The following is a 72089-nucleotide window of genomic DNA, read 5'->3' on the forward strand; positions in this document are numbered from 1 at the left end:
GATTAATACTTTCACCACGAATTTCATTTTCTTATCAAATAATCAAATAATCAAATGATCAAATTTATACGTGTCCATTTAAATCACAAAGCTTTTGTGGAATAATGGGTGAAAAGCGAACAGGGTATAAAAGTTCCCGCGTTTGGGGGCCCAAGAAAAAACGCGTTTCAACTTTATGATTCTCTTTGCACAGTGCATATATAGCCAGGGCACGAGAAGGATTATTCCACTACGGTTATTTACCATGATGGAATAACCACAAGTTAACAGAGCTTGGAATATATCCAACGCTGAAAAGCAAATACAACCAAAAAATAGCTAGTTGATTTTTAACAAGTATGTTTTGAGGTCGTATAACTGTAAATTATCTAATATTTTCAGAACGTACCAGCCTTATGCCAAAATTAATCTTGTGAAATTATAATTTATTTTCTCCTCTATATCTCTTCTGATTAATGTGGTAATATGAGTCGAAAAGCTAGAAGAGACGCTGCTAACTTTCTACGAAATTATTTTGAAAAAAAATGATGCAAAATATATAGTTTAATTCCCAATCAGGATGGAGATGATGCAAATGTCCATTCTGTGTGGTCTAGACATGCCCTTAGTTTGTTGGGAAGGGTCACCCGACATTCTACATCTCCCACGAGTGCAATTATTGGTGATTATTTTGTATTTATTGTGTAAATTCTATATTTGATTTGATTATAATTATTTTTTCCTATTACAACTTGTATTCTTGGGGATGAAGGAATTTCTTCTTTCTTTTTACTACTATAAATAAAGGCACTATATAGGAGGGATAACACATACATTCCCCTATAATTCTATAAACACATCTCTCTCAATCTCTCTACCCTTGCCGCCGGCCTCCCTTAACCTTATTAGATAAAATAGGCTACAATATTTATTAAAATTTTATTTTATAATAATAAATTAGCCTTTATAATCTATTCTTAATTAGTTATTTTTATATTTTTTGAGGCGACTGATTTTAATTACAAGCATTAAGAAGACGTACAATTTGCCACTTGTAAATGAGATGTCTTAGATTTTAAACCACATTAATGCTAGCTTATTATGAGACTAAGCTCACCCCATTCTTGATGTAGTTAATCTTCAAAGTTCTATGCGCCACTATATATTGGCGGATCTTCAAATGCAAGTTCTTTATATGATATTGTTTGATATTTACTCAGCAAATGCATTTGTTTCCTTGCTTACGTTAATTAATCAATAATTTAATATCATATTATTAATTTTCTTTTGGACCTTATAGTATAACGATTTGATGCAATTGGTGTCCAACCAACAAAATATGGAGTTGCTGCTTCAATGATGAAAGAATCAGAAAAATAAACAAGATGAAATTCAAAGCATTGCTTTAGTCAACATATGCCTAATTTCTTCTGTGGGTGAATCAGAACGTTTCTTTCTGCTTTCTTCACATGACATGAAGAAGCACTTTGTTTCGTCTTCCTTTTAAATAAAGGATACCGATCGAGAGCCAAATTTTTATCATGTAGATGAGATAAATGCTTTTCATATAGCTTAGTTTCATAGAAAGGGATCCTCTTCGGATCTCTTCCACCAAATCCACTCAATCATCTAATCTGGACCTTTTAAAATTTAATCCAATGACTAAAGTTATTATAACTTTTAAAGGGACCTCCTGTTTGTAGCCGTTGGATCAAATTTTAAAGGCCCAAATTGATTGATTAGATGGATTTGTGGAAGGGATCCGGAGAAGATTTCTTTTCTAGTTCCATGACATTGCTTGTAAGTTACAACACATATGACCATTTACTGCTGCACTCCATTTGAGATATAAATAAAGTTTATTAACTTCTCTTACAACATCGTTTGTATATGAGTATCAGAATCATTCTAAAATGACTTAATTCACTCACTGTAGAATATATATTTAGTGATGAGGTGAGGACCGTTGCCTATTGAGGACTTTTGACTTGGATTAACATTAGATGAAGTTCTCTTGTTCGAAAAGCATCGTGCATTAAACAATGGTATAACTGAGGAACTTTCGGCGGGATTTCATCAACCTGCACTGCTGCCCCTTGGGGAACACGGGTGTTGGCGGAAACCTCCGTAACAGGCAAATGAAAATTTTCACTTTGAATTCCGGACCTCAACGTCCTGCTGCCCATGGTGTTCCACGATTGGTAATGGAAATGAACGGAGAAGTGGTGGAACAGGCAGAACCACATGTTGAATCACTCTAATGTCGCACGAAGCTGTTGAAGGCGAGTCGGCTCCTATGCCCTGCTTGGTCCCCTGACTCAGTGGAGACTCCGTAGCGTGTTATGAGCACCTGTAAGAAACAAAAAAACAAAAAAAAAAAAATCACCACATTGATAGCATCGCTTGTTACAATGTTGAATGGAACGTAGCATTGTGAGAATTTTCGGAGTTTTCCTTAGAAAAAAAAGTTAATATTTGCTATTTATAGGGCATTTATTAGTCGACGAGACATGCAAGAATTTTCCATCCATACATTGTTTTACCAATCATGTTTATGCTTGATTTGGATAGACATAGCAAAGGAGATTAAAATTGTTGAAGCTGGAGAAAAGATGGACGAGAATGACAGCACAGACTCACCAGATCTGCATTATCGGATTGTGTTTGGGTATATGGTGGCATCTCATGTGTGATACTGATTTTATACCTCAGATATATTTTGGACTCTTATTGCTCTAATAATCTTTTTCTCTGTTTCAGTCCCATGATTGATGATCCATCCATCCCACAAAAATATCTAAAACCCTAAACAAATAATAAAAAAAAGAAATTAATCCAATTAAACTGCGGGCCATTGGAATGAGAACTGAAAGATCATGGGTTCAGTTGGGGCTTAATTTATATATTTATGGTAAAAAGGCAGCTGCAATCTGCATGCAGCAGACAAAATTGTTGTTCCTTGTAAACAAAACCATCTTCATTGCACATGAATATAATAATAATGTAATGGAAAGGGTTTTCTCATCACTCTCTACTTTATTCTTAGTCATTTTTTCGGTTTATGTATTTCTAATGTACACTATACTCCATTCGACATATGATCTAAAGTTGCAGCTTCAAAATTTAGTTTGTAAATAAAATATTTTAACATAATCTACGTCTGATTAATTAATATAGAACTTAAGATGCAACTGTATAGCAGATTAATACAACGATAATCACTTGTTTTGCTAGGTCTACTTTATAGTGTTCTCTCCGTGGGCGGATTCATTTAGGGACTAGCTGGGTTCTGGGACCATACGGGAAACGAAAAAAATGGATTGGAAGGTCTCTCAAAAGTATTATGGCTTTCTGGTACATAACCTAATAGTGCCCACCAAGTATTCGATTAGATACCTTGTTCGTAGGTGAAGCTCAAATGCTGGGACAATATGGTTTGACAATGTCAACTCAGCAAAATACCTCAGTGACAACTTAACATAAGTTGACTGAACTCAAAAAAATTGTACGCAATGCGAGCATTTCTTTCGTCTAAAAAAATTATTTAAACTTGTATACTATAGGACCCTTTGGGATATAATTAATGGTTCCGCCACTTAATTATCTTGTGATTCAAATTGTTTATGTTTTTAGGTTAAATGATGAAATATATATAATCCTAACAAAACAAGTGAGTCTAATCGAGTGGTTAGTGCCGTTTCAATCCACTAAATGGTTAGCATTTTAATGCAACTCACATATTAGTAGCGTTCAAACGCTATAATAAAGTCATAACCTTCTCTAGTTCATTGATGATAATGGCTATTTTTATTGTTTATGATTAGATTTATGAAGTTTTCACTTGTTTCATCGTTTGGACTTGCACAGAAAGCCACGTTCTTATGCATGTGTTAGTTACTAATCTAGCCTAGCATATGACAGTTAAAAAATTGAAAATAACAAGATAAAAAGGCATGCCGGTCTTCTTCTCTCGTCTTCGGGTCCCAAACCATGATTCCTTTTTCCTCTTACGTCACTAACAGACAATAGCCTTCCTCCTTACGCTTCAAAGGCACGTGCAGTCCTAATTTAAGCAAAAAAAGAAATGTGTGTTGTGTAAGAAAGAAGAGAGCAATTCTTGTAAATGGATTCATTGTTATGCGTTTTATTTATTTATTAATACAATGTCATGTAATTAAAAATTTACATATGATATTATTTGATTGGAACATGATGTTACCGTGACTGCTTTAGAGAAAGCTTGAGGCAAAAGCTTTGGATTGCATGGTCATTGTTTGTGACAGTGAACTCAACTTTTATGCCTTTTTTTTTCTTTGAAGAAGATGGAGAGCATCCAACATGCACTTGAAAAGGAGTAGTGGGAATTGAAGATGCAAGAGATATGGGGAGGGGGGCATGTTTTTATTGAGTTGGGTCTATCAAATCTGGGATGACAATTGACCAAAGAGAGCCATATAATTAGGGTTTAAAATTCTATCGCCAAAGAATTCGATTTTTTTTTTTTCAAAAAAAGGTGACCAGCTGATAGCTTCGTCATGACAGTCCATCATTCCGAGAGCCGAGAAGACTCACAGAGACACCATCATTTGATTCACCAAATCGAACCTAGGACGTGCTGTGTGGAATATGAACTTGAAATTTGTTCCCAACTACTGAGTCATCCCGTGGTTCCAAAGAATTAGATTTGGAGCAATATGCTTTGTTTCTTTTTCTTGTTTCAGAAATTAGCCAATTGTGGGCAGTGTGTACGTATGAGGGCCTAGGCCGTTTTCTTTGAAACTTTTTTCCTACTTTTGCATGTCATTTTCCACTAGGAGGAATTGATTAGGTCATAAAGGTACCAAAACTATTTGCACTATAATTTTTTTTTTAATCAAATCGTAAACGTATTGTGACATTAGACGGGGGATGAAGGGAAAACATGAGAGGGCAATCAAAATCCGTTTAGTATAGTATTCGAAGGACAAATTTTTACGCATGCATACTTTATTTAATTATGCTCAATGAATTGAACGAATCAAATGAGAATCAAGAATAAGAATAAGCATATTATGTAGAAGAAATAAAAGTGTGCATAAATCATGCCCTTATCGTTTCATTAATTGTGAGAGAAGACGCATTGGGTTACGAGAAGGGAGGGTAATATTGCCTTTATCAAAGTTCCATTAATTGTTAGAGAAGACGCATTGGGTTATGAGAAGGGGGGTAATATTGCCCTTATCAGAGTTCTATTAATTGCATGCCTCTACTAAAAAAAAATGTGCTCTTTTGAGAAGCAAAGGTAGACCTGCTTCTACTTTATGCTATTTTGAATCTACAATTTTGGAAAAAAAAAAAAAAAAAAAAAAAAAAAGCCTCATTTACCAAGCACAATTTATGTCTCAACTTTTTCATAAAGTTACTTTTAAAAAAATTTATGTAATATTAAACCAGCCCTAAGTCACTTCAACTTAAAGACACCTACCCCTTAATACCTCTTATGATCGTTGCTTCTCCTATACAGAATAATCAATTGCATATGATCCATAATTTATAACAATAGCATAGATGAATATATATATATATATATGTATATGTATATGTATGTATATGTATATGTATATGTACAAAGGGCATATATATATAAATTATATTCAAATGAACTCACTAGATTGATTATTTATGTAAGTCCAACTCACAACATATCCAGTTTCCAATCCTAAGTGAATATTATTTTAACCTAAGTCCCTAACCCAACCCACACTAAGACATGGACTCATGCCACCAATTGCAAGACTTAATTAAAGAATTAACTAGTTTATGGTTTCGTGGTACTTTTTTTCTGTATTTAATCGAAATAACGGAAGCCATCATGAACCCAACAATTGAACTCAACTTAAAGTTTGAATCTTCCTTGTTTAATAAACATAGCTTAATTAACACAGAGCTCGGCAAGACTAAGCATTTTTATAAATTTTGCTGCAAAAGTGGTAGCATGCAGAAATATTGCAAAGCTATTTCTCCATACACATTCAGCTTTACATTAATTTATCATTCATGAGAGGCTTCTTTGAATCAAATCAAGTGATTATTTGTGGGGGAGTTTCTCATACAAATTGGTGATGAATTGCCATCGTAAATTCGTAATCAGCTACGATTTTTGGTAATTAGCTAGGTTTTTCTTTTTCCATTGTGATTCGAGTTTAAAATTTTTTTATCCTCCCTTTAGTGTAACTTTTATATTGCCTGTAAAATTGAAAAAAAGAAGAGAAAGATATCGCTTATAAAAAAAAAAGAGTAAATTGTAGCAATGATCCTTTAATTTTAACTCAATTGGAGTAATGGTCCCTCAACTAAAAATCTATTACCATTGGTCCCTCAACTTTAATCTAACTGGAGACATGGTCCCTCAACTTTAACCCAATTAGAGCAACGGTTCCTCAACTTTAACCTAATTGTAGCAATTGTCCTTCCAACATAGCTTATTTTGACAAAATTCTGACAAAATTGATGAAAAGACCATAACTACATGTTTTGATGAGTTGAGGGGCCCCAATTGTAACAATAATCTTTTCAACATAACTTATTTTGACAAAATTCTAACAAAGTTGACAAAAAGGACCATAACTACACATTTTGATGAGTTGAGGGACCAGTGGTAATGAATTTATAGTTGAGGGATCATTGTTCTAATTTGATTAAAGTTAAGGAAATATTGTTACAATTTACTCCAAAAAAAAAAGATAAAAATGTCTCGGCTGGACAAACAGAATGCTGAACGCAAACATACGGCTGTATCAAAAAGTAAAAGTTGAAATGTTATTTAGTGCCTTGGTTGTACTAGTTTTGATCGTTAAACCTTTGCAATGACATCCTCGTTTACCAACTACCACTGCCGTCTTGTAATTAATGAGCATTTTATGTTTCTCTTGGAGTAGGACTCATATTAACAACTAATAATGCCAGAAATAGTATATCAATTTGTCATTTATAATTTATTTATAGGTGAGCGAGAGTATCTTCAATGAGAGATGGAGATGCAAAATGTCTTGGAATTAATGAGCATTTTATATTGCTTTTGGAGTAGGACTTATATTTACATATTGAAAAAAATATAAAATGAGATGTAAATATGATTTTTACATCTCAAATTTGTATCTCTATAAGGAAGAAGATAGAGATTTATGTAGATGACATGCTTGTGAAAAGAAGAAAGGAGATTTAGCATGTGGCAGAATGGACCAAGATGTTTGACATCCTCAATGCACATGGAATAAAGCTGAACCCCACTAAATGCGCCTTCACGGTCGGTTCAGGGAAATTCTAGGGGTTTATGGTGCGTCAAAGAGGGATAGAGGCCAACGTAAAGACCACCTTTGTCGTTTGGACGCCTACTGCATTAAGTACTGCCAAGGGAAGAATGTTGACAGAGGATCCAATGTCCACCAAAGCTCGTCTGATGAAGACGTCGTTGATTTGTCCTTCCAAGTACAGTGACTTTCGGTGTTCAAGGAAAACCACTTCTATATCTTCATCAATGAAGATGATGACATTGTTGTTTTCAAGGAAACCCTCTGCGGTTAGGCAGCATAGCAGAAGGCCATAGTCTTCAAAAACTTGCATGAGAGATGTTGATTTGGATAGCAGCAGTCTTTGTTTCTGAGCTATATTCAAGTTGGTTGAACATGGATTTAAACTTCGGGTTTCCCTAGAAGACCTGCACTTCAGTGGGCCTTTGCCCTGGGGAAAGGTGAAGCTCAACCGTGTCGAGTTCCATTTCAAAAAGGCTGTACAAATTCACAGCCATCATTTCTTGGTTAAACAACTGTTCTTCTGAGGCTCCCTCGTTGTATTCTTTAGGCATATCAATGGTAAAGACTTCATCACCTAGGCTTGGGGCAAAATCCATGAGATTTGCATCCTCATCTCCTCATCCATCAGCTTGAGGCCATGGCGTATAATAGCTCTACGGCTTGGAGCATTTGCACCAGTAAGCCTTCTCCATGTTCCCAAACGGTTCCCAAATGGCTTCCGGTGGCTTAGGATCATAGATCCATGGATAGTAATCATCGTCATCTCTGGAGCATGTAATGAAAGCTGCCATCTTCTTCCCTCAGCATTTCGGTCTTAAATCTTTATCAATGGGTAGGAATAGCAGTGAGGAAACTATCGGATATATCGAGATCGACTTGAAGATTGGCCCTATCAGGTCCTTTACTAAGTTTTATGTGATGAACCTCAATGTGGCTTACCACGCTCTGCTCAGAAGGCCATGGATAATCAAGCACAAACTCATGGCCTCCACCTACCACCAGTGCGTTAAAGGAACAATTGGTCTGAGGCCCATTCGCATCCCAGGAAACCAGGTGCCATGCAGCTTGGACAAAGTTCCCTATTTCAATGTTGAGTTCTATAATGATTTCTCAAGTACTGGAAGTGGGATATCACATGCCTCAGGGATACCTTTACCCTTTTGGGAAGAAGTTCGAGATCTTAGTGACCAAGAATTCCTAGCCACTGTGGAAAAAGGAAAATGCCTACAGCTAAAGGCTAATGTCTTTGCCATCACTCCACCTTAATGTTCCAGGGTCGTGCTTCCCTACGATCGCGTTGTCTACCGCTTATGACAGGTTGGGGGACTTGACCACATTGTGTGGGAAACCCCCAAGTATGGAGGCGTTGCATGCAAGCAAATGCTACCAGAGATGAATCCCTAAAGAAAATCATGCCTGCACTGAAATACATGCATAGTGGATCCATTGCAATGGCAGAAAGGCTTAAAGAGGTAAACTTAAGCGATGATCCCTCTGTACAAAAAATGATTTCTATTAGTGTTTACTTAACTGCTGAGGAAAAGAAAGAACTAGTCAGCCTATTGAAAGAATTCAAAGAAGTCGTCGCCTAGAGTTATGTTGCGAAATTTAAACTAACCAAAATTAGTCCAACTTAGTTCCAAATTTTATGCTCGTAAGCGTACAAATCGTTTGATAGTAAAGAAAGCAAGCACTTAATATCGTCCCACACAAATTAATCCAATTTTAAACAACTAACTTAAATACAATTGCAATGTAGTAAAATTTAACAAAGATTAATATATAATGATGGTTTTGAGAGCTGATACTAAAAGTACAGCAAAACAAGTGAAAACAAGAATGTGTGATCACAATACAAAAAGTGGCATCCAAGAAAACAAGTTGTAATTCAATCGAGTAAAACACTAGAGCGTCCAACTCACCATAACCAATCCTACTTATTTCCTACAATGAATTATTAATAAGTACTCAATCTCATTGATAGTCAAATTTCCCTAATTCATGTAATATCTATGGCATCTAGACTATTATATATATTCCACTATCCAACCATCCATGGCATCTAGATTAGTTTAACATAATGAAACTCATTACGATCAGTAGAAATTTATATAAAGACTACACAAATCTTAGAGTATGGCATCTACTACTAGGTAATTTATGGTATCTTTTTGCAAGAAGCTATCACTCAGGTTGAAAACATGGCATCTGCACAACTTGCATCAAATTTACTAAGTAAAAGTCAAGATGGTAGCTGATCACCAAGACTAAAACCAAGCATATAAGCATAGTAAATGATACTCAATGAAAATTGAAAACTTGAAAATAATTCAATTTAGAATTTAAGCACTCATAGTCATGGCTACATTGTAGCCCTAGTTAAAAGAAATTAGTTCTGAAACATAACCAGAAATATTATTGAATTCATAAAAAATTAAAAGAAAAATAAGTTCAGAAAAAGCCTAAAAATCCCCTTGCTCTGCTGCTGCCTTCTTCTCCTTGCTCTGCCCATGCCTTCTTCAATGATAATCCTCCTTTTTTTTTTTTTTTTAATCTTTTTGTTTTCTCCTCTTCTGCTTCATTTATGATTAGCCCCAATTGACTAGATTAATGCCCAGCCATTTATGTTTTTCTTCTTTGTCTTCCCTCTTCTCGTAACCGACAAAGGGTTAAAGCCAAGTTATTGCCTTGTACCACCTGGGTTGACTCACTGGAGTCATAGCCTCCCAATCAGTCTCTTTTGACTCTCTAGTTGCTTAGTAACTGAAATTTTAATCTCCCAATTCGACTTCCAAGAAATCTGAAAGTGGCTAAATCCCTAAATCAGTTGACACCAGTAAGTAATGGACCAATAACGATAACCCATGCTCCTGTTAAGAACCCACGAACTGAAATTTGAAATGGAAATTTGGGTGCCCATCTTTCTGAACCATTCTCATTCCCAAACCAAATTGTCGGCGTGGTATGTAAATGAAAAGATAAATGCAACCTTGTTATTGAAGTGGTCACGTGCCTTTTCCTTCACCCTTCACAAAAGTTAAATAATACCAATGTAAACTATTGAAGCCTAATGACATACACAAATATAGGGCAATGATATTCGAAACAATTCCCAGACCTATTTGACTAGCCATGGAAACCAATGACTTATAATATAATTCTCTGTCTTATTAATCTAGCTATAAAAAAAAATTATATAAACATGTCATGACTTCAACTAAAAGCAAAGATATCACTACAAAATGTTGTTTTTAGGGATAAAATAAGTAGTACACTTTGTGCTTATCAAGTTATGAAGAAATGTCGAGCCTTGACCCGAATTTAGTGTGCCACATGCTAAATACATAGCATGGGATCAAGCCCATCGTGCAACAAAGAAAGAATTTCCACCCAGAAATAGAAGCTAAAATCAAAGTTTAAGTAGAAAAGCTCCTTGCAACTGGATTCATCAAGCCTATCAAGCATCATCTTTGGCTAGCCAACATCGTCCCAGTAAAGTAAAAGAACACTGTTCAAATCCGGGTTTGCATCAATTACCGAGATATCAATGCAGCATGCCCATAAGTAGAGTTTCCACTACCTAACATAGACATCATGATCAATTCAACCTCAAAGCAAGGCTTGATGTCATTCATGGATGGTTTCAGTGGATACAACCAAATTAAGATGTCTGCCAAATATGCTGAGAATACGGCTTTCCGCATGCCATTTGGAAACTTTTTACTACACAGTCATGCCTTTTGGACTCAAAAGCGCCAGTGCTACCTATCAACGAGTAATGACAGCAGTCTTTCACGACATGATGGGGAAGGAAGTGGAAGACTATGTGGACGACCTCGTCGTGAAATCAAAGATTAGGGAAGGGCATTGGGAAATGCTAAGAAAAATGTTGAGGAGATGCCGAGCATATAGGTTGAAGATGAACCCTAAGAAATGCGCCTTCAATGTTTCCTCAGGCAAGTTCAAGGGCTTTCTAGTGCATCAGTGTGGCATCAATGTAAATCCAGACAAGGTGTGCACCATAGAAGCCCTTATGCCACCAACAAACACAAATAAGCTGAAAAGCTTGATGAGGAAGCTGTCCTACATTAGGTGTTTCATCTTAGGATTAGTAGCAGCAACATGAGCCTTCGTCCCACTGCTCAGGAAAAGGAAGGAATTTGTGTGGACTAAGGAATGTGGTGAAGCCTATCAACGGGTCCAGCAACTAGTCACTAACCTTCCTACCATAAAGGCACCGGTCCCAGGCATTATGCTTAAGCTCTACCTAGTCGCAATAAGAACTGCCGTAGGAGCCCTACATGCCCTAACAATCCAGCTGAGGAAAAAACACCAATTTACTATGTCAGTCGACAGTTAAAGACGGAACGTCTCTGCTTAGTTCTTGTCTATAGATCACAGCGGCTACGCCACTATTTCCTAGCCCACAAGCTGCACCTTATGGTAAAATTTGACCCGGTAAGGTACTTGCTCACTAGATCCATACTATCTGGCCATTTAGCTCACTGATTGCTCCAACTTTCTGAATTTGATATTATATGTGTGACGCTTAAGGCTATCAAAGGCAAGCTATGATAAACATGCTAGCATTATTCCCCGAAGAAGAAGAGGCCATCATTTCCAAAGAAGTCCTTGGTGCACTGCCAAAGATAGTTGTCCCTACTATGAAAGAGGAGATATGGGTCATGCATTTCGATGGTTCTTTTACAACCACATGAGGAGGAGTTGGCATTACACTTATCAATCCAGAGGACCAAGCTACTGCCCTATCCTTCAAGCTAAACTTTCCATGCACAAACAACGTAGTCGAGTACGAAGCTTTCATTATGGTCCTTTCCACGGCCAGGGGAATGGGCGTAAAGATGATACGAGTTATAGGGGATTCAAATTTGGTCCTGAGCCAGGTTTAAAGAAGCTTCACTGTGAAGGAAATAACTTTGGCACCGTACCATGAAGCGTTAAATTTACAGTCTTCAGCCAGACTGTATGACGTTTATGCCAAGTCTCGAAATAAGGTGACCGTCTTTATGGTATCAAAATTTGTTTCCATATACGGCTTCAATCTTTGACCATTAACCTTGAATATGTTCCCCGACTCCAAATTCTGAATTTCCACTGTGCCATATGGATGAACTTACACTACCACAAAATGACCATACCACCGAGAACGAAGCTTTCCAGGAAACAACTTTAATCTTGAATTGTACAGCAACACCTTTTATCCAACATAGAAATCTTTTCGTAGAATGTTCTGATCCTGCCACTTTTTAGTTCTTTTTTTTATAGATCTTGTCATTTTCATATGCATCGTTCTGGAATTCGTCTATCTCACTGAGTTGTAACAATCTTTTCTCCCTAGCCGCTTCCATGTCATAATTAAATGTCTTGATTGCCCAGAAAGCCTTGTGTTCCAGCTTAACTGGCGAGTGACATGCTTTACTGAAAACAAGCCTATATGGAGACATACCAATTTGAGTTTTGAAAGCAGTGCAATATGCCCATAAATCATCGTCTAACTTCCTCAACCAATCTTTTCTTGAAGCACTCATAGTCTTCTCCAAAATCTTCTTGATTTCCGAATTTAAAATTTCCATTTGTCTGCTTGTCTGAGGGTGATAAGGTATAGCAACCTTATGCGTGATTCCATACTTTGCCAGGAGAGCTTCAAATTGCTTGTTACAAAAGTGAGTTCCTCTATCACTAATAATAGCACAAGGGGTCCCAAAGCGGGTGAATATATTTACCTTCAAAAATCGGAGAATAACTCGAGCATCATTTGTAGGAACGACCCCAACTTCCACCCATTTCAACACACAATCAACTGCTGCCAATATATACTTGTTTAAGAAAGAAGAAGAAAATGGCCCCATAAAATCAATTCCACACACATCGAAGAGTTCAACTTCTAGAATATTATTAAAAGGCATCTGATTTCTACAAGAAATATTTTCGGTCCTTTGACAGTGATCACAAGAGACAACAAAAACATGTGAATCCTTGAATAAAGAGGGCCAAAAGAACCCGGATTGAAGAACCTTTGCTACTATGTTTGAAGCACCGAAATGTCCCCCACATGCAAGAAAGTGGCAATAGTTGAGAATGTTGCTTTGTTCATCTTCAACAACACATCTGCGAATCACTTGATTTAGACAATGTTTATACAAGTATGGATCATCCCAGAAATAGTGCTTGACCATGGAGAGAAATTTCTTCTTTTGTTGAAAACTCATATCTTTCGGAACCACACCACTAGCCAAATAATTTACCAAATCAGCAAACCATGGAACTTCTCCATGTTGGACAGCAAACAAGTGTTCATCTAGAAAAGTTTCATTGAGCGTACAGTTGATTCTGCCGCACCATCTTGAATAAGCCTTGACAAGTGGTCTACCACCACATTCTTGGACCTTTTTTTGTCTTTAAGCTTGAGATCAAACTTTTGAAGAAGAAGAACCCATCTGATCAGCCTCGGTTTTGCATTTTTTTAGACATCAATTACCTCAAGGATGCATGATTTGTGTATACAATAACCTTTGAACAAGTAAGATAGGACCAAAATTTGTCAAATGCAAATACTACAGCAAACATCTCCTTCTCTGTGGTAGAATAATTGTGATGTGTGTCATTTAGGGTGCAGCTTGCATAGTAAATAACATGCGAAAGTTTGTCCTTTCACTGCTTCAAAACAGCTCATATGGCATAATTGCTTGCATCACACATCAGTTCAAACGGCAGGCTCCAATCTGGTGCTGTCATAATAGGGGCTGAAGTGAGTAGAGTTTTCAAGGTGTTAAAAGCTAACAAGCATTCAGAATCCAACTCAAACACAACATCTTTCTGAAGAAGATCACTAAGAGGCTTGGCTATTTTCGATAAATCGTCGATAGAACCCCGCATGACCAAGGAAACTTAGAACTCCTTTCACTAAAGTTAGTGGTAGAAGCTTTACAATCAACTTAACCTTCGCTTTTTCAACCTCGATACCCTTCACTGATATTTTATCCCCCAAGACTATGACTTCTTGCACCATGAAATGGCATTTTTCCCAATTCAACACCAAATTACTTAGCATCTTTTCAATACTAGTGCCAAATTGTGAAGGCAATTATCAAACAAAGACCCAAGAATAGAAAAGTCATCCATGAATACTTCTATAAAATGCTCCACCATATTAGAAAATATACTCATCATACACATTTGAAAAGTAGTCGGTGCATTACATAATCCAAATGGCATATTTCTATACGCAAAAGTACCAAATAGGCAGGTAATGGTCTTTTCTTGGTTTTCGGGAGCAATAGCAATCTGATTATATCCTGAGTATCCATCAAGAAAGCAATAAAAACATAACCAGCAAGTCGTTCTAACATCTGATCAATGAATGGAAGTGGAAAATGATCTTTGCATGTGGAATCATTTATCTTTTAGTAATCTATGCAGACTCTCCACTTTGTTTTTTGCCTTGTGGGCAGCAGCTTATTAGTATCACTTTTGACCACAGTTGTGCCTTCTTTCTTCGGAACAACGTGAAGTGGACGTACCCATCTGCTATTAGATATTGGATAGATGACCCCAACGTCTAAAAGCTTGAGAACTTCTTCACGAACAATTTCCTTCATAAACGGGTTAAGTCTCATTTGACCCTCAATGGTAGGCTTGCTGTTTTCTTCAAAAAAGATTCTATGCATGCAAACCGTTGGGCTAATTCCCCTTATATCAGCTATGGTCCATCATAGCGCCATTTTATACTCTTTTAGTACCCGAAGTAATTTTTCCTCTTCAACTTGACTTAAACTTGCAGCAATTATAACAGGTAGGGTCTCAACATCCCCTAAATAAGCATACTTTAGATTTTTTGGCAATTGGTTCAACTCTAACTTAGGCACAACTTTAATAGATGGCTGAATTTTCTTCGGAGTTGGTCCCAGAGCCTCAAAAAAATGTCTATGATGCTGATTATGTACAAGGACAGAATCTAACATCACTGAAATAGCAATTACATCTTCATTCGTTCCACCGCTCAATTCAAATGAACCAAGCATGCCTCCAAAGGATCATGCGGATGTTGCTCTATATATTTCAAATTCACTAGCTCTTCCAATGCTTCGACTTGAAAGCATCTTTTAGAATCACTTGGATATTTCATAGCGTCAAAGACCTTAAACACCACTTCCTTGCCTTGAACTCTCAAAATGAAGAGACCTTTTTGGGCGTCGATAAGAGTTCCAGTAGTAGCCATAAATGGACGGCCCAAAATGATTGGAATTTCTTGATCCTCCTCTATGTCAAGTACCAAGAAATCAGCTGGTAGAATGAATTGATCGACTCGAACAGAATGATCAACGAGTTCTAAAGATACCGAAGTTGACTTCATCACTCCAAGACCAAGCTGTTTAAAAATAGTAAATGGTATCAAATTAACATTGGCTCCTAAATCAAACAAAGCTTTTTCAAAGGAAATTTTACCAATTGTACAAGGAATAGTAAAACTCCCCGGATCTTTTTACTTCGAGGGAAACTTTTGCTGCAAAACAGCACTACACTCTTCTGACAACATCACTTTTTCATGTTCCACAAACCTTTTCTTGTTGGTGCATACGTCCTTCAAGAATTTTGCTTAACTCAGCATTGGCTTCATTGCATCAAGCAAAGGAATGTTAATATGTACCTTTTTAAATAAATCTAAAATTTCATAAAAGTTCTTGTCTTTCTTAGCACTTTGTAAACGCTAAGGATATGGAATGGGTGGCGAATAAATCTTTTCTTGTGCTAGCTCATCACCTGGCAATGTGAGTGAATCATTCTCAGGTTCTTCGAGCTTTTTTTCTTCCTTTACACCCTCGGTTTCTATGATCTTGCCACTTCTTAATGTGATAGCCTTACTGTGCTCTTGGTTATTCGGATTCACTTTTGGTTGACTTGGAAATTTCCCAATCTCTCTTTCATTCAAAGCACTAGCAATATAACCAACTTGAACTTCCAGCTTCCCAATTGAAGCTTGCTGATTTTGGAGTGTTGTCTGAGTTGCTTGAATGAAGTTATTTATGGTTGTAGCAAGTTGAGCTATCAAGTCTTCCACTGGTGTCTTATTTTCTTGTGGCTAGAAATTCGTAGGAGGCGGCCTAGCTGGAGGATTCATAACATTCTGATTGTTTTTCCATTGAAGATTTAGATGAAAACGCCTACCTGGATTGTAAGTGTTCGAATATGTGTTATTCCGCTGACGAGAAAAATCATTCACTTGATTTGCTTGCTCTTGCATATACTCCGGAAAGGAACCAATGTTCGGGCACTCAGTACTTGCATGTATACCTGCACATATTTCATAAACCACATCAAAAGACTTCACAGATTTAACATCATCAAATTATCAAACTTTTTATTCAAGTTAGAAATCTGTGCAGCCACGGTAGACATGGCATCAATCTCTTGCACTCCAGCACGGTTGAATGGTCCTTTTTCCACTCCCCACTGTTAAGAATGAGTAGTTAATGTCTTGAAAAGTGAGGATGCTTCGACAACTGTCATTGTCATTAGAGCTCCTCCATTAGCAGCTTTAATCATTCTCTTGTTCTCGGGAGTCAATCCTTGATAAAATGAATGCAGCTGCAACCATTCCAGCAAGCCATAATGAGGACACTTAATCAATAAATCTTGGAACCTCTCCCAACTGTCATAAAAAGCTTCAAAATCAACTTGGGCAAAAGTCATGATTTCATTCCGTAACTTAGAAGTCTTCAAATAAGGAATGAATCTTTGAAGGAATTGATTTGCCAACGCATCCCAAGTTGTTATAGAATTAGCAGGCGGAGAGTTAAACCAAAACTTTCCCTTGTCCTTCAGTGAAAATGGAAACAACCACAATCTGATAGCATCGTTAGTTGCTCGATGGATCTTCAAAGTTTCACATATCTCGACAAAGTCACTAATATGTAAATTTGGATCTTCAGTAGTAAGACCATAAAATGATGGCAACTACTGGATGAAAGAAGGCTTCAACTCAAACTGATTAGCCATTAATTCTAGGCGCACAATGCAAGACGATATGGCTCTAACAATAAGATCCGAACAATCCATAAGGGCACGATTTTCATTTGGGTCTTGAAGTGCCATTCTTTCAATTGGTTCTTTCTTCTTTTGCTTCCTTAATAGGTGCCAAAATGTCTTGTCAATTTTGGGATTTATGGCACAAGCTCAAGACTTCGAGAACAATGACCATGCATGACCTTCACAAGAACACCTAAAAATCAAAGAAAACAAAAATTAAAATAAAACAAAAACACGAAGAAATTGAAATAAGAAAGAGATAGAATTAAATTTCAATCTTGGGCAGTGGCGCCAAAACCTTCTTGCAAAATTTAAACTAACTGAAATTAGTCCAGCTTAGTTCCAAATTTTATGCTCGCAAGCTTACAAATCGTTCGATAGTATAGAAAGCAAGCACTTAATATCGTCCCACATAAATTAATCCAATTTTAAACAACTAACTTAATTCCAATTGCAATGTAGTGAAATTTAACAAAGATTAATAAATAACAATGGTTTTGAGAGTTAATACTAAAAGTAAAACGAAACAAATGAAAACAAGAACGTGTGATCTCAACACAAAAAGTGGCAGCCAAGAAAACAAGTTGTAATTCAATCAAGTAAAACATCTGACTCACCATAATCAATCTTACTTATTTCCTGCAACAAATTATTAACAAGTACTCAATCTCATTGATAGTCAAATTTCTCTAATTCATGTAATATCTATGGCATCTAAACTATTACGTATATTCCACTATCCAACCATCCATGGCATCTAGATTAGTTTAACATAATGAAACTCATTACGATCAGTAGAAATTTATATAAAGACTACACAATCCTAGAGTATGGCATCTACTACTAGGTAATTTATGGTATCTATTTGCAAGAAGCTACCACTCAAGTTGAAAACATGGCCTCTGCACAACTGGCATCAAATTTACAAAGTAAAAGTCAAGATGGTAGCTAATCACCAAGACTCAAGCCAAGCATACAAGCACATCAAACAATACTCAATGAAAATTGAAAACTTAAAAATAATTCAATTCAGAATTTAAGCATTCATAGTCATGGCTACATCGTAGCATTAGCTAAAAGAAATTAGTTTCGAAACATAACTGGAAATATTATTGAATTAAAAAAAAATTGAAAGAAAAATAAGTTTAGAAAAAGCCTGAAAATCCCCTTTCCCAGTCGTTTCTGTTTTTCTTCTTTGTCTTCTCTATTCCTGCTGTAGCTTTTTTTCTCGTAACCAACAAAGGTTTAAAGCCAAGTTATTGCCTTGTACTGCCTGGGTTTACTCACTGCAGGCATAGCCTCCCAATCAGTCTCTTTGACTCTCCAGTTACTTCATAACTAAAATTTTAATCTCCTAACTCAACTTCCAAGAAATCTGAAAGTGGCTAAATCCCCAAATCAGTTGACACTAGTAAGTAATGGACTAATAACTAGAACCCATGCTCCTGCTAAGAATCCACAAACTGAAATTTGAAATGGAAATTTGGGTGCCCATCTTTCTAAACCATTCTCATTCTTGAACCGAGTTGTCGGTGTGGTATGTACATCAGAAGAGAAAGTAGAGTTTTCTTCTCTCTTTTTCGTGCAAATGAAAAGATAAATGCAACCTTGTTATTGAAGTGGTCACGTGCCTTTTCCTTCACCCTTCACAAAAGTTAAATAATATCAATGTAAACTATTAAAGCCCAATGACATACACAAATATAGGTCAATGATATTTGAAACAATTCCCAAACCTATTTGACTAGCCATGGAAACCAAAGACTTATAATATAATTCTCTGTCATATTAATCTAGCTATAAAAAAAAAATACATAAACATGTCATGACCTCAACTAAAAGCAAAGATATCACTACAAAATGTCGTGTTTAGGGATAAAATAAGTAGTACAATTTGTGCTTATCAAGTTATGAAGAGATGTCGGGCCTTGACCCGAATTTAGTGTGCTACACGCTAAATACAAAGCTTGGGATCAAGCCTATCGTGCAGCAAAGGAAGAATTTCCACCCGAAAATAGAAGCTAAAATCAAAGTTAAACTAGAAAAGCTCCTTGCAGCCGGATTCATCAAGCCTATCAAGCACCCTCTTTGGCTAGCCAACATCGTCCGAGTAAAGAAGAAGAACACTGTTCAAATCCGGGTTTGCATCGATTACCAAGATAATGCAACATGCCCATAAAACGAGTTTCCGCTACCTAACATGGACATCATGATCGATTCAACCTCAAAGCAAGGCCTGATATCGTTCATGGATGGCTTCAGTGGATACAACCAAATCAAGATGTCTGCCAAAGATGCTGAGAAGGCGGTTTTCCGCATCCCATTTGGAAACTTTTACTACACTGTCGCGTTTTGGACTAAAAAACGCCGGTGCTACCTATCAGTGAGCAATGACAACAGTCTTTCACGACATGATGGGGAAGGAAGTGGAAGACAATGTGGACAACCTCGTCGTGAAATCCAAGGACCAGGGAAAGGCACTGGGAAGTGATAAGGAAAGTACTGAGGAGATGCCGAGCATATAGGTTGAAGATGAACCTTAAGAAATGCGTCTTCGGTGTTTCCTCAAGCAAGTTCCTAGGCTTCGTAATGCATCAGCACGACATCGATATAAATCCAGACAAGGTGTGCACCATAGGAGCCCTCATGCCACCGATAAGCATGAATAAGTTGAAAAACTTGATTTGGAAGCTGTTTTACATTGGGCACTTCATCCTAGGATTAGCAGCAGCAATAGAAGCCTTCGGCCCTACTACTCAGGAAGGGAAGGAATTTGTGTGGACCAAGGAATGTGGTGAATCCTATCAACGGGTTCAGTAGCTAGTCACCAACCTTCTTACCATGAAAGCACTAGTCCCAGGCATTCTGCTCAAGCTCTACCTAGCAGCAACAAGCATTACCGTATGAGCCTTGCTTGCCCAGAACAATCCAGCCGGGGAAAAAACACCGATTTACTATGTCAGCCGACAGTCAAGAGGCACTAAAACCCACTATGAGAAGACGGAACATCTCTGCTTAGCTTTTGTCTATGGATCACAACGGCTGCGTACTATTTCCTAACCCACAAGCTACACCTTATGGTAAAGTCTGACTTGTTAAGGTACTTGCTCACTAAACCTATATTGTCTGGCCGTTTAGCTCACTCGTTGCTCCAATTTTTCGAATTTGATATTATATGTGTGACGCCTGAGGCTATCAAAGGCCAAATTGTGATAGACATGCTAGCATTATTCCCCGAAGAAGAAAAGGCCATCATCTTCAAGGAAGTCTTTGGTGCACTGCCAGAGATAGTTGCCGCTGCTGTGAAAGATGAGTTGTGGGTCATGGATTTCAATGGTTCTTTTACAACCACAAGAGGAGGAGTTTGCATTATACTTATCAATCCAAAAGGCTAAGCTACTGCCCTATCCTTTAAGCTAAACTGTCCATGCATAAACAACGTAGCTGAGTACAAAGCTTTCATTATGGGCCTTTCCACAGCTAGGGAAATGGGTGCAAGGAAGATACGAGTCATAGGGGATTCAAATTTGGTCCTAAGCCAGGTCTAAGGAAGCTTTGCAGTGAAGGAAATAACTTTGGCACTGTATCGCACTATGGTTGAGAAACTCAAGGTAAGTTTCAAGCATGTGGTGTTGGCGTGCATTCCAGGCATAACCAACAGATATACAGATACCCTAGTCACACTTGGCTCCAAGCTTACCTTCTTCAAAGAACAACCCAACATTACTGTGATCAGAAGGTAGGCCCTAGCCATTGATACAGCCTTCCGGAAGAAGTGCCATAAGATGATGATTAGAGGGAAACTATTAGAAGAAAACTTTCCGGGCTAGGCGGAAAGCTTAGCATCAAAAGTTTTAAGGAGTACATAAATGTTACTGGGACGCTCTACAAGCACCTACCCAGAGGAGTGTTAACCCAATGACTTGGACCAAAAAAAGCACAAAGTCGGTTGCATGAGATCCATGAGACTACCTGAGGAGTCGACCAAGTTGTGAGTCTCTACCACCGACTACAAAGAAAAGAGTATTACTGGCTAGAGATGAAGCAACAAGCCACATGTATCCAAGTTGAATATCCAAAATGCAGCGGAACACTTTCCTCCATAAGAGGCATTTGGAGTTTCCATCACTAATGATTGGAGGTCCCTATACCTGACCTTATTCATCGATGGAACACTACCAAGCAATGTTAAAGACGCATGCAAGTTAAAAGGGACATGAAAAGTACTTCATGGATGGGGCAACTTTATACCAAAAAGGATTCAATGGGGAACCATTGAGATGCTTTGGGCCATCCTCATCATCATAAGTCATGCATGAGGTGCATGCTGGAGAGTACGGCGAACACCAAGGAATGAAAAAGCTACACAAGCAACAACTGAGCCTAAGATACTATTGGCCAACCATGAGGGAAAACACACACAATATGGTCAAGAGATGCCATGCATGCCAAGTTCATGGAAACTTAATCCACAAGCCTCTAACGTTACTATAAAACATGCGCACTTCGTGGCCATTTCATGCTTAAGGGCTTAATTTGATAAGAACAATCAATCCAGCTTCCGAAGGTCACATATGTATCCTAGTAGCCATTAAGTACTTCACAAAATGTGAAGGAAATTATTTGTGAAAACATGTTCATTTGAGCAACATTTATGCATGTTATTAACAATTAAAAGGCGGAATCATGCTTGTATGCACTCAAAACAAAACTTAACCATGAAATTCAAAGCCTAGTAGTTGTGGTGAACCAAGACTCAACTAAAAAACAAAGTGAGTTGAGAAATCTTATACCTTTGTTGAATCCTCTTTGCATAAGCAAAGGCTAATCACCCATTAGAGAGGGCCAACATCTTTACTTCTTAGCTCCATGGATTTCTTGGAGGATGATGGATGAATGGATTCTCCAAGTTCCCAAGATAGGGAACCTCTAAATCTCCACACCAAGGTGAGTATTGAGGAAGAGATGAGTGACCTAGGAAGAGTTAGATGCTTGTAATCTCTTCCAAGGTGGCCGGCCTCCTAGAGAGTCAAGAGAGCTTTGTGTTTTCATCTTTTTTCCTAATAAAACCCTAAGGATGAAATGGCTATAAAGTTGTCTTTATACCACCTCACATTGGAGTGGCAAACTTGCAATTAAGGCAAGTTCACTACCCCTCTCTATATGGCCAGCCATTGTAAGTTATTTGGGCTTTGAAGCCATTTGTGTTTTTAAATTGTCATACAACTTGAGTTATTGGACTTTGACATTCAAATTCCATTAGGCCTTGAGGCCCCAAAACTAACCCGAGGTCTATAATGAACTTATTCATTTGATTAATTAACTTATTAATTAATCATAGCCATAAATAATTAACCCATTTAATTATCCTTACTCATCTCCGTTGTTTCTTCAATCTCTACCTTACTCAGTGTACGATCCATTAGGTTCCTTTTAGTGAGGTAGTGGGCGATTAGAACTATTTAAATCGATTGTGAATTGAAACTTACTTTCAATTCTCCCTTTAGTGATTATATACCTTTAGGGCTTCCACAAAACATGAGTGACACCTAGTAGTATGTCATAGCTACCCAAGCTAATTAGAAGAGGTGGAGAAGCTATTCAGTTTGGGATTACAATGCAATACGGTCTTTCTCTAATACAATACTCTTGACCATATTGTTTGGTTTGATAGTTTATTCATGTCTTCTATCCAATGTGATTCTTTTACTTATATGATTACCTTGAACGTGATTTGGAACGACTTCCTAAATCTCATTCATACCCTGGCTAGAGATTCTTAATCATATCATAGTGTATACTCCCTCAAATGGTTTCAAGGTTAGAGATCCCTTGTTGCGCATTCACTTGCCTCTATGGCTAAGTGGCTTAATCCTAACTATGACCTGGACACGCTTTGATGGAGTGACTTTGATATAGTCAAAGATCAAGGACCTAACCACAAGACAACTATGATGCCTCAGGTTAAAGGACTACTTTGCATTATCCCAACCATGAGTTCTCATGTGACATGCATATGAGAACTCCTTGCTTATCGCATTTAGTGGACTCATTCTCTATTGAGAACCTATATGCTTGTCTTGGTGTCAATCACACTAATGACTCGAGACCAATCACTCTCTCTAAGAGAAGACATAGCACGTATTGATCTTAACAGACTATTAATGCCCAATTGGTAATTCTATTATCAGGAACATTTAAGATATATATATATACGAAAGAGAATGGCCTTATGTATCTAACTTCTTTAGATCACATTCTCCCAATTACATATTTCTTGGACTTATCGTTTAAGCATATAACGTTTATATGAGACAACTTTAAACAATAATCTTTGCCCTTTATATTAAACTAGGTTAGTTTAATATGTGAAATGTCCATAAAGTATCATCATATGATTGGCTTTAGGGCACATTTCCAACAAAATGGGTAGAGACAATCCTTCTCAAGAAAGCAACGAGAGCAGTAATATCCAATTTCATTAGGGAATGCATTGTTTGCCAATTTGGTAAACCTTACAAAATAGTGAGTGACAATGGCACACCTTTTGTGAACAGACAATTAAGTGCCACACTTGATGCTTACGAAATCAAGCACCGCCTTTCCACGTCGTATTATTCTCAAGGAAACGGTCAAGTCGAAGCCATAAACAAGACACTCTGAGAATCCTAAGCAAAATGGTACACAACTATGTTAGGGGCTGGAAAGCACATCTTCGAGACGTCCTATGGGCCTATCGCATATCCCCATGGAACGCTACGAGTTTCTCTCCCTAGTCCTTGATGTATGGGTCCGAAGCTATTTCCCATGTGGAAATGATGATGCTTACAGCAAGAGTCTCAGCATTTAACGATGTGGAATGAGATGTTGTAGCATGTGCAAACTAGAGGAAGAAAGACCTTGAGCTACTTGAGGAAAAAGAGGGCAAAAATAGCTAGGAAAGTAGCCATATACCGCCAACAAGTTACCAAAGCCTACAACAGTATAATCAAGCCACACAACTTTAAGGAAAGAGATCTCGTCCTCAAGATAGCCAAGCACATAAGGAAGCAGATTTTTGGACCTTTGAAATTCACCCTACACTGGGAAGGACCTTTTGTGATCAAGGAAGCCTATCAGAGTGGCTACTACTGCTTGACCTCAGTCAAGAAAGGTACGCTAACGAAGCCTGTCAATGCAAAGTTGCTAAAGCCGTATTACTGCTAAAATGCTTATGCTTATTTTAGAATAACAAGATCCTTCTATGCAATGATCATTTTGCTTACTCTACGAGGCGTTGTAAAGCCATGCAACGATTGATGTACCCCAAATTTTAATGAAATGAAGGAGCATTTTGTCAAAATCTTTGGTACGTTCGCTTCTTTACATTGGCAAGGGTAACTAGAAGGATTTCTTATAAACAAGCTATAGCAGTAATCATGCCAAGGCTATAATAAAAGCCGACGCTAAGCCTATCAATGTCATGCATGCTGCCCAATGGTTCAATGCTCATGCAATATGCCAAGCCAACACGCAATGCAAAACCATTGAGTCAAGCAACTAAAACTTTTTCAAAGCTATACTTATGCAACATGCTAAGCCTCTCAATGCCATGCAAGCTTCTTATGCAATATGCTAAGCCAATACACCAAGCCAAACCATTGAGTCAAGCAACTAAAGCTTTTTCAAAGCTATACTTATGCAACATGCCAAGCCTATCAATGTCATGCAAGCTGCTCAATGGTTCAATGCTCATGCAACATACCAAGCCAACATGCCATGCAAAACCATTGAATCAAGCAACTTAAGTTTTTCCTAAAGCTATACTTATGCAACATGCCAAAGCCTATTAATGCAAAATCAATGCTAAGAGAGTTGCTCAATGGTTCAATGCTCAAGCAATATGCCGAGCCAACACACCATGCAAAACCATTGAGTCAAGCAACTAGAGCTTGTCTAAAAGCCATACTTATGCAACAATGCCTAAGCCTATCAATGCAAAATTAATGCCAAACTTAACATTGCAAAACCCAATGTTAAGCAAGTCAAGCTTTCCTAACTTGCTCAGCTTCCTTATGGAAGCTACGACATTTTTTCATCTTTCTTCAGGGAAGTTCACTGGCAAAATACCAAGTGGCAGGATCAGCTTTTCCCCCAGGACAGTATGCAAAAGCTCAAACCTATGTATCAGAAACCTAAACAAAAACCTATCCAACAAATTCTCATGCAAGAAAAAGCCAATATTATGGCAAGAAGATTAAAGACATCACAAGCATTATGGTAAATTCAATATCAGCATCCAAAGCCAAAGGAAAAAATCCAAGGTAAATAAGCAAAATACAAAGCAAAGCGGCCCCACAACCATTATTTTAAAAACAATAAGCTAGCTGTTCAAATGGAAATTACAACAAAAAGTAAAAATGGAGTGAGGAAAATGACTACCTTCATGGTCCGCTACTTCAACATCTCAAGGTTTGTGCTCTACCAAGAAAAAGAAGTTGATGGCTAGAAAAATGCAAACAGCCATGCAAAGCGCTCAGCTGAGGAAATGTGAGAAGTTAAGCTAAAAACACCACCTCTCGGAGGAACTGCTAGAAGTGCTAGCGTGCAATTGATTCGCTGCAAGTTGAAGGCATGTCGCTATTTCCTCGGAGCTCTCGCGGACCAACTTCTTCAACTTGAGCTTCTCAACCTCTAGTTCCTTACGCTGCAATTCAAGAGCACACATCAATTTATTGACTTTGATGAATTAATCCAAGACACCCTTCTCTTTTTCAAGCTAAAGCTCAAACATGGTGTCATGCAGCTCTCTTAGCGTCTCGACTAGAAAACTTATCGACATGCCCAGAACAGCTACATCACTAATCATATTTCGCCAACATATCAACTTGTGCTCAGTGAGTTCTAATAGGGAAGTATGCTCCATACTATAAAGCAAGGTCCCAAGTTCTTCAAAGATCATCCCACAGATAAAAGGAGATAAACCTATCAAGCTCACGTCTGCGTCACCAAGAACCTGGCCAATGCTTCAACTAGTCCAGAACGAACCTTTATTCCCTAAAGTCTACCTGGGAAGAGAAAGCCTTGCCGGAAGGAATCAGTTCCTCAATGGAACTTAGCACCCTAGCTTCATTAGCAATACCATGCTTGAGCTTCTCAAGGGCTTCATGCCACGATGCCTACTCTTCAACTGAAGCCTACTCCTCAAGGGAAATAACCTCTTCAGGAAAAATTGTGGGCTTGGGAAGAACGCAACCGGGGGCTTAAACATCTTATGTAGCCCTTGCAACACCATCATTCACCTACAAGGAAAGTAAACATATCGAAAAGTAGAGATACAAAGTAGCTTGGCTCATAAGAGGCCTAAGCAAAATTCAAAGACTTAAAGAGAAGGTTGACAGTAGCAAATTCACGTGAGGGCAAGCATCAACGAAGAATAGGGAGAAATACCTTTATATTTTCTGCTTCCACCAAAATGTCATCATTCAAAAACTCGTCAACTTCATTGAGATCAACATCCTTTACTACCTTGCTACCATCTTTGCTACTTGGTCTACCGTTGTTTTCATCATTCCTTAGGGAAGCCTGAGGATGTTCACCACTTCTAAGGTCATACTCGGTACTTCTATTGCTGTTTTCCTCAGCAGCCAAACCCTTCTTACCTACCTCATCACCTTCAGTTTCCCCAACACTCAGTTTTTCCTCACTTGCCTCAGTAATATCAAGGAACTCATAAGACTTGGGAGTGCCGGAAGAGGCAGACGCTCGGGCACTCCAGGCCTTACGTGCAAGGCCAACGAGAACTACTTCCTTGGCAGGAGTTTTGGTTATAACAAAAAAATTATAATCAGCACACAACCACAAAGCAATGGAAGCAAGAAACAAGGGAATATCACTCTTTACCAAGCTTTGGCTTCCCCAAGGAACTTTCGCTCTTTAATTTCTTTGGAGTAATGGAATCATCAGGCTTACAACTGGGAGGGCCGTCTTTTACCATGCGAGGCCTGAAATGTTTCATTGCATCATCTGAGGCACAACATGTAAAGCACTTAGGAAAAACATGCAAGAGGAAAGTTAACAAGGGAAGTCAAGTTAAAGAAAATATACCCGGAGCCATCTTCTTCCCTCGACTTGTAGACTTCCCTTCTTCAACACCAGACGGCCTGCTCTTCTTCGTGCTCCAGGAAGAATCATCAAAAACATTGTTTTCCTCAGCTGCAGTAAAGCACTGACGCTTTGAACCAGAAATGGCCGTTGCAGGCTCTAACATCAGTTGAGGATGACTGACAACGCTGGGAGACAACTGCAGCTGTTTATCATCATGAAACTTGGCGATGGCAGAGAAACACTTCAACCAATAAACAGCATAGCCTTTAGAGATGCCACCTACTAGAGTCAGATTGGTAATGTACTGGAAAAGGCGAAAACATGTCGGAGGCTCATACATAGAACTCTAAAACAAATTGTTGAAAGAGGTTTCAGCTTCAGTAGGGAAAGATATTGGCATACCTTGATCAAAACCTAGTCGCCATCACACTCAAAAAGGAAAGTAAACTACACCCATTTCCTCACTATTTTCCCCTTTGAAAATGACTGAATGAGCCAGTAAAGCCAACAATTTTTTGGTAAGCGAGGGAAAATCTAAATTCTTGGAGAGAGGAATTGACATCACATTTGGATCATCATCAAAGGCAACATTGGTAAAGAACATCATGGAGGCAAAACCTTCAGGGACTGACACGTATAGACAAAAAATAAAACTGTTCACATCATCTAGAAGCTTCAGGAAGTCTTGCTTCTTCACTGGAATCTTCCCAAACCAACGACAAGCCAGTTGGAGCTTCTCAGGTAAATAAGAGGTAGAGTTAATAACATAATGGCTCTTTGCTGAGCCATAGGGGCAGGGAGTTATCTTCAAACTCTTAATATACTCCCACAAGAAAATTTGAAAAAAGCTAACACAGACAAAACTTTTCAACAGGGCACTACTTGTGACCTGCTCCCCCAGGGTGTGAAGTTGATCTAATTAATGGTAGATGAGCCCTAAGAACAACAAACCAGGGGAACCACTTGGCCATGTGCGTTTGTCATGGCCTAAGGAATCACTTGGCGATTGAAAGTATCTTTACTATCACAGAAAATGAAGCGGCCTAGCCACAAACACAACATGACCTTGAACCTACAATTCGACTCTTGTTTATTCTGCCAAAAGTGTTTGATCCTTTCGTTGAAGCAAAAAGCCTTGCTTAGAGAGGTAGAAGCATCTTTCTTCAAAACATAAAAAATATTGGTGTCTACAGAACGAATGATGTAACAAAAGGGATCCACATTACCCACAGTTAGAAAATGCATAATATTGGCAACATCTTCTAAAGACAGCGTCCAAAACCTTGGCCCTTGTCTAAGTCGCGCATTGGTTCGCAAAGTAAGCTCAGTATCCACCCAATCTACCCAGCCAGTGGCCTTACCGCAAGAGAACTCGAAGTGGATCAGCACAGCAGGAAATAACCCATTCTTAGCATCGAGAAATACATCTGGGATCAATATGAGGGACCGAATCTATTCTTTCCCCTTGAAAGCCTTTCTTTGAAAACCAAGATGAGGCAGTGGCTTGCCTTGTTAAAGTCAGTCCTCAGTAGTAAAGGACCCATCAACCCCAGTTAGGCACTTTGGTGACTCCGCAACCATAATGCACCTATGGAAAGTAGGCATCAAACAATAGATATCACAAGCCAATGCAACATGTAGGAAGAAATGTGCAAGTATACAAGGCGAAACACGATAAGGAATCTACCCCGAGAAAACAAACAAATACGCTCTGGGAAAGCAAAAGGGTACGTTCATAAAATTCCAAGCTTTTCATGCAAAATCCATGACTTTAACATGGGATTATTTCCCTACATGCTATCATGCAAAGCACATGCAGCTTTCTATACACATGTCATGCTATCAAAGTCCTAAAAGATCTAGCGAGGGAAAGTGAGTCATACGTGTACCCAAGCAAAATACAAGTTATATGTGGTCAAGCTAATCATGCCAAGCAGATCAATGCAATTGATCGATCAATCCCGCTCAAGCGCGCACCAACATGCAAAAAGGCAAGGCTAAATGACAAGTGCGCAACATACATGGAAATCAAGAAAGAAATCACAGAGGGTGATAGGAGCATATTTAGGCGACTTACTTAGCTTGTTTTCGTGCATTTATATTGTTAATTCATAGTTGTTTTAGTAGTTTAAGCCATTTTCGTGTGTTTTTAGGTTCATATGGCTAAGGAAGCAAAAAGATGCATTTTGGAGCATTTTGGAGCAAAATTGGACTTGGAATGGATAGCTTATGTTTGGAGCAAAAGGAATGGACGAAATTGAAGGATTCCTAATCCATTGCAGCCACATGCACCCATAATCATTCACACCTTGCAGCCACATGCATTCACTCTGCATAAATCAGCCACATGCACATTCAATCATTCACACCAAAACCTTGCACATGCTTTCCCATTTCATTATTCATTCACTTTGCACCACCAAATCAGCCACATGCACTTATTCCTTCATTATTTCACCCACCTGCTCTCCCATTTCAGATTGCATTCCATTCATTCCAGCCAAGCCACATGCACTCCCTTTAATTAATTCAACCTAGCTGTCAAAGCACATGCACATTCACCCTTCATTCCAGCCATTCCACATGCATTTCCAACCCACATGCACCCTTTAATCATTCAACCATGCAGCCACACATTCACCCACATGCATTCCCCTTACAATTTCAGCCATCCCACTTCATCATTGCACATGCATTCACCCTTTAATCCATTGCAGCCACATGCACTCCCATTTTCTCCCAAAACATTGCACATGCATTTTCAGCTTTCCACCAAGTTCCTAGCTGTCATGTTCCCTCTTCTTCACCTATATATAAGCATCCATTGCAGCCACAATTCACAACAATTCTTCCATATTCAGAAATTCTCCAAAAACTGCCCTTGGTGCCGTGCCTTGAGGCACCATTCCCTACTAATCCAAACACCACAAAAATAATCCCTTTCAGCCGTGCCTTCCCCAACAATCCATTCAGCCATTCCACCACTCCCCAAACCATTCACACCATCAAACTATCCTTAGACCTTGTGCTATAACAAAGAGGAAGATAAGAGGGCCTAAACGTTCATACAATTCAAGTTTGAGTTGTTGGAATGTTTAGGTGTTTCTTTGATTTCAATGTTTAATTTCAATACTCTTTGTTTTGTACGAATAAGGAATGGAAGAGAAGAGGACCTAAACGTTCATACAATTCAAGTTCGAGTTGTTAGAATGTTTAGGTGTTTCTTTGATTCTCTTTGTTTTGTACGTATGAGGAACTAAACCCCCCTTGGCTAGGGGGGATTCGAAATATATGTTTATGCTTGCATTTTGATTTGATTACTTCTAATTGCGTTTCATAAGTTGTGGATTCAATTCGTTTAACTGTTTGATTGATAACTTATTTATGTATGTTTATTGAGAGTGCACGCTTAATTTTCATGCATGAATATGACGCTAGAATATAAGTGAATTTCACCTAATAGTTACAAACTTATATTCACAAGTGGTGGAGGTTGCTTATAAACAATCGCGTTAAATGAATTCTTGGCATAAGTTTCATGCGTATTCCATAGTAACGAATGCCTCGTCGATGTTTATGATTTCCGTTGAACTTAATGATCTTTGTTGAATGTCTCTATCATGCGTATTCCATAGTTAGGGACTTTGATTAGGAATAATTTGGTTGTAATGCATATTCCATTCAATCCAATGAATCTAGGGAAATCTGGAAGTTAATTTAAGCGGACCTAATTAACTTGGAGCGTTGAGAAGTCATGGTTTATTGAAATGCAATTGGAAATCATTTTATTATGCAAGTGTAACATGTATGGAGATGAACCCCTTAGCTATTCTATCATCCATTCATTCCATTTCATCAATTTCATTTTTACAATCTGTTTTAATTAGAATCTGTGCATTTAGTTTAATTTCGTCCAAAACTCATTCCCCCTTTACTTTATTGTCCAATTTAGTTAGAAAGTGTCTTAGTTTATGTTTCTAAGTGTTTTGATTCAATTTATTACACAAATTCGTCCAAATTCACCAAAGTGCTCAAAACTGCCCAGAAAGTGTTTTTAAGGCAGTTTTGAGTGTTTTGGGTGATGTTTGAGTCTTTTGATTTGTTTTAGTGTTTTAAAGTTTAGTTTTGCATTCTTTGAGTCTAGTGTAGTGTTTTATATTGTGTTTTTATGTTTTTGAGTCAAATCCAAGTGATTAACAATCCCTCCTAATCCCCGATCCAGAACGATCTCTACTTACATACTTACTACAATTGTCAAAAAGAGGGTTTAATTTGTGTGCGTAATAAATATCGCATCAGAGGGCAAACACACATAGTTTCAAAGCAGCAAGGCTACCCAATGAGTGGAGTTCAATTTCTTGAACAAAAGATCCACACATGCGAACTAATTAAGCACACAAATTAAAACCCTCTTTTGACAATTGTAGTAAAGATGCAAGTAGGGATTGTTCTAGACCGGGGATTAGGAGGGATTACTAAATCACTTGCAAAATTGACTCAAAAACGTAAAACAAACGTTAAAAACACTAAACTAGACTCAAAGAATGCAAACTAAACAATAAAACACTAAAACAAATCAAAAGACTCAAAGAATGCAAAACATTTATAAACACAAACTAAGACACTTTCTAACTAAATTGGACACTAAAGTAAAGGGGGATTGAGGTTTTAACGAAATTAAACTAAATGCACAGATTGTAATTAAGGGCAGAATGTAAATACGAATGTGATGAAAATATGGATGGAATGCTAGCTAGAAGGTTCTTCTCCACACACGTCACGCTTGCATACAAGATGATTTTCGGTTGGTCTTTCGATGAATTATGAAACTCAACACTCCGGGTTAATTAGGTCCGCTTAAATTAACCTTCAGATTTCCCTAGAATCATTGAATTGGATGAATATGCATTGCAAACAAATTATTCCTAACAAGTTCTCTATATGAACAGCATGATAAAGATACAAGTTAGAATCATTACGTTCTTTGGAAATCATAAGTGTTGACGAGGCATTCGTTACTATGATAAGCATGAAACTAGTGCCAAGAATTCATTTAACGCGATTGTTTATAAGCAACCTCCACTACTTGTGAATATAAGTTCATAACTATTAGGTGAAATTCACTTATATTCTAGCATCATATTCATGCATGAAAATTAAGCGTGCACTCTCAATAAACATATACAAATAAGTTATCAATCAAGCAGTTAAACAAATTGAATCCACAATACATGAAATTCCAACCAAAGGTAATCAAATCATATTACAAGCATAAACATGGTTTCGAATCACCCCCTAGCTACTTAGGGATTTAGCCTCTCATGTTCACAGAAAGAGAAATAAAATTGAGTTTAAACATAACGAACAAAAGATTGATTACACCTAAAACGCACAACGAATCCACTTGAATTTCTGCGCGTCCAAGCTCCTCTTTCTCCTTTCCTTGCTGCGGCAGAGAGGTTTTATGGTGTTTTTGGATGGTTTTCTGGGTTAGGGATGGATTTAGGGTAGTATTGTGGTGCGGCAAGGGTTGTGGAACGTGTGGAATGGAGGGGGAATGGATGGTGGTGCTGCGGCACAGAAGGGAGGCTGCTGGAATGGATATGGTGGCAGCGGTAAGGATGGGGGAAAGCTACGGCTTAGAGTGAATGGGATAGATTCTTGCGGCTGCTAGGTTTTGTGTGTGAAGGGAGGATACGGCTTAGGGAGGAAATATGTGAATGTTGAAGTCCATGAATATGGTGCGGCTGCATGGGGAAAATAGGGTTATTAGGGTGAATGGCTGATTGAAAATATGAATGAATGGGATATGGTGCTGCGGCAGAGTGAATTAGGGTGAATCTTCCGGGGAGTGACGGCTGGCTAGAGTTAGGGTGAATAATGGGTGAAAATCTGAGATGGAATGAATAATAAAGCTAGGGTGCGGCTGTTTGGTTTTATTTTTCGCTAAAAAATATCAAAAGAAAAATAATAAGAGGTCCCTAAGGTGCGGCTAAATGGTGGAAACCCTAGGGTTTAGAAATTCAAACCCTCTTTTATTTTTATTAACTAAAATTCACCTAAAGGCTGCTAGAATTTAGGAAATAAAATCAGAAATTAAAGAGGGAATAATTAAAGGGTGCGGCTAGGGTTAGGTTAGGAGAGGGAAATAAGGTTTAATTGCACAACATTGGACAAAAGTGCCCCCCCTTGCACGGCAAGGGAAGGGAATTAGGGTTAAGGCACGGCAAGGTTGTGTAATTGGGCTAAGGCCTTGGTTTTGTGTCCTAAAGTGCTTACAAGGCCTTCAAAGTGGCTAGAAAATACGGAAGTTTAAGTTTAGGAAAGGTTACCAAAACGGGAAACCTATGGTTAACTTTCCTACTTCAAATAGGAAACCTTGTTTGAATAGGAATTCTCGTTTTGGTAGGAATTCACCGTTGGAGTAGGAATTCATCGTTTCTTCAAGTCTTCAACTCGTTCATTCCTCTTTCGCTCCAAAAGACTCCAATTTGCATCTTCTTGCACACTTTGGCCTTATAATCTGAAAATACACAAAAGTGGCCTTAAACACTAAAATAACTAAGTAAACACAACATAATTGCACGAGAACAAGCTAATTAAGTCACATGAATATGCTCCTATCAAAAACCCCAAAATCTTTGAAACGCATAATCAAAGAGGAAAGATGCATGCCCAATTTCATTACCATGGCAAACACAGAAGACAAAAATGAGAAGAAAAATCTAAAAGGGGGTCAATGGAAGAATTTCCTTACTTTAACAAAGCCTTGTTACAGAACTTGAAGAAGTATAAACGGGAGGACACAACCCAGCACAAAAAGCAGAGAAGAATTTGGAGAGAAAAACAGTTCTGAAAAATTTGAAGAAGGATGAGAATTAAATGAGGAAAGGAAAAGCAAGGACAAATTAAATACTTGTCCTAGAGAGAATAGCAGTTTGTAATGGTTACCAAGTAGAGGCGGGGGGACACCCAGAGTTTCTCTGTATGATTAAACGTGCACGGGAAGCAAAGGAACACAAATGCAGGGAGTGATCAGCTGCCATGCGAAAAGATGAAAAGTCCCATCAGGAAGCCCATGTTCCAAAAAAAAAAAGGGAAAAAAATCTTTTGGGCTTGGGTTGATTAGTTACCCCACTTAAAGTATCTCATAGCCCAAATAATCAAAGGGGGCGAATGTTGGGGCCTAAAAATGTCACACACCAACCCAACCAAGTCTCAAGGTCCAATTGTCATGCAAAGCCTACATTCAAGCCCCAACATACGCCAAGGCATAGGATCGACGAAGAATATATTCACAAACATGCCATGCTCATGCCTATTCATCACGTCATGCTTCTTTAGCCACAAATCATGCTAAGCCCAAGTCATTTATTTAGGACTTGCCAAACGGATTGTGGTGTGGATGGTTGCAAAAAGTTATCGGGCCTACGTGGAATCGGGGTCATGAAAGACTTTGGGCTGCTTGAGAGGCCAAAAATCCAAGCCCATACCCTTTGTATTCCACACAGACATCATTGAGAGAGAACTAGCCTAGTTTATCCATTTCCCTAGTAAACCAAACCCCTTAGTTAGGATTAAACTAGATTATTGCATTAAATGCATGTTAAGCCTAGCAAGTCAGGCATTTAATGTTGACTTTCCCTTCCCAGCCTGCACAGACAGCCAATGCACAAAAGTCATGAAGCGCGCTACCAGATTTAGTATCTGCGGAATGCCGCTTTAGGAATGACACACCTTGGGAAGAAGCAATCTACAGGTCTCAATAGTGCAGCTAGTTTACACCAAAAGGGGAATAATAGGATAGCTAGGGAGAAAGAAGGGGAAAACCAGGATATTCCTTTAAAGCCTAGAGAAGAACCTTTCACCTACATAAAGAGAAAGATAAGCCATTAGAGAGGAGGAACACAGACGGAGAAATAAAGAAAACGTAGTAAGATAGAACCACCAAGGAAGAAGCCAAGAGAGTTCCATTTTAGTCCAGAAGCTTACTTCAAGCCTTAAGCATCACCATTCATGCAACCTTAGCAATTTCCACAGCCTTCTATCAAACATCTCAACCATTAGAAGCCTTGCTATCACCCTAGGAAAGCCCAAAACATGCAGCTAAGAATGCCATGTAGCCATGACAACCTTCTCTCTCATGTAAACTGATAATCTTCTAGCTTCCACACCATGCTTCATTTTAACAAGTCATTATCTTGATCTTTTATACTATCATCGAGCTATTGATGTTACTGAGGTAATTCCTAAGACAAGCTATCTTTTTCGAGATATCTCGGGACTTGTTACGAATCCGCACCAAGGGAGACAAGAGGACGTTCTCAAAGCCTAAGTCCACCTCAACCTAGAAGTCCCGCAACAAAAGTTTACTAACTTCTTTTACAATATCATTTGTATTTGAGTACCAGAGTCATTCTAAAATGACTTGATTCGCTCACCATAGAATATATCTTTAGTGATGAGGTGAGTACCATTGCTTGTTGAGGACTTCCGACTTGGATTAACCGTAGATGAAGTTCTCTTGTCTAAAAAGCATCGTCCATTAAAGGCTGGTATAGCTGAGGAACTTCTGGTAGGATTTCATCAATCTACGCCGGTGCCCCTTGGGGAACATGGGTGTCGGCGGGAACCTCGGTAACGAGCGAATAAAAATTTTCACTTCAAATTCTGGACCTCAACATCTTGCTGCTCATGGTGTTTCACGATTAGTATTGAAAATGAACAGAGAAATGGTGGAAAGTGCAAAACGACATCACTCTAGTGCGGCATGAAGCCGCAAACGCCGAGTCAGCTTTTATGCCCTGCTTGGTGCCTCGGCATAGTGAAGATCCCGTAGCGCGCCATGAGCACCGGTAAGAAACCAAAAAAACAAGAATCACCACATTGATAGCATCACTTGCTACAATGCTAAATGGTACGTAACATTGCGAAGATTGGTAATAACATTATAATATCTCTATAGTAATTGAGCCAGTCTACTCATATATTAAAACTCATTTTTAGAGTATTCTGTAAAAAAATGTTCTTATTTACTAAATTATAAGGCATTTCCCACAAAAATATCTTAAACCCTAAAAAATAATATATAAAAAATTAATGCAATTCAACTGCGGGCCATTGGAATGAGAACTGAAAGATCATGGGTTCAGTTGGGGCTTATTCCATTTATTTGTGGTAAAAAGGGCGCTGCAATTTGCATGCAGCAGACAAAATTGTTGTTCCTTGTAAACAAAGCCATCTTCAATGCACATGAATATAATAATAATGTAATGAACAGTGTTTTCTCATCATTCTCTACTTTATTCTTGTTCATTTTTCCGGTTTATATATTTCTACTGCACACCATACTCGATTCCACATAAGATCTTATCGTCCAAAGTTGCAGCTTCAAAATATAGTATGTAAAAAAATATTCTAACATAATCTACGTTTGCTTAATTAATATACAACTTAAGATATAACTATATAGTAGATTAATACAATGATAATCACTTGTTTAGGTCCCCTTTATAGTGTTATCTCGGTGGGCGGATTCATTCAGGGACTAGTTGGGTTCTGGGACCCTACGGGAAACGGAAAAATGGATTGGAAGGTCTCCCAAAAGTATTATTGCATTCTGGTACAAGACCCATTAGTGCCCACCAAGTATTCAATTAGATACCTTCTTTGTAGGTGAAGCTCAACATGTTGTGACAGTTTGGTTTGACAGTGTCAACAGGTCAACAAGTGCTCAATGAAAGACCTCACTAACAAAACTCAACATAAATCGACTGGACTCAAAATAGTTGTATGCATCGTGAGCATTTCTTTCGTCTAAAAAAACTATTTACCTTGTATACTATAGGACACTTTGAGGTATGATTAATGGTTTCGCCACTGATTATCTCATGATTCAAATTGTTTATTTTTTTTAGGTTAACTGATGAAATATATATAATCCCAACAAAACCAGTGTGTCTAATCGAGTTGTTAGTGCCGTTCAATCTACTAAATGGTTAGCGTTTCAATGCTACTCACATATTAGTTGCGTTCAACCGCTATAATAAACTCATAACCTTCTCTAGTTCATTCATGATAATGGCTATTTTTATTGCTTATGATTAGATTTATGAAGTTTTCACTAGTTTCATCGTTTGGACCTGCACCGGAAGCCACGTTCTTATGCATGTGTTAGTTACTAATCTAGCCTAGCAGTGGCATATGATAGTTAAAAATTGAAAATAACAAGATTAAAAGGCATGCTGTCTTCTTCTTTCGTCTTCGGGTCCCAAACCATGATTCCTTTTTCTTCTTACGTCACTAACATGCAACAGCCTTCCTCCTTACGTTTCAAAGGCACGTGCAGCCCTGATTTAAGCAAAAAAAAAGAAATGTGTGTTGTGTACGAAAGAAGAGATCAAGTCTTATAAAAAAAAATTATTTGTTATGTGTCTTTTCGATTTATTAATACAATATCATGCAATTAGAAATTTACGTATGACATTATTTGATTGGAACATGACGCCACCGCGACGGTTTTAGATAGTGATTGCATGGTCATTGTTTGTGATGGCAAGCTCAACTTTTATGCTAGAACAGCCAACTTGCACTTGAAAAGGAGTAGTGGGAATTGAGACGCACGAGATATGGGGAAGGGGGCATCTTTTTGTTGAGTTGGGTCTATCAAATCTGGGAAGACAATTGACTAAAGAGAGCCATATAATTAGGGTTTAAAATTCGATCGCCAAAGAATTAGATTTGGAGCAACATGCTTTCTTTCTTTTTCTTGTTTCAGAAAATTAGCCAATTGTGGGCAACGTGTACATATGAGGGCTTAGGCATTTTCTTTGACACTTTTTTCTTTTCTTTTGTATATGGGATTGTATATTGCATGTCATTGTCCATTAGTAGGAATTGTTTAGGTCAGAAAGGTACTGAAATTATTTGCACTATAATTTTTTTTATTGAAATCGTAAACCAGATCAATAACAAAGTGTCGACGGCTTATGAGTTTATCTGACATTAGACGTGGGATGAAGGGAAAACATGAGAGGACAATCACAATCCGTTTAATTTGTATTCAAGGGACAAATTTTTAGGCATGCATACTTTATTTATTTATGCTTATTAGATTGAACAAATCAAAGAAGAATCAAATATAAGAATAAATATATTATGTATAAGAAATAAAAGTGTGTGTAAATCATTATGGTCATAGCTTCTCTGATACAAGAAAATCAATTGCATTTGATCCATAATTTATAACAATAGCAAAGATGGATATATATATATAGGGGTGTGCTATCCACACACCTCTTGATAATTTCTGTCCGTTGATCTTCTTCAATTCATCTGATCCGACGATTAAAAATTAAAAATGTGTGTGAGAAGTAAAATGGAATATGTGTCTGCATTTGATCCAAATAACTGAAGCCATCATGAACCCAACAAGTTATAAACTCAACTTAAAGTTTGAATCTTCCTTGTTTAATAAACATATTAGAACACGAAGCTTGGCAAGACTTTTTATAAACTTTGCTGCAAAAATGGTAGCATGTAGGAATATAGCAAAGTATTTCGCCATACACAATCAGCTTTACATTAATTATCATTCATGAGAAGCTCCTTTGAATCAAATCAGTGATTATTTGTGGAGGAGTTTCTCGTACAAATTGGTGATAAATTACCATAGTAAATAGCTACGGTTTTTCTTTTTACACTGCATTTTGAGTTTAAACATTCTTCCATCCTCTCTTTGGTGTAACTTTTTTTTTTTAAATGAACCTTTAGATATCGCTTATAAAAAAAAAGATAAAAATGTCTCAGCTGGACAAACAGAAAGTTGAATGCAAATATACAGTTGGTATCAAAAAGTAAAAGTTCAAATGTTATTTAGTGCCTTAGTTTTACTAGTTTTTATTCATTAAACCTCAGCAATGACATCCTTGTTTAACAACTACTACCACCAAAAATGGTGATAACGTTTTAGTCGGACAAGGCCGCCGTGTGCGAGCCGAAAGAAGAAAATTGCAGATTAAATAACAAATTGAAATATCCAACTAGGCCTAAATGGGCTTCCAGGTCAGGGATATTGGGCTTCAAGTTTAAGAGCTTGTTTATGGGCTGTACGGTGGTCGCAACAGCCGGTAACTTAAGTTAAGAAATTGGGTAGTGCCATTCACACCCACTTGTTAATATTTTTATCCATTGATCCTCTTCAAGTAATTTGATTCGTTGGTGAAAAATTAAAAGAGTTTATGAAAGGTAAAAATGAGTGTGTGGATAGCACCATCCCTTATTATTTGTTTTCCTATTACAAGGAATAACACAATTCTAGTTTTTAGTTTTATGCAGGTTCGATTTAATCCAGTTTTACATTGAAATAGTAGTTGAACAAATTACAGGTAAACAAATTTTTTTTTTTTTTTGGATCAATTTTTATTGAACGGAAACGTAAAAACACAAAAGAAAAGCGAAAGACTAAAAATTGGAAGACTGAAAATGATAAATGTATTGATAGGTTATTGACTTCAACTTGTTACAATTTGTGACGTGATTTGCGGTTCCAACTCTTTTATTCCCACTTATTCATAGATTGAAGATGATATAAAAGTATGGCCTGACACTGTTAATTTAAAAATAGTTTCTATAATTCTAAACGTAGCTATGTTTAGTTTTTTCGTTTGGAGATGACCTATGTTCAAGCTCAATTTGAATTAGGAGAAAAACGACCCATTCCAAAATGGGCTACTTGGGTTGAGCTTGACATTTTTGAACCATTCAATTATGGTTTCAAAACTTACGACCCATGGCCCATGGTACATTTTACAAAGGAGATGGGCCTTATCCATCAAAAGCTAAACAAAGCCCGTAAGCTATCCAACTTCCCAACACCCGCGTCATCAGTGTCTGAAACGCACCTCACCTGCGCAGGAAACGATCAGAAAATCCCTCCATGGTTGGTCGGTAATTGCAAAGCTCAGTCGCCATGGCAATCGACGTCCAAATTTTGAAAGAAAGGTCATCTTCCTTTGAATTGATTATTTGCAAAATAGTGTCTTTATCAAAATAGTGTGAAATTTTGGATGATTATTTGCGGTTTAGTAGTTCAACTTGTATGAATTACAATGTCTGGACTTGTTTCTGCTGTAATTTTTTTTAATGTTAATATTTTGATTTGATTTGATTTTTTTATTTTTTTATGGGTGCTTTAGGTATATTAATTCTTGCAGGAGGCACTGTGTCCTACCAAATCCTGCAATTCTGTCCGTTCTCTTCAAGGTCAGTGATGAATGGTCTCCCAATTTTTATTTTAATGATGAATTTATTAATTAGTTTTAAGGTTTAATTCTCTTGATCCATTTGTTAATGAAATTCTTGTTGAAAGTAGCTGTGGCTTTGTAGAACTAGGAATTTCTCTTATTCATTAAAATGAATGTGTTCATTGTATTTATTAGAGTTTAGATGGGCAAAGCGACATCAGCATTCGTGTTTAAGTGACCAAAAAACGACATGACATGCCTTATGTTTGTCATAAAATAGGACCGTAAACCATGCCATGGGCATGAAGGGGAAACAACAAGCATGAATTTGGGGAGTGGGATATTTCTTAAGAGTATAAAGTAATATATATTGAGTTCAAATCCACGTAGCTTGCTCCTTTGTAGCTTAATCCGTTATATTGGGCTGTTCAATTGAATAGTAATGATCAACATTACTTGCATTTAAAATTTATAATGCGTATTATTTACACCAAAATCGTTAATATTGGTGGTCTGAAATAGTTATAGTACTATTCTTAATCTGATTCCTTGCTTTCTGTTTACTATTCAGGCTAAGGTTAAAAAATATTGCCAGCAAGTATGTAGCTTGGAGATTTCATTAGACCACCTTAAGGATACCGATTTCCCGCCACTTCTTGATTTATGCATGGAGCTTGATGATTCAGAGGTTGAAGCAGTTGACATATGCAATAAATCATTGTATGTTCTGGATGGAAAATATGCTCTGTTGTTGATGCGCGCTATTAATCAAAAGCTTCGAATTGTTGATCTCTATGATTTTTCATTTGGAAAGAATTTCTCGAGGTATAGAGTGGAACTGGTTTTAATTGGTTTTGTGTTGACTGTTTTATTCTAAATTATCCTAGATCTTATCTGGTATAACACTCACTGTCATAGTAGTAGCTTAATAAGAGGACTTTTTTGCAAGAGGCAATGATGAGGAGGGATATTTGTTGTACATGTGTATTGTGTCTTTGTTTATTTGTTGTACATGTGTATCGTGTCTTTGTTTCTGTATGACTATAATACCGAGTGGATCACATCCAAACGTACTGGCAAATTAGTAGGTGATTGGTAGCTATCTATACCATCTTGTATGCATCCTAATATTGGAATGGTTAGGAATTTCACAGAAATTTGCGAATTGAATTTTATTGATAAAACTGAGTTATATTATCAAAGTTTTACGATAAAGAATCTGCTTAAATTTGGAATGTCAAAATATATGTTTCAGACCTGATTTTTTCTATTAAGTTGTTCGGTATTCCTTTATAATGAATTTTATGTATTTGTAGTTGCACATTGCCTTCTTTATGTGTATTGATTAGTGTAGAGTCATGTTTATTATTTATTTTCTGAGAGAAATATATTGTATAGAGAAATGTACATCTGTAAATCAAATTGATTTTTCCTACGTAAATTGTTTGCTATCACTAATTCAAGTTTAATTCTTAGGGATATTTCTCAGAGAGGTTTAACATGCCAAGTTTTAAACTTGAGGTCGTCGCATTTTCGGAAGCTCAACATGATGGGGGAGTTCATGCGGATACACACCCTTAACCTTGATTTTAGTACTAAGCTCACTAGTTTTCAGGAGGATTGTTTTACTTGCATGCCCAACCTAAAGTGTCTTTCTCTGTGTGAGACAAGAATTTCAAATCTCTGGACAACCATCGCTGCACTTTCTAAACTCCCTTCTTTGGTTGAACTTCGATTTCAGAATTGGTCGGGCTGCAATAATGTTGGCCCTTTTTCTGCATCATCTAGTCGGAAGCCTGATGACAAAACTGATTCCAATCTGCCAAATAGTGTTCATTATGGTGGGCGACCATCCATGTGTGTTGGGGAACCAACAGATTACAATTCAAGCATTGAAGAGGTGCTACGGAATTTGTTTGTAGTGGGTAATATGGGTGTAAATGGTGATGAACAAAGCATGGTTGAAGATTCATCAGATGATAGTGAACTAGACTCACCGAATCCCCTGCAAGAACATGGTTCTGTAGGGCTATTATCAAATGTTTTCTCAAGCTGGAATAGACAGGCCGATCCACAAAATGAGGTAATAACATTGGTCTTTGCATTTGATTATGTGTTGAGTGTTCTAAGTGGGAATTTTTAAGTAGATTATCTTACTATGGAGCAAGCAACAACAACAGTATAATGGAGCAGGCAACTACCTTTCCAAATCCTATTGAAATTGTCGTCCTAGTACATTATTATAGTATTATTACAATTCTCCGTAATAGTAAGCTTGATATGCTTTGTATTCCCATTCCCTAACAGCCTCAGCTTTTGGGGTCAATGGTTGCCTCACGTGGCATCAGATTATCAGATCTCCATGTGTTTGAAACCTCCAAGTCCCATTCCCCTTCTATTAATTAATTTTCAAGGTGCACGGGGGAACTGCACCTTTATGTATTTATTTTTCTTCATGCTAAGTTGCAACACGGGGTTGCACATAAGGGCGCAAGTTAGCTTGATATCCGTTGTTGGCCTGTTGCCTAACAAATTAAGCATTTGAGGTCCAATTGCTGTCTTTCATATAAAGATAATTACTAAGCATTATTGTTCTACCATATAATGTTGTAATTTTGTAGTCATCTTTGTCATCCAACCCTTTCTTCTGTATTCATGATAGTCAAATTTCTACTTTGTTTGACATGCTTCTTTTGATGACTCACAGAATCAAAATGAAGAGGAGTCCTTGCAGGGTACCTTCACAAAGCATATTGGAGACATTGAATTGAAATATATTTCTTATCATGCTTCACCAATATGTTTCGAGAAACATTATAGAGAGTACATGATAGCCTCATTACCTCATTTGAGAAGTTTGGATAACTTGCCTATTGGAAAGATTGATCAGGAAAGGGCGAGGATTAAATTTTCTGAGTGTTTTGAGAATCTACCTTATCAGAGGAAGCATAAAGAGAATATTGTCCACATGTTACAGAAGCGTGAAATAAGAGCAAGCCAAACTCATGTGCAAAGTCCTGGTCAGAAATCATCAAGTCTCTATGGAAAATCTCAACACTTCTATACGAGGTCTCTTTGTGCTGCTAAAATGGGATCTTCTGCCTGGCCTTTCTTGCACCCGCTATCGGTTTCAGGCAGAAACTTGGGAGGTGAAAGTAGGAGCTTTCGCCCTAGGCAGTTTGAGTATCATCCATCTGACTCTAGTCTAATGGTCTTTGGAACATTAGATGGTGAAGTAGTTGTAGTCAACCATGAGAATGAAAAAATTGTCAGTTATATCCCATCATCAGGAGCAATGAATAGTGTCCTGGGACTCTGTTGGCTCAAGAAGTATCCCTCTAAGGTATGCAAAGTCATGGTTTATTATTCTTAATATATAATTAACAGTTGAAGTTCTTTTTCCTTCTTTGGAGATTGTTGCACCTATCAATCCCAGAATGCTGCATCATTCTTTGATTGTTTTGTTTTTCTTATTGTATATGGTTTAGTTGGCCAGAAAAGTGTTCAAAACACAATGGCTGGTAACAGCATTCATGACAACTGAATGGAGTATGTGGGATTTGATTTGTCATACAATAGGTCTACGTTCTAAAGGAATTTCTTTGACTTAAGAACTTGGCCAGGTTGTAGGTATAGGTAGAAATATAAGATATGTATTTGATGGACAATTGGACATGCATATAACCACAGTATGGATACAAGATTGCTCCAAAGTTGATAGTGAACCTGATTTTTTTACTCTGTCATGTTGTAAAGATTAGACATCTATCTATCTTCTGATTTGGCAAATAATAATTCTGCCTTGGTTTTTTCCTCGTTGAATGTCAGCTAATAGCTGGGTCAGATAACGGTTCATTGAAATTATATGATATCCATCATACACGATCAATGGTAAGGGGCATCTACCATAGTGCTGGTTCTGTGACTTTTGACGAGTTTGACCAGTTGACTTCTGTTCATGTTAACTCCACGGACGAACTATTTCTTGCTAGTGGATACTCAAGAGATGTTTCTTTGTATGACATAAGTAGTGGAAGACGCTTACAGGTGTTTACTGGTATGCATCGGGAGCATATTAATGTACTGAAGTTTGCAAACCATTCCCCATCTCTTTTTGCGACTTCTTCATTTGATAAGGATGTCAAGATGTGGGATCTCAGACAGAAGCCAATACATCCTTGCTATACTTCTTCAAGCCCTAGGGGTAATGTGATGGTTTGCTTTTCTCCAGATGATCATTATCTTTTAGTGTCAGCTGTTGACAATAAGGTAATTTTATGATTTGTTTATTACTATATAAATTTGGGCTGTCAATGTGTGTTCTTTGACCTTTGGCATTGATCTAGATGTGATGTTGGATACCTGATTAAGAATCAAACTTGGTTCGATTGGTAAGATTTGATGCTTCCAGGGTAAAAATGATGGAAAGTAAAATGTTCAATTGTTAAAATGGCATGTTTTTTTTCCTTTTCCTATAAAGTTTTTAGTTGTATTTTTTTTCTTTCTATTTTGTTATTATTTCACTCGAATTTTGTAGTAAGGTCTCTTATTGGGAAACTGATGTTACCATCGAGTTGGTGCACTCAGTCAGGTTAGTTGTATATTGTGGGATATGTAGGAGGCGTCACTGTTGAAGGCTTAAGCTATTTTTCCTTTTTTGGTATATTTTGTTCATTGTTATTTTGTTATGGTTCACTTGTCCTTCCAGACATATTAGCATACTGATTACCTTGTTGATGATGTCAGGTTCGACAACTTCTGGCAGTTGATGGGAGACTTCACCTGAATTTTGAGATAGCCTCTACAGGAAGCTCTCAGAATTACACCCGATCCTATTACATGAATGGAAGGGATTATATCATCAGCGGGAGTTGTGATGAGCATGTAGTCCGCATATGTTGTGCTCAAACTGGGAGGCGGCTGAGGGATATATCTTTGGAGGTACTAATTTCTAATTTAAAGTACCAGGAAACATTGTTTCTTTGTCAGATATGCATGTTCAAATGCCATCTAGTGAAATAGGATAAAGTTCTTTCTACGTATGATGCCAAACTCTGCTTATGTTGGCAGTGCTTCACCTTGTATTTGATTGAAGTTGCAAGTTATCATTATCATTGTCAAAAATAAGTTTTACGATTCGTTCTCAATAATAAGGAATATGAAAATAGGAGATGAAAGAAACCAAAAATACAGTGAAAGGTAATGCCTTAAACTTGAGAGTATCGAAAGGAGGAAAAGGGGAATAAAATTCAAAAGGGGTAGGGGAAAAGGATTTGAAGAAGTATTTTCATCTACTAATGGTTGTGAGTTCCACTAGACACTAGTTACTTTGAAGAAAACAATGATACAAATTTCTGTTTTTATACAGGGACGAGGGGGATCTGGAAGTTCTATGTTTGTGCAATCTTTAAGGGGAGATCCCTTCAGAGTGAGTTTCATTCTTACTACTGGTATCCACTTTTTTGGTCAATCGAGTAGAATTGTAAACATTCATACTTTTGTTAGATGAGATAGTGGGTTAATTTCTTAAAAATAAGTTATAACCCCTCCCCCTTAACCCCTAAAAGGGGGGGAAAGGTTAAGAAATAGGAGACACTCTTCATAAGTGATTACTAGAGTACTTAGACTTGTAGTTTTTTTTTTTCATGCAACTTTATTTTTCTTGTAAACATATAGAGATTTCATGAATTTTAGCGTGTCCCTTTTATACTTTAACAGGTTACAGAATTCTCATGCTGTAACTATCTTCCTTTTTACTTTTTGGACGGAAACTAATATTATAAATTATCGAAGACTTGAATAGTTCTATATACGGGTCAGCTTAATTTGTGCTGTAGTCTTGGTTGCCTTTTCAAATCATGCCACAATGATAAAGTCGTAAACTTGTAAAGAACAACACTGTTACGTCTTGCTCACCTCAAAAGAATCCTCTAGCAGTGTGCAGGCTACATTATGTTTAACCTTGTTTTTTTTTCAAGTATCCAAGTGATGCCAAGGATTAATGTTTCTCCTTTATTCACCTAAATATTCTTTTTCCCAAAAATATCCCAGGAATTCAACATGAGCATCTTGGGAACATATATGCGTCCAAGCTCGAGGTCTGAAATTGTCAAGGTATAGGACTTATGCTTCTGTATATTTATGTTATTGAAAAACGTCATCACGTGATACACTAAGGTTTTCTGCATGCTACATTGCAGGTCAACATGCTAGCATCCAGTAACTATGCCAAGGAACACCTTGATGGTCAGCAGCCTTGCCCAACCAATAATATGGGAGGTTGATGTATGTATGTACCTTATTTGTAAGCTATGCATGCATGTGAACAACTCTTATGTCCTAGGAAAGCGTCTTCAAAGGTGCAAAAACGCGAACATCTCTACCATCAGTTTGGTCTACCAGTACATCACATTTTGCCCCATCCCATCTTCGTTTGCTCTCCCATGCGGGACTGTGGACGTACTAATTGAACCTGCAAGCGTCGCAACTATCGGACGAGATCCAGTGGCTGGTAGAGCTGATTCTTGGCAGATGCTTACTTGAGTAAAAGATACAGTTCATTTGTTTTGCTATTGTACAGGTACATGTGATATGCCGTGTGATGAGTTAGAAGGTAGTTAGTAGTCTCTTAACGGAGTGTCTGTCATAGGTGCTTCTGGTTGTGAGATAAACTTGTTAGTGCTGGTATGAATAAGAATTTTACGGAGAGCATCGGTCTCCGGCGGAGTTTCGGTTATAATTTACAATTTCACACAAAATGCCCGACTTAAGCTTCCACAGCTTGAGTTAGACGGCAAGATCCCCCAAAACTTAAAGGTGGACATTCTTTTTACCCTGGCTTTATTTGTTTGTGCTACTAATCTAATGAAAATGATTTTTGCGCACGCTCGTTTACTTCCGTAACACCTCCTCATTTTTTTCTTTTTCTTTTTTCTTTCCAAATGTTGAATCGAACAAATAAAAGGAGAATCAAGGGCCACAATTAAGAGGGAATTTAAGGGGTGCAATAATTTTCTAGCATAATATAGTGGTTGTTATATCCTATGTAGTCTAACTCTTCGTCCGCATGAATTATATGTTAGTCATACGACTCCTACCACAAATTTATAATACAAAATATGTGGCAATTAATCCGATGACACTGTAATTTTCTTTTATAATATGGCCACAGTATAGGGAAGTTAATTAATCACAAAACCAAAACAAACAAACGTTTAGTCTAGCTCTAAATTCATATATTTCAGTAGACCAATAATTCTATTTGGATACCCCACAAATAAAAAAAAATAAAAAAAATAAAAAACAGAGAGGAAAAAAAGAGGAAAAAAACGCACACACCCACAGTTGCTAATAAAAGTGGATCCTATATTCCTATTATTTGTGGAACCCAATAATTCTATTCACAGGCATAACACATTTCCGACATAAGTGTTAAGAAAACTCTCAAAAGTAGAACTCTCTATGATCTTAGAGGGCGCACTTCTTCGTAAGTGATTATTAGACCAAACAAATTTTATGATCCAAACATCACGTAATTAATTTGGAAGGACAAACATAAATTTGAAAACTAACTGCAGACCACAAGCCCCTGAATCGTGCACTGGATTAATAAGTTGAAGCCTCCCCCAACTTGCAAAACCATTGAACCAGGAAACCAATATTTGTGTCCTATAGCAATAGCAACAGTGCAGCAACAATGAATTGTTTGAGAAATTTGGATAACTTGCATGCTGGAAAGATCCGACAGAGGTTAAATTTCCTTGATGATGAAATTTGAACCGAGTACCTCTTCTGAACAAGTATATACTATATGTTCTAACAAAAACATACACAAGAAAATTGAATTATTTAGTTACCTAGTTTTTTTCAGTTTGTTTTATGCATGTTTAGAGCTATGCTAGAGGAGTTTGTCGCTCATGTCACTTTATTCTTCCGTCAAAAACTCATGCTAAGAGATTTTCTTGAATTCGAGTCTTATAAGGACCTCTTTTGATAGACACAAATGCAAGTGGCCTTAAACCGCGTGTTCATGCTTAAGAACAACTGTCCACGCGATAAGTGGTGTTCAACCGTTAATTAATTATAAAAATGCCTATTATATTAACATCCTACATATTGTTGAATAAATCTCACATATTTAATACACCTCACATTTGCTTTTATAATTAAAAATTATCTTAATACACCTCACGTATTTCCCCATAATACCCATACATCCCACATTCTCAACATACATATTACATTTTTTACATACACTGTACATTTTCTATACACCCCACATTCTTCAAATCTTTTTTGAAGGAAAAAACCCTAACATCTTGCGTGCTTTATGTGGAGAGAAGAAAACAGACACTTGAAAGGCGCCAATTGAATGGAATGGGTAATTGCAATAATTCACCCTTGAATTGAATGTGTTATATTGCAGTAATTCACCACTGAAAACAGTGAGGTGCCAATTACTAAAAAGACCGAAGAATTGTTAATGGATAACCTGATAGCACAAATAAAAATAATGCATATTATTAGAGAAAAGAAGCATTTAGGTAATATGGTTTTCTGGGAATTGTAAATAAATATTAGGCTTAAATCAAACAATAATAGGGCTTGGGTAGTATAGTTTCTTCTGGGAAATCACAAGCATATATTTGGGACTAATCTCCTTTGAAATCAAAATCAGGGAATAAAATAACGCAGATAGCTTAAACGAGGCTCATAGCTTGGTTAGGATTTTATTCAACAATGGAGAGTGAGAGGTTTTGATAGTTGAATAAGGTAAATAATACGTTAAAAGTGATTTAGGGTGTTTTTAGAAATTTTCTTGTTTTTTTTTAAAACCAAATAAAATCGAAATTGTCATTACATAATAGATTACATACATCTTTTAATATGGGATGCATTCAATATTTTATAAGATACTAATAAAAAAAAAGAATTGTTATTAGTACTCCAAAAATCTCATTCTACACTCCAAACTTTCTATATTAGGAAAGAAAAATACATTTGTAAAATGAATGACGAATGAGATTTTTGAAATGCCAATAACATTTCTTAAAAAATACCTTATAAAAACTCTTTACAATCAACGACTAAAAATTACTAATACATAATTGTAAAACTCATTTCGTTGCATCCCAACGTAGGGCAAAAAACGAGGAGTCTAGTTCACAGTGCAAATACCGCGTGGACCGCCTATCTGTATCGCACTCTTACCTCACGGACTCAATAAATATGTTCCAAAAGTTGCACCCTTCCAGCTGTGCAGTGAGACCCAATCCCTCATTTATTCTTAGTTCATCATCCCAACTGCCCACGTACTATTTTTATCTTATATATTTAAATTTTACTGAAAAAAAAAAAACTATTTTCCAAACTGAAATAAAATTAGAACAAGTAAAAATAAATTTCTTTGGGTGAGAAAAAAAAAATCATTGTAAAGATAATTTGCACAAAGTTATTCCATTTTTTACAAGCGATGTGAGATGATAATTGAATTTAGAATTTCTGTGCACAAGTATAGGGTAATTTGTACTACTAATATTAAAATATAAGTAATGCTTTGTAGATTAAATTTGCAAATTAAATATGCAAACTAAATAATGTATCATTAATAATAAATAATCACATTAATCAGCGTTTAAGTAATAATCCAATCACTTTCATGTCATTTAATTTACAAAATTTAGTCTACACATTTAATCTTTCTAACATTACTCTTAAAATATATTCACACTAAAAGATAAGAAATTAGAACTAAACCACACAATAGATGTGACATAATAATTTAACAATAAACTTATCATTTATGATAATCGATCTTAAACCGTCAACCAAAGAAATACCACTCCGTAGTACTAGTTGGTTTCCATGTTTACAAACTAATGGAATTATAGATAAGTTATTTCAGAAATATAACCCAAAAAGTATTGAATTTTAAATAAACATTGTATACTCTTCTTTTTATTAATGTCAACTAAAAAATCTAAGATCATTTACACTATTCTATAATTTGTCTAAAAAAAAAAAAATATATTGACTTGGTTTTTTTGGAGGGTATCCAAAGTTGCCGACTCACAAGTTCTCTCTCACTCGCTATTAAATACCAGCTTGAGCTCTCACAATCCTCCACACTGCCTCAAGTACACTTCTCAACTACGACTTGTCCTTTGAGTTCACCAGGCAAGATGAAGCTCTACTTTCCACTCCTCTGTTTCCTTCTTCTTACCTCTTCTTTCATGGATCCAGCTATGGCCCTCGCTACTTCACGTAAGTGTTTAGATTTTGCCCAAGTAAATGGAGATGTTCTCTTTTGCCATATTATCTGGCTGTTAGACTGTGAATCTCGACCATTAATTATCTAAACTCGTGTTATACCATATAGTTTAGATCGGCATTTTGATGATATAAGTCCGACAACAGAACTTACTCGTCGAATAATTCACCATGCATGTCATCTGCTTTGAAAAGTTTAATTCGTTCGATCACCGTAGGTTAAGATGTTAACTGGGTTTATTAATCTTGCAGCATATTGCAGCGACAAGTGCTCGACGAGGTGTGCAGTAGCAGGAGTTCGGGATCGATGCATAAAGTATTGTGGGATTTGCTGTGAAGCGTGCAAGTGTGTGCCTTCTGGGACTTATGGGAACAAGCACGAGTGCCCTTGCTACAGGGACAAGAAGAACGACAAGGGCAAGCCCAAGTGCCCCTAATTTAATTACTCAAATTTTCTGTGTAGTTTAATCTTTATGGAGAATGTTAATTAGGGTTAAAGTTGGTCTGCTTTAGTAATAATAGCAAGAATTGGTAGTTGATCCTTTTTATGTTTGGTATGAGTCCAGTTATATAGTTTTATGTTGTGATCTTTATCTTGGCTGTTTATGTCCAATGGCAGTTGGATTTTCATAAAATAAATAAATTATTTGTCTTCTTTTTTATTTTTTTCATAATCATTTCAATTTTTCAGTTTTTATTTTCATGATTACGGTATTTTTCATTAGTGATGAAATTGGATTATTAGTTTTCGTGGTGATAGAATAACTGGAAGATAGCTCATGTAGTAGAAAGATTAGGATTTAAGCTCATGTGATGAACTCTGTTAGTATTTATGTTCAAAATCGAAAATTTCGTCAACTCTCCGTTAATTATTAGCACGTGAGCCACACATACGAGGCTAAAATGGTATTCTTCATCAATTGTTAGCACTTAGCATGTAAGACTCACGTGTGAGACTAACTTTATCCTTTCAGTCTCACATGTGAGCTTATGTGCTAATAATTAGCAGAGAATTGACGAAATTTTTAATTTTGAGCCTATATCATATCAGACTTCACCACAGAAGTTTTTATATATATATATATATATATATATATTTTTTTTTTTTACCACAAAAACTATCTTTTAACTATCATATAACCACGAAATCATTAATTCATTTACCTTTTTTTTTAACCAATTGCGTTCCGATTTCAAACTCCCGTTCATTAACTTTCAGTACTGAGCGAAGAGAGAAGGGAAACACGAGACAAGAACATGTGCATAGCAATAGTATTAGTGAGATCTGGACTGGGGACATGAATGCTATACTGACTAGGGCGGTGGGAGGGAGAATCTTTTGGCTTTGGGAATCGTCGTATATGCAAGTTGCAATTCAAAAACCTTAAAACTAAATTAACGTTGTTTATTGACCAAATTCAATAAAATAGAATGAAAAATCAGTGTTGTTAAAGATCACTTGTGCCTTTGGATGTTGGAAATTAATTAATTGGACCATTCACACAAAGAGAGAGATTTATATCACACAGATTTACTGTCGCATGGTATTCTGTGTTAATAATACAATAAAATGTATTAGTTTTCTGTCATGTAGTCTTATGTTGTAACTTATTATCGTGACGACACCGTAACGGTGAACATATGTCATATAAGTTGTTCTTCCATGCAAGACGCAACTGCACTCTCGTCACAATATGTGTTTTGGGTTGTGAGATTGCCAAATACTTTGTAAAACTCCCATTTGGTTTCAGAAAGTTGTCTCTAGTACTTCAAATCTTATTTCCGTTGATGTTGAAGCCACTACAAGTCTACAAGTAGAAGTGAAAGACCAAAATAATGTGGAAGAAGTTGAACTTGAAGATTATTTAGGAATCTTATTTGTATGCACCAAGTAAAAGAAATAAATATACCAGGTGAGGTAACAAAAGTTCGCAGGTCACAATGTGAATTACATAATTTACATTGTCAAGGATTGCGATCGATTTCGAATTGGTAGAGTTGTCATGCAATGTTTGTTTTTAGTTTTTACTTTGACAATTTCGTATTTCACTCATGAAATTTGGATTTACGACATACTTCAAAAATTAAAGATAATGTTGCAATCATATTTAAAATAGAAATGTGATTGTGTAAATCCTAGGGAATCTGGGAAAGTATTATATATTCCTATTAGGATTAGATTACCTATTAAATGTTGTAATCCTAAAGGGAAGGGTTTTACCCTTTCTACTACTATAAATAAAGGCACAATGGGCTGAATCAAACACACCTCACAATTAAGTCAATCTCTCTTCTCCCTAAAGCTTGCCGCACCCTCTCTCTCTCTCTAACCCTAGATCACTCAATCAAATAGGCCTACAACTTGTTATCATAACAGACCTACAACACGTTATCAGAATGCTCTTGCCAGAAGCTGAGGAATTGATGCATCATAGGAGGAGGCTATCATCCACCACATTCAAAGGCTTATTAGTTTTTTGCTAATCAGGTATGCTTAAAATAAAGGAAGATATTTGAAATGCCCACGAAGCATGAAAACATTCCCCATAATGCATGAACTCCCCTATGTTTATATTTTCCTTTCGATATATATATATTGTATATGTTCATATATTTTTCAATATATATATTTGTTTCATGCATCACACAATTAAATTGTTATGTGGAATTTGTGAGTCAAATTATATTGTTTCAATATATATATATATTTGTTTTATGCACGACACCGCACCTTCTCTGTGCAAACTGATACCAGATCTCGGCCTGGGGTCCCAATGGATGGGCCTGTAGCCCCTCACCCTTGCACCAAGGCCCGCACCCTTCATCCCACCCAGCCCCGATTGGCTGGGGCCCTATTCCCTGCACGCTGCAACCTTTAAGGTTGCTGGGTTCTGTGGGTTCTGTCCTGCACCCTGGCCCGCGTCATGGCCTGCATCACCTGCAGCCAGCCCATGCGCTGGGCTTAGCTTTTCCCGCTCAAACCCACAGGCCAGCTTGCACTGGACCTGTCCGTGCACTCCATTGCGGCCCAAAACACAACCCAGCTGCTGCTGGGGCTTCTGATGTCCATCCCGTGGCCTGCAGCCACCATCCAAGGACCTTTTCGGCCTTGCCTTATGCTTAAGGCACCCCAACCCGTGCCCTTCACCCACGACACAAAGCCCAAATTATTTTGGGGCTCTATTTTCGATCTAATAATATTATTTTAATATTATTGTGCTTCTACAATCGACCCGGTATGACCCGATTTATTGAATTAATTAAAAATGACCAACAGTCCATTAATCTAATAATGAATCCAAAATTATTGACCTGAATATCACTTTTGGACATTAACGATTCAATAATTTATTTTTATACTTTGAACCGTCACATACTTTCGCAATAACAAAGCTCTCACACTTGAGTTCCCGAAGAAACTCAAATCCACTATACTTAAATCAGCATATTGCATTCTATGTTTCTTGCAGGAACCTCTCATTATGAACTAATTGTTCATAAAAACTAAATTGAACCTGTAGTTTCAAATTTAGTACCTTTGAAACCTGAAGTTTTCATTTAAAACATATGAAACCCGTAGTTTTCATGCATAAATTAAACCACTACATGTCTATAGAACCTGTATGTTCTACAATATATGTCTATGGCTTACCATATGACTAATCACGTTTTCTCCCTCCGTTTTAGGGACATGTCGAACTTGAACAAGCTCGATTTCTCCGCTCTACAAGTCTCCGGAAGAAACGATCTAAAGTGGGTTCAAGACGTGAAGCTCCATCTCACTGCAAAGGGCATTAAAGCCACCATGGAGACACCTATCACCGACAAACCTGTTGACAAAGCTCAAAAGGCTACTGCAATGATCTTCATTTGAAGACACATCCATGATGCATTGCAGACTGAGTATCTCGCTGAGGAGGACCCATGCACCCTCTGGCTTGCTCTGGCCGATCATTTCGATCACCAGAAAGACATATACTTGCCTGAAGCAAGACACGACTGGCAGCATCTTCACTTCCAAGACTTTAAGTCCATGAATGAATACAAGTATGAAGTTTGTAGGATCCATTCTTTGTTGAAATTCTGCAAAGTGGAACTAACTGAATCAGATCTCTTGGAGAAGACCTATTTGACCTTATATGCCACCAATATTGTCCTGCAGCAACAATATAGGGCACATAAATTTACCAAGTTTTCGAATTTGATATCTGTGTTTACTTCTTGCTGATGTGAAAATTAACTTGACACACAAATTAAACCCTATTTGTGACAATTGTAGTAGATATGTAAGTAGGGATCGTTCTAGACCGGGGATTAACTAGGGATGCTAATCTATATAAATAAGACTCAAAAATACTAAACTAGACTCTATATAGTCAAAACTAACTTAAAACACTTAAAACAACAACAAACACTCAAAAAGACTCAATTTTAGACTCAATAAGTGTTTTGGACGAAAATAGGACTTGACTTGACTCAAAAGACTAAAAGAAAACAGGTTTTGACTCAAATATGAAGACTAAGTGAAATAGGAATTGTTTTTGACGAATTTTAAACTTAAAACAAAAACTTTATAGAAAACACTTTTGAAAAACGAATTTAAGTAAAAAAAATGGGTAAAAGGCTAGTTAGAGGGTCCTTCTTCACTCATGATATATGCATACAAACCAATGTCCAGTTATTATTCCTTTAGACTATGAATGACAACGCCCCAAATTAGTTGCATCGCACAACTAACCCTTAAGTTTTCCTTATTTCATTGAATTAGATGGAATACGCATCTAAACCAAATTATCTTTTTCAAGTTCTTTATATGAGACGCATAACAAAGATACATATCAAAAGTCATTAAGTTTTGTGAAAACTATAAGCATTGACAAGGCATTCATCACTATGAAACACATGAGACTCATACCAAGGATTTACTTAACGCGATTGTGACTAGCAACATCCACTACTTGTGAATATAAGTGAATAACTATTATGTGAAACCCCCTTATATTCTAGCATCAAATTCATGCATGCAAATTAAGTGTTAACCCCCAACCCAAATACATAAACCAGTTTTAATAACTTAGATAAGCAAATCACATTCATGCCTTAAGAAATAATAACCGGACGTAATCAATTCATATAAAACATATAATCATGGATTTAAATTCACCTCCAACTAAAAAGAAATTAGTTCTTCATGTTCGCAAAACAAAGATAATTAAATTTAAACATTGAACTAAGACAAAGGATAGAATACACCTAGAAACTCTCCACACTCCAATGGCAGATTTCAAACCCTCATTGGATGGCAGATTGCACAAGTCTTCTTCTCCTTCCTTCCTTGCTTGCGGCACTAGGGTGGTGTAGGGTGAATGGTGGTGTTTGATGGCTGAAAGTATAAATGAATGAATGAGTGAATGGATGGATTAAATGGTGAGGCATTGGCTATTTATATAGGCTAATTATGCACATTTAGTGAAGGACAAGGATTGCACAATCCCATGGAAAAAGGGTTAAGTCTTTGTAGAAACCAAAAGGGAAAGGGATAAGGAATTTTCGCTAGAAAATAAGGGCTTCTAGAAACTAGGTATCTTTTGGCAGAATTTAGACTTCTAGAAGGGATAAAGGGTAGATTTCTGGACCTAAATGGATAAAGACTCATGATATAGGTGTAGAGGAAGGATTGCAACTCCTAAACCTACAAGGAGTGGTCCACATGCAGCAAACAAATGGATAAAGCTTCTAGAAACTGAAATAGGTGCTTAAATGTGTAATTAATCCCCTCTAATTAGTTAGATTTAAGTCCTAACCTGATTTGGATAGGATAGGATAAGATAGGATAATGTTAGAGTTAGGAAATGATAAGGTTGGTTAGGATAGGATAAGGTTGGATAAGGTTCCTTATTTCTTGCTATTTCCTTATCTTCTTTGCATTAGGACTTCATCCACTAGATTTGTAGCCTTTCCTAGCCCTTCTTGACTTCAATTTCATCCATCCTCTTTGCTCCATGGTTAAGCTATCCAATCCATGCCCAAAAATGCTTCAATTAGCTTCAAAATGCTCTTTCTTGCTCATTTTTCCATTAGGACCTAAAAACATACGAAAATAGCTTAAAAGACTAAAATAAATAGTAATTAACTCACTAAATGCAAGGAAACAACATAACTAAGTAGCATAAATATGCTTCTATCACTTGCTGAAAAGCAGAACCAGCTTTTGATGAAGAATCATCAAGATCGACCCACTGGCTCGAACGCCGTGCCTAAAGTGCATGCAAGCTATTCTAGCAGCCATAAGTGATGAAAGAATTGTCATGGCCGTGGCAATGGGCGACAAGCCCAACCACGAGCCTAAGGTCAACAAAGTGCCGCACCTAAGGGAATAATTGTGACCCAGCAGCGTCCATCACTCGCCCCTAAGGTCCTAAACTTCAAGAACAAGGGGAAAGCTCCCGTTCAGGCTGCTTCTACTGAACTGGACATATGTTATTGTTGTGGATCAAATTCCTGAGTCTAACTTTACACATGTGGATCATCTGGAAGATGCAACTATATCCGTGGAGATATTAGACTTCCAGGAGGCATCAACACATGTGGATGAATAAATTAGACATATTTTTAGGGCGTTTACCCCTAGTGGCCGAACCCACTAGGAGTGGCCAGCCCTACCGCCCTAATTTGCTAGGTTTATGGTTTAATTTTGAACAACTTTTCTATGTATTTGGAATAATTTGTTTGGTTTTGGTTTGTTTTGAATTATGGATTGTTATTTGAATGGATATTATTTCTTGAATTGCTTAATTGAATGAGTGGACTTATATTTTTGCATGTGACCAATTCAATCAATTTATTTCTAGGTATGTCTAGTGGGGAAGTTAGTTGTTTGGCAGATAGTGCAACCACGCACACCATTTTGCGTGAACGACACTATTTTACTAACTTCATACCCAAGAAAGCTCATTCGACAACTCTCTCAGGCCCATCCAACCTGATTGAAGGATACAGAAAGGCATATATCATGTTATCTAATGGTACAATTCTGACCATTAAGGATGCACTCTATTCTCCATGTTCCGGAAGAACGTTGCTGAGTTTTAGAGATATTCGAGATAATAAATATCATCTTGAAACCACTGAAGATCATGGTTCTGAATTTCTTTGTATCACTTCATACGAATATGGCCAGAAGCATATTCACGAGAAGTTGGAATGCTTGCCGAGTGGGTTGTACATCACAACCATTTGTGACATAGAAGCCCACAGTGTGGCCAGCCCTATGCCTAAGTTCCAGGACACTTTGTTGCTTTGGCATGACCGTTTGGGACATCCTGGACTTGACATGATACGCCGTTCTTTAAGGAGGTTGAATATTCAACCTTCCCATACAAAGATTATTCACGACCCCCCTAAATTTCTTCAGAGGATTCAAGGGGACATTTGTGGACCTATCCAACCAACCTACGGACCATTTAAATATTTTATGGTGTTGGTTGATGCATCGACAAAGTGGTCACATGTTTGCTTGTTGTCCACATGCAACGCCGCGTTTGCTAAACTCCTAGCTCAAATCATTAAGCTAAGGGCTCACCACCCTGATTATCCGATTAAGTCGACTCGATTGGATAACGTTGGAGAGTTTACGTCACAGACTTTTGACGATTATTGCATGTCAGTAGGGATTGATGTGGAACATCATGTGCCCCATGTTCACACCCAAAACGCCCTGGCAGAAGCTTTCATAAAGTGCCTTCAATTGATAGCTCGAACTTTGGTTATGAGAACCAAACTGCCGGTATCTGCCTGGGGTTATACAATATTGCACGCAGCTATGTTAGTCTGCCTGAGGCCCACTGTTACCCAACCATATTCACTGTTACAGTTGGTCACTGGATATGAGCCTGACGTCTCGCATTTACGGGTGTTTGGGTGCGCCATTTATGTGCCAATAATGCCGCCACTACGTACCAAAATGGGTCCTCAAAGAAAAATGGGAATCTATGTCAGTTATGATTCACCATCAAATGTTCGATATTTATAACCCTTGACAGGAAATCTCTTTACCGCACGTTTTGCGGATTGTCACTTTGATTAGACAGTTTTCCCATCGTTAGGGGGAGATAAGCATTCTAACGTTCCCGTAGAACACTGCGAATTGTCGTGGTATGTTCCCACTATGTCTCATTTAGATCCTTGCACTGCCCAGTCTGAAACTGAGGTGCGTTGAATTATAGATCTTCAGAGCATTGCTCAAAGTATGCCGGATACTTTTAATGATCTATCAAAGGTGACAAGATCACTTATACCCGCTGCAAACACACCTGCAAGGATAGATTTACCCTGCGTATGTCAACTGCCCGTATGGGAAGGCCGGACCGTCCCCAAAGGTGGGGAGGCCGCACCCTCTACACGGCAAGGTACATTGGCGGCTAACTAATCATCTGCTCCGACCTTGAAGCGTATCAGACCCCTTGGTTCAAAGGATTCACAACCTCGGAAGAGGAAAATGGCACCAACTAGTAACCCTAGTTTAAATCTGACCATCGTTCACTCATCCATTCTAATGCATGAGGTTATTCTAGATTACGATGATGCTTCAGATGAAACATGTCGGCCTTCCGAGAATCGTGAGATTTCAGTCCACTACACAGTATTGGATGAGGTTTGGAATAGGAATGAAATGATCGTCGACGATGCATTCTCGTACTTAGTAGCTACTGACATCATGCTTAGCGACGACATTGAACCACGTTCTATCAATGAACGCTAACGTAGAACCGATTGGTCAAATTGGAAATAAACAATCCAGGTCTAACTCAATTCGCTTGCGAAACGTAAAGTATTTAGACATATCGTTCCTACACCACCATGCGTGAAGCGTGTTGGCTACAAATGGGTTTTCGTGAGGAAGCATAATGAAAAGAATGAAATAATGCGATACAAAGCACACCTCGTAACGCAAGGTTTCTCTCAGCGTCCTGTGATTGATTACAAGGAAACATATTCCCTTGTAATGGATGTTATAACATTCCACTACCTAATCAGTTTGGTAGTTTCCGAAAAATTGAATATGCAACTTATGGATGTGGTAACCGCATATCTCTATGGGGATATAAATACGGAAATCTATATGAAAGTTCCAGAAGGACTTCCATTGATTGGCTCAAATAGTTCTAGACCACGAAACACTCTTTCAATTAAACTGAGGAGGTCACTATACGGATTGAAACAATCCGGGCGGATGTGGTATAATTGTGTGAGTGAATATTTGACAAGTCAGGGTTATGTGGACAACGAACTATGCCCATGCGTGTTCATAAAGAAGTCATATTCCGGATTTGCAATCATTGTAGTTTACATCGATGACATAAACCTCATAGGAACTCCCGCAGAGCTTGAGGAAATTGCTGCACACTTGAAATCAGAATTTGAGATGAAAGATCTTGGGAAAACTCGATACTATCTCGGCCTAGAAATCGAGCATTGTTCGGATGGAATCTTGGTACATCAATCGAACTACACCCAAAAGGTGTTGTGTCGTTTTAATGAAGATAAAGCGAAGCCTTCGAGTACATCCATGGTCATTCGAACTCTAGATGCTAAACGAGATCCCTTTCATCCAAAGGAGGATGAGGAAGAGATTTTGGAACCCGAAGTTCCTTACCTAAGTGCAATTGGGACTTTATTGTACTTGGCTCAGTGCACTAGACCCGACATCTCCTTCATTGTGAATCTATTGGCTAGATATAGCAATGTGCCCACACGCAGACACCGAAATGGTGTTAAAGACATTTTTTGCTACTCAAGGGTACTATGGATTTGGGCTTGTTCTATACCCGCGAATCTCTGAGTATTGTCGCCCCTATAGCTCTCAGATTGATTCTTGCCTTGTTGGTTGCGCAGTTAGATATCTATTTCACCCACATAGAGCACGTTCTCAAACGGGTTATGTCTTAACCGTTGGAGACACCACTATATCTTGGAGGTCTACCAAGCAAAACCCTAGTTGCGAATTCGTCTAACCATGCTAAGATTCTCGCCCTGCATGAAGCATCGCGTGAGTGTTTTTGGCTGAGAGAAGTTATGGGACATATTCGAAGCACTAGTGGTCTTACATCAGTTGTTGACTTTCCTACAACGATCTTTGAAGGCAATGCAACATGTATCGAGCAATTGAAGAAGGGATACATCAAGCGAGACAACACCAAGCACATAGTGCCGAAGTTCTTTTACTCACACCAGCAGCAGCAGCATCAGAACATTAAAGTCAAGCAAATTCGTTCCCAAGACAACTTGGCCGATCTCTTTACTAAGTCATTGCCCAAGTTTACATTTCAGAAGCTCGTCCAAGGAATCGGTATGCGTAAATTATCCGAGTTGAATCGCTTGTAGTTTTCTTATTTAAAAGTTATGTCTAACTCAAGGGGAGTATCTTAAAGCATACTCACTTGATCTTAATGTACTCTTTTTCCTTACGATTAGGAGCATTTTTCCCATTGGATTTTTGCTACCTCACTAGGTTTTAATGAGGCACCCATCCTGGGATGATCATACTCCGTTGAGTTCACTACCTTCGTCCAGTTTGACGAGTGTTTTAGACATTATGCATATTTTCTTACTTTTCTCCTTAGTCTATGGGTTTTACCATAGTAAGGTTTTTGTGAGTTTTTACAAATGCATACTTCAAAGTAAATTTGAGACTCGCGATCACCCGTTGTGCCGATGACTTCATCAACTATTCTACTTGTCTGCTGAAGATCTGATGCGATGGTTTGTTGAGTATTTACACACTCAAGGGGGAGTGTTGCAGTCATATTTAGAATAGGAATGTGATTGTGTAAATCCTAGGGAATCTGGGAAAATATTATATATTCTTATTAGGATTATATTACCTATTAAATGTTGTAATCCTAAAGGGAAAGGTTTTACCCTTTCTACTACTATAAATAAAGGCACAATGGGGTGAATCAAACACACCTTACAATTAAATCAATCTCTCTTCTCCCTAAAGCTTGTTGCACCCCTCTCTCTCTAACCCTAGATGGCTCAATCAAATAGGCCTACAACAGATAAAATATTATAAGTAGCGTATTTAGAAAAAAAAAATTCTTTGATAAGTCAATTACGTGTAAAAATTCACCAAAATTTCTTAAAATACATAAAATGCTTAAAAAAAATTGCCAACATGTATGGAGTGGTCGAAGTTTGGTTTGGGTGGAATTAGGTTTGTGATTTGAGAATGAGGGTGGAATTGGGTATTATGTTAACACTTGCCCCATTGTATGGCTAGGCCTAAGGGGGAGGGAAGGGAGGTTGGGAGTTGGAGAAACAAAATCACACAATGTAAGTAGACACAAAGAAGTTTAGAATTGGAAATTCATTAAGTGGTTGGAGGAAGGTGTTGGAGCTTTTAAGTGCAATTTTTTTTCTATCTTACTTGTCCCACATTGGTCAAGTTGGGAAATTTCACATACAAAGTAATTGAAAAGATTGACCATTGGGAGCAAATTGGGCTTGAACGTTGGATTTGGACTTTGGGATGTTATAGGATTTAAGGACAACAAACTCATCCTTTAATATATAATTAATTATCAAAATCTAGGTTAATTTTTTAATTTATTAAATTAATTTCAGATTTAATTAACCTTTTTGTTTTTCAACAGACTTATCCCTTCAGATGAAGTTTGAGAATGTTTGAAGTAGACGTCTATCAAACTACAAGCACATAGCGGAGATAAAATTTTGTTTCAAAGACATTGCGGTACATAAGCCTCGATCTTCAGTTTATCTGTTTAATATTAATTTCGTTTTGTTCAGTGCCAAATTATTGATTTTCATTTATTGTTTATTAGCATATTCGAACTTGTTTCTATATATAAATTTGTCATTGATTGTTGATAAATATCAAATTGAAGATTGCATAAGTAGCTCAAACCTTCAAATTTTTTAACACTATGTTTGGATAGGGGAAATAAACGTGTTTTCTAAAGATGTAATGGACAATGTAAGTAGACAGAAAGAAGTTAAGGATTGGAATAATTCTAATAATCAGGTGTTAATACATGCAGGGAAAGTGAGATTTTATTATTATTCTTTTTTTTTTAACAAAGTATATTATGTACACTAAGAGGGTGGGGGAATGGACTAAACCTCACAATAAGCTAGCAAGAAAAGTGAGGAATTGAAATGATTATAATTTTTGAAACGCATTTTATTTGACTGAACATGACATAAAATTGTGATAAGTTAGCTACCATACACATAATTATTTAGTCTAGTGGTACTCACAAACAAATCCACTAATGGACATCAACCATGTTTTAAAAAAGAGTCATGCTAGGAAGACAAAACAATTTACAAACTAAATGATGAACTAATAGGAATGAGCACGTTTATTAATACTTAAGTAATAAACTAATCAACAACTTCCATACCTTTTAGTTTCCATAATTTTGTTTACAAATTTAGTCTCCCTAGCATTACCCAATACACTATGTTTGGATGGAGAAATTTAAGATTACTAAGGAATTTTAAAATGACGGAAATTGATGACGAGATTTTATTTTTTAGAATTTGTGAATTTTCTTGTTTGGTGAGCTTAAAAGAACAATGAAAATATGAAATTTGTTATTTTTAAATTCTCAATCATAGAAATTGGGAAAATGAGACCTATTTATATGGAATTTAAATTTGGGAATTAGAGGTCTCAAATTCCAAGTTTTTTTTTTCCACGCGGAAATTCTAAATCTCAATCCACCTATACAATTGGTTGAATTAACCTTTAACAAAAATTCGATATACAAGTCAATAAATATTAAATACAGTACAAATAGCACTTTCATAAAAAGGGCCACATAGTATTACAGTTTCTTGGTAATTTTATTCTTTTTGTAAGTGAGGGATCTTTGATTTGATTATCTCCAACGGTGAATACAAACTAAATTATTATAGTTAGCCCATTGTGAAATTGAATTCACTTTCCTCACCCCATTAATGTAGATAAGGTAATGCTACGGAGATCAACTTTTTAGATCAAATTTTGTAAACAATATAATATAGTTGTTGATGATTGCATTATTACAAGTGTTGATTAATGTATTTATTTTTATTAATCATACTTAATTGTTTGCAAATTTGGATTACCAAACATTATTCACGTAGGGAATATCAATATTAAAAACAAAATAAAAAAGGATTTTGGATCATGTTGGACAAGGTCCGCTCATCACAGGCCCAGTTCGGTTTCAAACCCCGAACAACAAGACGCGTCGTCTGCAATCGCATTCTCCTCCAGAACACAAAAGAGACCGCCCTCTTTCTTTCCCTCTCTCCCCCCTCCGAAATCTCATTTTTCATCCGAAAAAAGCTTCTGCAAATTCATCCAATTCAACAATGGAGAACCGAGCGGTTCAAGAGGTAACCTCTCTCCTTCTCAATTTTATATACATTTACATATGTACATTAAAAAACTGAGCTTTTCGATGATTTCTGGTAGATATTGGAGAAGCAATTGCTAACGGTTGCGAAGGCGGTGGAGGACAAGCTCGACGAGGAGATCGCAGCCCTAGATCGAGTTGACGATGACGATCTGGAGGCGCTTAGAGAGCGGAGGCTTCAGCAAATGAAGAAAATGGCGGAGAAGCGCAGCCGTTGGATCTCCCTCGGACATGGCGAGTACTCTGAGATTCCTTCCGAGAAGGACTTCTTCTCTGCCGTCAAGGCCAGCGACCGGGTCGTCTGCCACTTTTACCGCGAAAATTGGCCCTGCAAGGTTGAATTTTAACTTTTTGTTTAAGTACCATTGTACGAAAATTGAAGCTTTCTGTTAAACTTCTAGTTTTGGGGTGTATTTTCTAGGTGTAATTGTTTGAATTTCGGCAAAAAAGTTGTAGTTTTAGTGTAAACTGTTGCGTTTTCTGAGCTTGAAGTGTGGAAAGTAGCATGAGGGACTGAATTTTGAATTTTGTATTTGGTGATTGGAGGGAGTGATGTAGATGCTGCGCTTTATAATCGGTTAAGTTGGGTTCGTTTCTCGCGGCACACAGAAGTTCAGGGGTATAAAGGGAGAAGGGAGGATGCAATTCTTTACAGAGAGGAAACAATATGAATGAAAAAAGGAAATTGTAGATGAGTTCTTTCGGAACCCTGTTGATAATTTGGATAGATATGGTGAAATTATTGAGCATACACCTGCAGACTAATAGTTTTGAAGTTTGGCATTTTCCGTCTTCTGGAGTTGCTTTTGGAAGTCTTTCTGTTTGGGGTTTGTTGATTGGAAGTTAAAATGTATGGACAATGTTCACAAATTTGTGGATGTTTTGGACATGAAGAAGTATTACTTTTGTCTTAGATGCATATTGTAGAGAGCTAGTACCTGTTCTGATTTCAGTGCTTATTCCCAAAATGTTTGATCACCTAGATGTATATGGGGCTTCTACAATATCACTTCTAGCTGTTGTTGGTATTGGTTAAATATCCTAGGTTTTATCTAATGAGTACTTGCATTACTGATAAAGTTTACTCAAAAGTTAGGATAAACAATTTATATGTACATTTCATTTGCAGGTAGTGGACAAGCACTTGAGTATATTGGCGAAGCAACACATGGAGACACGTTTTGTGAGGATCAATGCTGAGAAAAGTCCCTTCTTAGCGGAGAAGCTCAAGATTGTTGTTCTTCCGACCATTGCTCTTATTAAGAATGCCAAAGTGGATGATTATGTGGTATGTATAGGAAGGACTTGCACACCATAGACTAAATTGATAATTTGCTTTCTAATGGCTGGTGTCCATTTTGCAATAGGTTGGATTCGATGAGCTTGGTGGGAAAGACGACTTCAGCACAGAAGAACTGGAAGAGAGGTTGGCTAAAGCCCAAGTCATTTTTTATGAAGGTGAATCATCTATGAAGTCTAGTGCACAAACCAGGAGTGTCCGGCAAAGCAGCAAGGCCGACTCATCAGATTCAGAGTAAAGCCATAGCTATCTGTTTTGGTTGTTATTAAAAGGCAGAGCTGTTCTTCCTTCGTCATTTGCGACTTTTGGTTGTTATTGGAAAGCAGAGCTGTTCTTCCTTCAACATTTGCGGAGTCACAAATTCACCTGCTTTTGTGGAATGGCCTAGTTTATGATTTGTATGAAGTTCAGAGGTATTACTGCCTTTTTACGGTATCTTTGAGACCATCATCTAGATGGTATGACAATAGTGTCGATGCATGTATTAACGAAAAAACAAAGCTCTGTGAGCTTTTCGCAAAATATTAATCCCCAGTGAGGTAGTGAAAATTTGAAATTGTCTTGTGGTTTGTTTGCATTGTTTTGTTAGGTTTCTGCTATGTGGGGGTTACTGGTTTTTGGTCAACATGTTACACCAGTTGAGATTTCTCCTAAATGAATGTTTTTTTTGATCTGTGAGTCCACCTTCTCATCTCCTTGTGTTGTCGCTTACAAGATATGGATCCTCCGCTATTCTTGTTCCAGATAAATAAATAGAAATAAATTAACTGTTAAGGGACTTGGGTGTAGCCACCATGATTAGAACGGACCTGCTCTCTTATAAGCATTCAAGTTCAAATCTTCCTCACAACTAGGATAAATTGTTATCCAAAAGAACTGTTATATGCACTCGAGTTCAAATCTTCTTCACAACTAGGATAAATTGTATTGAAAAGAACTGTCAGTCTAAATGGTTAAAGACACTCCAAGATTATTATCTGGTTTTGTGTTTATCATCTAATTTCAGGGTACTTATTACCTAATTTTGGTATTATTTTTTAGATTTAGCTACAATACTTACACGTAGACAATTCCAATTGAAAGTTAATAAAGATAGAATAATTCTATAATCTTCACCCTAAGAGTAGTTCCACCGGAGGTGGAATAGCCCAGCACCTAGTAAAAAAACCAGGCTGGCACCCTGTCAATTCACTCCAGCCCGTGTGTTTGCCTAGCACCCAGCCTAAGCTAGTCTCCAGACCAACCCATTTTTAACAGACCTTGGGACCGGGCCATCTGTGTTGTTGCGCCTGGCGCATGGGCGCGAGTAGCAGACAACAAAATCAGAGGCGGGGCCCAGTGGCGCAGGCACACTAACATCTCCCTTGGGTGGGTGACGGGGCCCAATTTCTGCCGTTGGATTTCCAACGGTAAAAAAAAATTGAATTTCACTTTTAAACTGGACCGTCCGATCACAAATCAATGGTCCACGTTTTTTCCTCCAAAAAAAAAAATTTAAAGTCATAAATTAAAAAAAAAAATTAATTTTTATTATTTTATAATAAAAAAATAATAATATTCTAATAAAATTGACCAGCCTATTTTTTGTTTTAGGGGCCTATTACTATTCATTGAGGTCTATTACTGTTCACTTGAGTGGATAAATGCGCTAGGTGTTTGTGCAAAATCTTTAAAGATGGAATTGCTCTAAGGGAAGTTTTACACCATCATATGGCCCGTCATGAGTAACAAATATTGATTACTTTGTTTTTTGACATAAATATTATTGAATAATTTGATTTAGTTGATAAGAATGTATAATAAAGTTTGTTTTTAAAATAGTGACAATCTCCATTGAATTTTCTACGAGTTCAATACATAAGTTCAAGCCATTCTTTAGCAAGTAGCAGCAACAAAATCAAAGTCAAATGCTAGCGACAATCACCCACGTGATTGTTGATGACTTTATACATAAATAATTGAGAGTTATTCACGCATGCATAACTGTCAAAATTAAAATCTTAGCCAAACATATTAAAAAACACCATAGATTATATATCAATATTCTGAGATCAAAATCTCTATAACGTAGCAACATTGGGAAGCCTCCATAATCTACAAACATCCACCTAATGGCTTGGTTAGTGCATCAAGCGCTTGAAACACATGCCATATTATAGTGCAGATGAACTCTTCCTCCACGCTAACTTCCCTACCACAAGGGCCTTAAAAAAAGACAACATAACAACAACAAAGTTTAGTCCTCCTAATACAATTATACTATAATTAACAACCACAACAAGGTTGCCACTAAAACATTTAGCCTAGCAACAACAATAAGAAGTCGACTCTAAAGAGTTAGGGATAGAGAGATAATGCAACATAACAAAAGCCCAGAATCGGCAAGGTTATGGCGCTTCCGTCTGCTGGTCAAGCTACATTTTGTGGTTTACATGATTTAGTAACGATGCCTGTGACCCCTGGTTTTGTCCAGCACCCTTTTCCCGTAAAGATGACTGTGGAGATAAGGGTAATGGCTCCGAACGAGTTGCACAAGAGTATTATGAGCAGCTCCCTGCTTTGCCAACAACGAATACAGATTAGATCACTACAACATGTATATTGGTATCAAATTGTTTTTGATTGTGCACACAAGTGATAGAGAGCTAAGCGCTCTAACCATGACTGTTTATTCCTTTAAGACATGATCAGTGGACATAAGAGGTAACAGAAAATGGAAAGTTCAAATTTCTTCGAAGGTATGTATGTCCAAGTATTGGAATTAAAAAAAAAAAAGAAAAAAGCAAAGTAGGTTGTGTAATAAGATAAGATTAGAATACATCAGACTTTTGATTCGCTCTAATATAACGGGGAAAAAATAAGGAAGAAAAATTTCATCCAACAGCGGTATGAATTGTTTCTATCTATCGCTATGTGACTGGTCAAGTGACCTAGTATGTAATGACAAATAGATCATTAGATAGACACATAAACACTATACAGTTTCATGAAAGTTACAATAATCCAACAACAAAGGAGGCATCCAAGATTACTTAACGAAAGAAAGATTATTAAATTTAATAATTGTTTACAAGTATCAAGGCAATGTCCTCTCTTTTTAGATATATATATAAGATTTTATGTCACCGAGTACTGAATTATCAATCTAACACCATACATTTTAAATGAGATTACCTTCATATCGATTTTTGGATATTGCCATAATCAACCCAAAGGAGTTAACAAGTTAGTGCAGCAAAAGCATTTTGTGTATGATTTTACCTTGGATACTCCCAGAGCAGATTGAGCAACATAATTCCCATAAGGATCTTGAAGAAGAGCCAAAAAGTGTGGACTATTAATCATCTCGTAAACAATGGTATTGACATGCTCTTCTCCAGCCTCTTTCAAGATCTTCTCAACCACATTACTGCCATACTTATTCATGCATAGATTAACAAAACTACCTCCAAGTTGTGCTAGTATGTCAGTTGTAACACGCGGGTTCTTTAATCCAATTATGTACTGCACGACATAGTTCCTGGTAAAAAACAAAAAGAGAATATAGTATCATAGATGTTATTTGTGTCAACTACAATTAGATTAAGGTAATACTTGTGAGATACCAGAGACATGTTATGTTTCTACTATAGTTTAAACCTTGTTATTTAGGGAGAAGGATTCTCTCCCCTCCTAATCTCTCTCCCCCTTCTTCCCCTCCTATTTACTGTCACGGTTAAATTACGTCAACATCTTATATTGATTTTATTTTTATGAAGACAATAAGACAAAAAACAATGTGTGAGAGGAGGGGAAGGAAGTAGATGGGAATAGGAGATTATTTAACTTGTAATTATGAGCTCGAAGTATACATAGATATTACGTACCTTTGTAATCAACCAAGTTCATTTTTCATAGAAATCAATCCGAGCTCCTTATCTTCGTTGAATTCTTAGAAACCCTAGAATTATTGCTATCTGTTCAGGAACTATATGGAATAATCACTGACATTTTCTGAATAGGTATGACGAATCCGATCATTATGGCCGATTAATCTAAGCACTATCTAGTAATACAAAGTCCACCTAAATCACGGTCCAAATTAACAAGCTAGTTATATTAGAAGGAAAACTAACGAAAAGGGTTTGAAAACTTATCAAGAGTGACTTTTCAGAGTAAAAATGTCATTTTCGTTAAAAATGAACAGTACCGAAAATGTTTCGTTAAAACTCCCATTATTATATTGCCTATAACCATAACAACCTGATATACAAGTTAAGATATGACCTATTTAAAATTATAAATAAAGTTAACATATGATTGTTCCTTCAGATAAATTCCAAATGCCAAGGAAGTTCAAAAACAAATTAAAGGGAAAAGTGTGATTTCACGACTGCCAACATATTGCCCGCAGTTCTCTAACGAGATGAAATGACGAGGTGGTCTAATTTACCCTAACGAATGGTTAACAAGAAAGAAGTAAATATATCTCAAACAATAGTATGTACACTCCATCTACTCGTTGCGTTGATGACTACATCACTCACATATCGTACTGAAGTCAAAATCAACAGAACTGTTCCACTTGAGAATTGAGAAATGTAGTTAAGCGTAAAACAATTTACATATATGGCAAACATGTAGGTTAGAGGACAAACCCGTATGGATCTTCAGAGAGAACTCGAGCATTTTCAGTTATGTCAGCCACAAGACGCTCTTTGGCTTCTGTATAAGCATAATGAACACTACTTTGCACTAAGCAACACCCAAATTTGTCTTTTGCAAGAGCAAGGCAGTTTTCGTATACTAATTCCAGAAGACCCTGCAAAATAATAACAATTTGCAGTTGAAAGACCTATAATTGGAAATTAACTCTCTACTATGTAAGTTCAGCTACAAAATCTATATAAAATATACCATGACAACAATTCATATTATACAACTTAGGTGCAAAATTAACCAAAATTAAGATCTAACTAATTAATCATTACCAAAATTAACAAATTTTTATCCAAACATACGAAGTATTAGAAAGTTGTGGCATACACTTACAACATGTATCCCAAAGCCAATGTGTGTATTGAAGAACTAGCTAGCCACATACCCATGCATAACTTCTAATGTTTCGCTGTGCTAATTTCTTGTTATTCTATCGATTGAAGAGCCAATTCTTAAAAGATAATGAAATAGTTCATCCTTCTAACTACAAGTTTGTTTTATTATGTATTGCTTGTTTATGAAGAACAAACAGGTCTTAAAGATAATAAAATGGATGATACTTTTAACTATAAGCTTGTTTCATTATATATCGCCCCTCTATGAAGAACAAACGAGTCTTAAAGATAATAAAATGGTTGATCCCTTTAATTACAAGCTTGTCTCATTTTATATTGCCCCTCTATGAAGAACAAATAAGTCTTAAAGACAATGAAATAATTAATCCTTTTTAACTACAAACTTATTTCATTAATTATATATCAGATCTATAAAGAACAAACAACTAGAGATAATAAAATGGTTGATCCTTTTAACTACACACTTGTTTCATTATATATCGCACCTCTATGAAGAATAAAAAAGTCATTAAGATAATAAAATGGTGATGCTTTTAACTACAAGATTGTGTATATACTTTCTCTATGAAGAACAAATTGCAAGACAAGTCCAACAGGAAAATTAGTAGTTCAAAAAATTATATTGAGTTTCCTTCAACATCATATTTTGGACTTGATTGTACATATATAACTAATTAATGTGTACATAATTTTTTTCAAATGATAAACTTTTTCTTATGCATTTTATGCATATAAAGTTAAAGACGAAATGAAATGTGTGCCCATTACAAGCCAGCTCTGTTTTCACCTATCCAACATGAAAATTAGTAGGTCATACCAGTTTGTCATACATATTCAAATGCTAAACAAAACTTAAAGCTTATACGTTTATCCTTGTGCATTGAACAAGTAATTTATCCTGGGTACATTTACAAATGATATATTATTGATCCTTTAGCTGCAAGCCTTAATTTCTTCCTCCATAAGATGATAGATAGTGCAGTAATTAAATCAATCATACTTAATAAGATACACGATAAAAATAGTGGTTGATCAATTTAATTTTTACACACACACACACACACACACACACACACACATATATATATATATATATATATATATATATATATATATTATATGAAGAGCACATTCCTTACCTTGGCGGATTCAGGAGAGAAATGTTTCAAGCAAACTTGAATCACATAATAACCAGGCTGGGTCTTGCTCAAGGGAATCGTTATATGCTTCAGAATCCGCATGAATGCCGACTGTTGCTCTCGGGTTTCAACGCGCTCCAGCAGTTTCTGCATTGCTCGACTTCTGTACAATCAAAAATTGGTTTTCGGTTCACTTAAAATAATTTTGAGGACTTATAGCTTCGGTGGTAGAGAGTACTTTACATTACGACA

At 37.1% G+C, this 72089-nt stretch overlaps 4 protein-coding genes across 5 annotated transcripts in view; 2 read left to right on the forward strand and 2 right to left on the reverse strand.

Moving 5' to 3' along the window:
• Positions 1 to 12538: 12538 nt before the first annotated feature.
• Positions 12539 to 17384, reverse strand: LOC137724926 (uncharacterized). The gene is made up of 11 exons (XM_068463564.1): positions 17251 to 17384; positions 16794 to 16941; positions 16513 to 16614; positions 16053 to 16290; positions 15851 to 15903; positions 15316 to 15660; positions 15032 to 15223; positions 14813 to 14884; positions 14528 to 14587; positions 13771 to 13802; positions 12539 to 13400 (listed from the first exon to the last, which is right to left on the reverse strand). Exons 1-11 carry the CDS (start codon positions 17382 to 17384, stop codon positions 12539 to 12541), a joined length of 2238 nt encoding a protein of 745 aa, XP_068319665.1.
• A 22885-nt stretch (positions 17385 to 40269) lies between these two features.
• On the forward strand, positions 40270 to 47577 carry LOC137726729 (protein DWD HYPERSENSITIVE TO UV-B 1-like). Of its 2 annotated transcripts, none has more exons than XM_068465685.1 (10): positions 40270 to 40406; positions 40601 to 40667; positions 41220 to 41368; positions 42125 to 42731; positions 43356 to 43991; positions 44477 to 44917; positions 45395 to 45589; positions 46017 to 46076; positions 46700 to 46762; positions 46849 to 47577. In XM_068465685.1, exons 1-10 carry the CDS (start codon positions 40375 to 40377, stop codon positions 46930 to 46932), a joined length of 2334 nt encoding a protein of 777 aa, XP_068321786.1. In that variant the 5' UTR covers positions 40270 to 40374; the 3' UTR covers positions 46933 to 47577. The 2 variants fall into 2 exon arrangements, with proteins under 2 accessions (XP_068321786.1, XP_068321785.1); XM_068465684.1 differs by having other exon boundaries at positions 41220 to 41473; positions 46849 to 47576.
• Positions 47578 to 64186: 16609 nt separating this feature from the next.
• LOC137725961 (thioredoxin domain-containing protein 9 homolog) lies at positions 64187 to 66224 on the forward strand. The gene is made up of 4 exons (XM_068464806.1): positions 64187 to 64324; positions 64404 to 64679; positions 65474 to 65632; positions 65712 to 66224. Exons 1-4 carry the CDS (start codon positions 64301 to 64303, stop codon positions 65880 to 65882), a joined length of 630 nt encoding a protein of 209 aa, XP_068320907.1. The 5' UTR covers positions 64187 to 64300; the 3' UTR covers positions 65883 to 66224.
• A 1857-nt stretch (positions 66225 to 68081) lies between these two features.
• LOC137724927 (putative pumilio homolog 8, chloroplastic) overlaps positions 68082 to 72089 on the reverse strand; it is a 5350-nt gene continuing 1342 nt past the window's right edge. Inside the window, exons 2-5 of the mRNA XM_068463566.1 lie at positions 71838 to 72000; positions 70282 to 70445; positions 68906 to 69164; positions 68082 to 68198 (exon numbers count right to left, since the gene is read on the reverse strand). Coding sequence (XP_068319667.1) covers positions 68082 to 68198; positions 68906 to 69164; positions 70282 to 70445; positions 71838 to 72000 — 703 coding nt within the window. The remainder of the gene's footprint in view (positions 68199 to 68905; positions 69165 to 70281; positions 70446 to 71837; positions 72001 to 72089) is intronic.

The sequence above is a fragment of the Pyrus communis genome, chromosome 2 (assembly GCF_963583255.1).
Source record: "Pyrus communis chromosome 2, drPyrComm1.1, whole genome shotgun sequence".
Taxonomy (NCBI): Eukaryota; Viridiplantae; Streptophyta; class Magnoliopsida; order Rosales; family Rosaceae; genus Pyrus; species Pyrus communis.

Bases quoted from the DNA above. Each gene is read 5' to 3' on its own strand.
- LOC137725961 (XM_068464806.1), top strand. From the start codon at position 64,301: ATGGAGAACCGAGCGGTTCAAGAG. The intron at 64,325-64,403 runs GTAACCTCTCTC...GATTTCTGGTAG, and splicing joins AGAACCGAGCGGTTCAAGAG to ATATTGGAGAAGCAATTGCT. The intron at 64,680-65,473 runs GTTGAATTTTAA...TTTCATTTGCAG, and splicing joins GCGAAAATTGGCCCTGCAAG to GTAGTGGACAAGCACTTGAG.
- LOC137726729 (XM_068465684.1), top strand. From the start codon at position 40,375: ATGGCAATCGACGTCCAAATTTTGAAAGAAAG. The intron at 41,474-42,124 runs GTATAGAGTGGA...TTTAATTCTTAG, and splicing joins TTTGGAAAGAATTTCTCGAG to GGATATTTCTCAGAGAGGTT. The intron at 44,918-45,394 runs GTAATTTTATGA...TGATGATGTCAG, and splicing joins TGTCAGCTGTTGACAATAAG to GTTCGACAACTTCTGGCAGT.
- LOC137724926 (XM_068463564.1), bottom strand. From the start codon at position 17,384: ATGGCACTTCAAGACCCAAATGAAAATCGTGCCCTTATGGATTGTTCG. The intron at 16,615-16,793 runs GTTGTCGAAGCA...AAATCTGTGAAG, and splicing joins GAGCTCTAATGACAATGACA to TCTTTTGATGTGGTTTATGA. The intron at 15,661-15,850 runs GTTTGTGGAACA...ATTTTTAAACAG, and splicing joins GTATGCACCAACAAGAAAAG to CTTGGTCTTGGAGTGATGAA.